A 72,089-nucleotide genomic window follows, 5' to 3' on the forward strand; every position below is an offset into this window, starting at 1 on the left:
AAGAATTTTAAAGACTCTTACACAGCCGAAACCGGTTTGGCTCAGTGGATTGAGCGTCGGCCTGCGGACTGAAGGGTCCCGGGTTCAATTCCGGTCAAGGGCATATACCTTGGTTGCAGGCACATCCCCAGTAGGGGGTGTGCAGGAGGCAGCTGATCGATGTTTCTGTCTCATCGATGTTTCTAGCTCTCTATCCCTCTCCCTTCTTCTCTGTAAAAAAATCAATAAAATATATATTTAAAAAAAAAAAAACTCTTACACAGCCTTTTACTATATTCCCGGCATGCCCAAAGGGAGACTCCCTCCACATTTCCATCTTCACACTGATGCCAGTAGAGAACAAACATCATTCTCAAAGCTAATTGAAGAAACCAGCACATGAGAAATGACAGTCCTAAACAGAACTGAAATTTCTCCAGTGTGTACAACTTAAAAGAACCAATATGACAGGAAATGGCAGTTACCTCTTAAAATAAATCATTACATTCCTAGGCCTATGAAAATGGTGGCACTATGTGGACCACATGAAAAAAGGAAATTTGAAGTCTGAAGACAAAAGAGCAAGGAGAATTTACTTGTAGCTGAGTGTCAGCAAAATGGAAGATTCTATGTGCAATTATAACAGTAATTACAAGCTCATATTAATATGGAATTTCAGGTGGTTTAGTATAAACACAAAAATATAGGCAATTGTGTGTAGTAAGTTCATATATCTATTATATAATAAAGGATTATGCTCTTAATACCTGATCATTTAGGACTAAGGTCATTATTATAACAGAAATTCTAGAGCATCAATCTAAAAGAAGTTCCATACCAATTGAAACTGTTACATAATATGTCAAGGGATGACATGGTAGGCCCCTGTATTTATTGGCGTAAAAATCTAAGTAGCTTAATAAGAAGAATACATTTACTAAAACATTTTATTCTCTCAAATATTTCCAATCAGTCTATAGCTCCAAATACCTCTCCTGATTCTGTAAATTTGACAGATCAGTCACTTACCGCCACAATAAATCTCAATAATGAATTACCTTAAAACATAGTGACATGACAGAACTAAGTATTTCTCACTCACAAGTCTGTAGGTCACCTGGGGTTCGGCTGTTCTAAACTGGGCTTCAAAGGCTTGACAACGCTGTGGGCTGGGACTACAACAGTGTCTGTCATTTTCCTTTGACCCATGATTACCTGAGTCATATTCTTCTCACAATGAAGGACAAGGGGTCAGGAGGGCAAGCCCAACCATGCAAATGCTTTCAAGTCTCCATGTAAGTTGCCTCCTCTAACATACTTTAACCAAAACAAGTTACATGACCATCCCCAAAGTCAATGAGGCAGAGAAGTATATGCCTTCCCTGAAGTATTTCCTGAACAATTACTTAATATACCAGGGTGAGTAAATAATTCATTAGTGAAAATATCTCTGTTGCAAACTTTGTAAGGGAGGACACTTGAAACTGCAGAAAAAGAAGGATCTTTAAGAATGGTAGAGAATAATTTTCTTCAAAATAGTCATCTCTCCCTTTAGATAAGTACATCTGTCAGAGGGGAAGGGGCTGAGGGACTAGGTAAAAAAGATGAAGGGATTAAGTAAAAAAAAACAAAACAAACAAAAAAACCAACGTAATAGACACAGACAGTATGGTGATTACCAGAAGGAAAAGGGGGTGGGGGAGGTAAACGAGGGTATAGTGATGGAATAAGACTTGACTTGGGGTAGTGAGCACACAATATAATATACAGATGATGTATTATAGAACTGTATACCTGAAACATATATAATTTTATTAACCAATGTCAACCCAATAAATTCAATAAACATAATGCTATTTTTTAAAAAGTGGGTGAGAGTAAGTGGTAGAATTAACATTAGTTCTAAAAGGATTATCAAGGCGGGATCAGAAGTCAAAGATGCACACTTTTGCAACATGGGAGGTGTGAGGTCATGGAGGGACATGGAAGATGTATGTGTTACTGCAAGAGGTCCCTACACACCGGTCTTTGAGTCACTGAGAGGGATTTCAGAAGTCTGAAGTTCCAGGGGAGTGTTGTTGTATGAGACCCTAGTTCACTTCCAGTGTGGAAACAATGAAAACAATTGTTATGTTAATTTATATCCAGAAAATATAATATTTGCACTCATTGAATTGAAGGAAAAGTGCTGGGGCAGGTTTCACAGCTGCTTTACTAGAATAAAACTAAAACAGTATAAATTTATTTGTTCATAGATAAATGGACAAGGGGTAACATGAATATGAAGCTATTTTCCTCGACATAGTGTGAGTTTGCTGTGAACACAAAGGCTCCTTTCCTGGATCCCATGGAAATATTATTTGTAATAATATTTTTGTAATTATTTGTAATAATATTTTTGTCATTCCCATCATCATCATTACTGACATTTTTCAGGGTACCAACTACTGTATTAAGCGCCTGACTGGTATTAGCCCATTGAACTCCTAAATAAGCATATGAAATAGGTATTATTAATTCTATTTCCTGAAGGAACTGTGGTCAGAACAACTTGTCTAAGATTACACAATCAATAACCGAGAACCTCGGACTTTAAACTTAGATTCATTAGGTTTTAAAATGTATTATACATTTTCAGACAAATATGATACAATTATTCCTTTGGATTTATCAAAACATACCATGGCCAAGGCAACCACTCAAGCTTTGACTAAATCTGCACCACACTTCAGTGAGGAGAGGGGAGAGTTCATCTACTCTCTAAATTTAACGTCTGATACTAACAGACATTTCTCAAACTATTAAATGGAAAATGAAGCTCATAGAATGACAGTTGTCTTTCATTGATCAAATAATATGTCATGATGATTTATACAGGTGTAATCACATGCTTTAGTGCACAATAAAAGACAAGCTGATATTATACTGAACAGCTCACCCTGATGGCTAGCTCAATAATCTTCATTTCTCAAGCACTTCATTGGTAAGAGATGCCAGAATAAATTGAAAGGGAACAAAAACCTTCATATAATAAAAAGAAAATAGAGAAATTATGCCTAAATCACATGTAATAAGGATTCTGTAAGGCAGCATTTTTGTTATCTGAATAGGAAAGCAATAGAGAAAAAATTTTCAGAAAAAAATGGTGTTTGATCCTTGTTCAAAAGAAGGAGATGAAAGAAATATGTATGTCTCTTTTTGGCATATCCTTCACGTCTTGAAAATTCAATAATTCATGTTTGACATAGAAGGAGCTGGTTCAGTAGTAAAACCTTAACTATTTGACTCCAGCAGTGAATGCTTAGCATATTTACTACAAAAATATAATGAATAGACTGCAAGAAAGTAAAAATAAGTATCAGTTTAACTCAAATGTTTAAGTTATTAAGTGATTTCAGAAATAAAGTGCACTCATAATTCTATTGGTTACCACTTGCTTTCTTTTTCTTTAACATTTCTTCATTAGCCAGCCTTTTGCTACAAAGGCACAACTGCTATTTGAACTTCTGAGCCACCTTGTTCCTTTTTGTGTCCAAATAAACATATTTTCTGAGTTTAACCCTCATGTACACTTCCTGATGCTTCCCTCAAATCTGATTGTTCCCTTTAGGACCTTTCACCAACAACCTGAATCGTCCCATGTCTCTCTCTCTTTTTTTTTTAATTTACCTTTACTTTTTAAAGTATTACAGATGCCCTCTTTTCTTCCCCCAATGACGCCTTCCACCCTTCTTCCGCCCCCTCCCCAAGCCTTCACCACACTATTGTATGTCCATGGATTATACATATATGCATATAAGTTCTTTGGTTAATCTCTTCCTGCTCCCCCTTAACTCTGAGATCCCACAGTCTGTTGCATGTTTCAATGTCTCTAGATCCATTTTGTTCATCAGTTTATTTTGTTCATTAGGTTCCACGTTTAAGTGAGATCATGCGATACTTGTTTTTCTCTTACTGGCTTATTTCACTTAACATAATACTTTCCAGGTCCATCTACACATAGTATTCCATTATGGACATGTACCACAACTATTTTATCTACTCATCTGCTGATGGGCACTTAAGCTATGTCCAGATCTTAGCTATTGTAAATAGTTCTGCTATGAACATGGGCGTGCATATATTCTTTCTGATTTGTGTTTTGGGTCTCTTAAGATATATTTCTTGAAGTGGATCACTGGCTCAAATGACAGTTCTATTTTTAATTTTTGAGGAAACTCCACACTGTTTTCCACAGTGGCTGCATCCTACCAGCAGTGTACTAGGGTTCCCTTTTTTCCACATCCTCACCAGCACTTGTCATTTATTGATTTGTTGATGGTAGCCATTCTGATAGGTGTGAGGTGATACCTCATTGTCATTTTAATTTGCATCTCTCTGATGATTAGTTACTTTGGACATTTTTTCATATGTCTCTTGGCCATCTGTAGGTCCTCTTTGGAGAAGTGTCTTTTTAAGTCCTTTGTCCATTTTATAATTGGATTGTTTGTCTTCCTTTTGTTAAGTTGTATGAGTTCTTTATATGTTTTGGAAATTAACCACTTATCAGATGTACCATTGGCAAATATGTTCTTCCATACAGTGAGATCCCTTTTCATTTTGTTGATAGTCCCATATCTCTTTAACCGATTTTTTCATACATTGATTCTTGCAGTGTCATTTTTTATTGGCAATCCAGATCAGTTCTACTACCACCTCTATCTATTATCAATGAAATCTTTTTCTATATAATTCTCCCAATTTCCTATGGGTCTTCTTGTCCTAAATAACTTAAAAACACTTTAAAGTTAATTTTTTGTTGTCATCACTACACATATTCTCACAAATATATTATCATAAAGAACAAACAATAGCATAGCAACATTAGCAAATGGCTCTGACTATTCTTACAATCACAGCATTTTAGGTTCATCATTTATAACCTTCTGTACTAATCAAAGCATACTTGCTGGCAAATGACAGAAGTTCAACTCAAACTATGCTAATAAAAATTATTTAATTGTTTAGCTGAGACATCCAGAGAAAAAATTGGCCTCAGGCAAGTTTGAAACTAGAGACAAAAGGATGTCACAAGACCTCTCACTCTCTCTCTCCTTCTCTTTATCTTCTTATCTCCATTTCTTAGCTCCTCATTTCTCTGTATGTTGGAATTATAGCTCTGAATAAAGACAGAATTCATTTATATAGCTAATAAGGATAGTCATGGGCATTTAATTTCACTATCCAGCTTCCAACCTCAACAAGAAGATTTAGAGGGTTTTTGGAAATTATTATTGATGCAACATCTATATACCAATACCAATAAAGGTCTTTATTTAGTCAACTTGGGTCAGTCAGTGCTATGTATTAGACTATTCACTATTCAGAGGCATAGGATATTATTATTAGCCAATTGGCCAATTCTAGGATCCATGCCTGGTGGGGAAAGAGGACATAACTACCTTAACTGGAAATCTCATTACACTTATGGAATGCAGTCAATTGAATATCAAGAGAGAAAGAAGAAAGGACTGGTATACAAAAACCAACATTTTCTCACTACATTTCACCTTATAGTTGTCAAATATCTATGTACATTCTGTCCCATAAGTATGATCATAGAATATTCTGATCTATTACAATAAACTATTACCCATTGCAAAAAAGCAAATAGAATCAGAAGGTCAAGCAAGATGGTAACCCTGGAGGTTCCTGAGCTTCCCTCTTTTCACATAAAATGTACAGCTCCACATCTGAAGGAGATCCAGAAACTAGCTGAGCAACTCGTAAGCATCAAGTCAAAAAGAGCATAGACACATTGAAATGGGTAGGAAAAACTGAGACATATTCTTGCCACTAACCCCATCTCCAGTACAGCAACATACAATCAGGAGAGAATCTCCAAATCCATCTTTTCCACGAGGAACAAAAATTTTTAAACCCATGTCTAGTGTCCAAACTTTTAAGATCTCCATCAGATGGATAGGCCTCCAAAATATCTAGCTCTGAAAATCAATAGGGCTTGTGTCCATAGACCCCATGAGAGTAGAACAAATAAAGAAGCAGCTCTCAATGGGCATGTGAACCCTCACCATAGCTACCTCCAGGGCACAGCACACATGCAAGCAGGCAAAAACACCCATCCATTTCAAAATATTCTTTGTCCAATGCAAAGGATCACAAGAGACTACTATGAACAATTATACACCAAAATATTGGATTACATGGAAGAAATGGATAAATTCTTAGAAACATGAGAAAGCTACCAAGAATGAATCATGAAAATAAAAAGTCTGAACAGAAAAATTACTAGTAAGGAGATTTAATCAGTAATCAAAAACCTCCCCAAAAAGAAACATCTAGGATCAAATAGCTTCACTATTGAATTCTACAAAATATTTAAAGAACTAATACCAACTCTTTTCAAACTTTTCCAAAAAATAGAAGAGGATAGAACACTTCCAAACTCATTTTACAAAGCCAGCATTAACCTATTACCAAAGGCAGACAATAACACTACAAGAAAAATAAATTATAGGCCAATATTTCTGATGAACATTGATGTAAGTAGTCTCAAAAAAAATACTAGCAAATCAAATTCAATAGTACATTAAAAGAATAATATACCATGATCAAGTAGAGTTTATTCAAGGGATGCAAGGATGGCTCAATATCCACAAAACAATCAATGTGATACACCACATTAACAAAATGAAGAATAAAACTCATATGATTATCTCAATAAATGAAGACAAAACATTTGACAAATTCAACATTCTTTTATGATTAAAAAAAACTCTCACAAACTAGGTATAGTAAGAACATACCTCAGGAGAAACCAAGATGGCAGCATAGGTAAATACCTAAACTGTTGCCTCACACAACAATTTCAAAATTACAACTAAAACGGACATCATCCGGAACCACAGGAAGGCTGGCTGAGTGGAAATTATACAACTAGAAGCAAAGAGAAAAGCACACTGAGACTCACAGGAGATGTGGAAGGCAGAGGTATGGAGGCACACGCGTAGAGAGGTCTGGCAACTGGGTACTCGGCTGGCTTACTCAATCGGGAGGAAGACAAAAGCTCCCGACTGCTCTGAACTCCAGTTCCGGGTGAGACTCTGGGGACCCAGACTCATTTGGGGAGAAACTGGACTGTCTGGCAGCGGGCAAAACTCGAGGGCAGCTTTCTCTCAGAGGTGCTTGCAGTGATTACCATGGGACACTGAGACCCAGGGGTCTCTTAAGGCAGGGCTGACAGAAAGCCATTGCTGTTTGCTCCGCCCTGTGATCCCACCCCACAAAGCCATTGCTGTCTGCTCCGCCCTGAGACTCTGCCCCATCCAAGCTGAGCACAGAGGCTTTTGCATATGAATGGCCTAGTCCTTTGAATTCTAAACTTACCTAACAAACTGCAGCTGAGTCAGTGAAACCCAGAACATCCAAAAGAAGGCCCAAGGCCTCACAGCAGCTTGCATTGCTTCACAGCTGGGCCTCATCTGGGTACCTCCAAAACCCAAACAAAGAAGAGGAAGCTGCAGATCTCTCCGTAGCTCCTGCTGGGTGACCTCAGGCAAAGGCTAAATTAGCACCTCCTTGGAGATCCAAGAGCCAGTGCACCCAGGGGTCAGAGTGGGACCATCCAGATTACAACCCCTCAGATCCATAAGGGACACACTCAGGGGGCAGACTCAGTGAGCACCAGAGCCCCACTGAAGCAAGTCTTGTCTCATAAGGGTGTCTCCCCTTCTACAGAAGTTCTTCCAGCGTAGACACAGCTGATCCTCACAGCCAATTGGCCTGGAGATCAATTCCTCCCAGTGATACCAACAATAATCAAGGCTTAACTACAACAAGACTATGCACACAGCCCACAAAGGGGTGCACTCAGGTAACTGGGGAGGCTCCACCACTGGGCCGTATAGGACACCTAGCACACAAAGCCACTCTATCAACTCAGGGAAGCAGCCAAAATGTGGTGACAAAGAAACAGGTCACAAATGAAAGAAATGTAAGAAAGCAAACAATTGGATATAGAGTTCAAAACCATGGTTATAAGGTTTTTCAAGAATTTTCTAGAAAAGGCCGAAAAATTTAGTGAGACCCTTGAGGATATGAAAAAGAACCAACTAGAAATTAAGCATACACTGACTGAGATAAAAAATAATATACAAAGATCTAACAGCAGACTAGAGGATCGCAAGAATCAAGTCAAAGATTTGAAATACAAGGAAGCAAAAAACACCCAACTGGAAAAGAAATAAAGAATCCAAAAATATGAAGATAGTGTAAAGAGCCTCTGGGACAACTTCAAGTGTACCAACATCCGAATTATGAGGGTGCCAGAGAAGAGAGAGAGCAAGATACTGAAAACCTATTTCAAGAAATAATGACAGAAAACTTACCCCACCTGGTGAAAGAAATAGACTTATAACTCCAGGAAGCGCACAGAACCCCAAACAAAAGGAATCCAAAGAGGACCACATCAAGACACATCATCATTAAAATGCCAAGAGCAAAAGACAAAGAGAGAATATTAAAAGCAGCAAGAGAAAAACAGTTAGTTACCTACAAGAGAGCACCCATATGACTGTCAGCTTATTTCTCAACAGAAACTATGCAGGCCAGACGGGAGTGGAAAGAAATATTCAAAGTGATGAATAGCAAGAACCTACAACCAAGATTACTCTACCCAGCAAAGCTATCATTCAGAATTGAAGGGCAGATAAAGAGCTTCACAGATAAGAAAAAGCTAAAGGAGTTCATCACCACCAAACCAGTATTATATGAAATGCTGAAAGGTATTCTTTAAGAAGAGGAAGAAGAAGAAAAAAGTGAACATAAAAATTATGAACAATAAATACATAGCTATCAACAAGTGAATCTAAAAATCAAGTGAATAAAAAATCTGATGAACAGAATAAACTGGTGAATATAATAGAATCAGGGGCATAGAAAGGGAGTGGACTGACAATTCTTGGAGGGAAAGGGGTGTGGGGAGTTGCGGAAGAGACTGGATAAAAATCGTACACCTATGGATGAGGACGGGGGGGAGGTAAGGGCAGAGGGTGGGGTGGGAACTAGGTGGAGGGGAGCCATGGGGGGAAAAAGAGGAACAACTGTAGTAATCTGAACAATAAAGATTTATTTTAAAAAATCATACCTCAATATAATACAGGCCATATATGGCAAGCACACAGCTAATATCATACACAACAGTACAAAGCTCAAAGCTTTTCCTCTAAGATCAGGGTACAATCCAAGAATGCCCACTCTTGCCACTTTTATTTAACATACTACTGGCAGTCCTAGTCAGAACAACTAGGCAAGAAAAGGAAATTTGAAAGGAAGAAGCAATATTATCTCATTTTCAGATGACATGACCTTTTATATAGAAAACCCTAAATGCTCTACCAAAAAAATTGTTAGAATAAACAAAGTCAGTAAAGATAGTTTCATTTCTACATACCAACAACAAACTTTCAGAAAGTGAAATTAAGAAAACAATATTGTTTACAATAGCATCAAAATCAATAAAAAACTTGGAAATAAATTTAATCAAAGAGGTGAAATATTTGTACACTTAAAACTATAAGACATTTATGAAAGAAACTGAAGAATACAAAAATTAATAAAAACATATTCTGTACTCATGGATCAGAAAAATTAATATTGTTAAAATGTGCATATTACCCAAAGCAATCCACAGATTCAATGGCTATGAAAATTATAGAGCATTTTCACAGAAATAGACAAACAATCCTAAAATACATATGGAACCACAAAAGACCTCAAATAACTGAAGCAATCTTGAGAAAGAAGAACAAAGCTAGAGGCAGCACACTTCTTTTTTTTTTTTTTAAATATATTTTATTAATTTTTTTATAGAGAGGAAGGGAGAGGGATAGAGAGATAGAAACATCGATGAGAGAGAAACATCGATCAGCTGCCTCCTGCACACTCCCCACTGGGGATGTGCCCGCAACCAAGGTACATGCCCTTGACCGGAATCGAACCCGGGACCCTTCAGTCCGCAGGCCGACGCTCTATCCACTGAGCCAAACTGGTTTTGGCGAGGCACCACACTTCTTGATTTCAAACTGTCTTACAAAGTTACTGTCATCAAAACTGCATGGTATTGGCATAAAAACAAACACATGCATCAATGGAAGCAACTTGAAAGCCCAGGAATAACCTATGCACATATGGTCAATTAATTAATGACAAATTTAGTAATTAAAACCAAGAATACACAATGGGAAAGAATAGTCTCCTCAATAAATGGTGTTGGGAGTATTGGATAGCCACATGCAAATGGATAAAATAGTTCCCATCTTATGTGGCATAGAAAAATCAACTCAAAATTAATTAAAAGTTGAACATAAGACCTAAAGCTCCCAGAAGAAAACATAGGAGGGAAACATCCTAACATTGATCTTGGCAATGATTTTTTAGATTTTTATACTAAAATCAAAGGAAACAAAAGCAAAAGTGAACATGTATTACTACATGAAACAGAGTAGCTTCTACACAGCAAAATAAATCATCAACAAAATGAAAAGATAACCTACAGAATAGAAGAAGATATATTCAAACCACTTATCCGATAAGAGGTTAATATCCAGATTATATATTGAACTCACTAATGAAAAAAATTTAAGAACCCATTTTTAAAATGGGCAAAAGACCTGAATAGGCATTTTTCCAAAGAAGATATACAAATGGACAACATGTACATGACAAGGTTCTCATTACTACTAATCATCAGGGAAATGCAAATCAAAACTAAAATGAGATATCACATAACACCTGTTAGGTTGCCTATTATATAAAAAGAGAGAGAGAGAGAGAGCAAGTGCTGATGAGAATGTGGAGAAAAGGGAACCTTTGTTTGTAGGAATGTAAACTGGTACAGCCACTGTGTAAAGCAGTGAAGGAGGTTTCCAGCCATCCTACTTCTGGTTATATATCCATAGGAAACAAAATTATTACCTCAAATAATGTACTCCTATGTTAATTATTCACAATAGCCAAGATATAGAAACAACCTAAGTGTCTGTCAATGGATGAAAGGGAAAAAAGAAAGTGTGGTGTATATGTGCACAATGAAATATTACTCAGCCTTTAAAAGGAAGGAAATCCTCTCATTTGTGACAACGAGGAGAAGCCCAGAGGGCACTTTGCTAAGTGAAACAAGCCAGGTAGAGAAAGACAGAAACTCCATGTTATCACTTATATGTACAATCAAAAAAATAATAATAGTAAACCAACTCATAGAAACAGAGAATTGAAAAGTGTTTTCCAGGGCGTAAGGAAAATAGGAAGAAGTTGGTAAAAGGGTATGCACTTACAGCTGTAAGATAAATAAAGTCTGAAGATCTAAGATTTTGCATGGTGACTGTAGTTGATAACTACTGTATAATTAAAGTTTGTAAGATAATAAAACTTAAATGATCTCACACAAAAAAAAGTAAATATGTGAAGGGATGGATATATTAATTCAAGAGCAGGAATTCTTTCAAAATGGATATGTATAGCAAATGTTGCATCATTATATATTCTAAATATATTATAACTTTTATTTATCAATTATCCATCAATAATGCTAAAAAAAGAATGAAAAGGAAAAAATAAAAGCAACTAATGTATGACAGTCCAAACTCTCATCAAATACCTCATCCAACGTAAGTTCCAGAATCATTTATGCTTATACTTTCTTTTTCTTTTGAGTTGGAATAAGTTGAGAGATAGACACAGGAGTCAAACAAATGAAAAATTAATATTATTACTGATTCAAAAGTAATTACACAATGTGGTTGTAGCTCTGAGTCAAAGGACTTGCCATTCTTTCTCCCCTGAATTAAGACCTTTTGATCTGCCCACACAGTCCCAAAGAGAGCCAGGCAACAGCAGGCCTTCCTACGCAGGTAAATGACATAATTTCTCAGCTTACCACATGGCTAACAAACTAAAACAGTTGTCCTCCAAGATCTAAAAGATCCCACCAAGAAGAGAAAGGGAAAAGATGGTGGCTGACAGGACAGAGGTGAGGGAAAGGAAGTGAGTGAGTGAGTGAGGGTATGAAAGGAGAGTGTGTGGATGTGTGTGGTGTGTGTGAGTGAGTAACGGACAGTTAAATCTCACAGGAGAAGCAGGGGCTGGCAGACTAGGTTCTCTTGGACAAGGAGAGACTACTACTGCTGTGGGCACTCCCTGGACTGCAGGACTCGGGCACGGAGCCCACGCCATCTTGAAGGGGAGAGTGGCCTCTTCTAGGAACTCATCAGCACCACCACCCAGTCAGGACTTTGACACTGCCTGCAACCCAGCAGCCGCTCCAGCCAAAATCCTGGTAACCCAGCTGCAGACCTGTGGACCCTGGGACCTCCACCTCCAAAGGTGCACCATTCCCACAGCAGTAAGTACATCTTCCCCCTCTCCAGCGGCAGAACTCTGGACACCACTTTCACGCGTTTCCAGCTGCCCAGGCATCCAGAGCACACCACTCCATAGGCAGTGCCTGGGAGCCACGGGGAGCCCCTGCTGGATGTGATTCTGTACAGAAAAGGGCACGCTGCCCCACAGTAGAAATTCTGAATTTCCTCTGCCTGAATAACTGCCCACAGACACCCCAGCTGTGTAACTTCAGCGCCAGGGCCCCTCAAAGTGTGTCAGAGCTCTGCACCGGCAAACTCACCACCACAGATGAGCGCATTTCCAAAGGGCAGGCACCCTGAGCCCATATATCTACAGGGCACTTGTGGGAACTGCTGTGAGTCCTTGCTGGGTGTGATCTTGGACAAACAGGGATGCACTGCCCGCAGCAGTAGAAATTCTGAATTCATTCATCCTGGATACCTGCACACAGACACCCCAGCAGTGTAACTTCAGTGCCAGGGCCCCTCAAAGTGCATCAGAGCTCTGTGCCAGCAAACTCACCACCACAGATGCACACATTTCCAAAGGGCAGGCACCCTGAGCCCATATATCCACAGGGTCCTCTAGGGAGCTGCTTTGAGCCCCTACTGGGTGTGATTCTGTGCAGACAAGGGCGCGCTGCCCCGCAGTAGCAATTCTGAATTCCCTCCTCCTGATTAACTGCCCACAGACACCCCAGCTGCTTAACTTCAGCTCCAGGGCCCCCTCAAAGTGCGTCAGAGCTCTGCGCCAGTTCACACATGCATTTCCAACAGGCAGGCACCATGAGCCCATATATCCACAGGGCGCTTGTGGGAGCTGCTGTGAGTCCTTGCTGGGTGTGATCTTGGACAAACAGGGACACACTCCCCCTGGCAGTAGAAAATCTGAATTCACTCATCCTGGATACCTGCACAGACACCTCAATTACACGGCTTCAGTGCTAGGGCTCTTCAGAGTACTTCAGCACCCCTCCTTGGCAAATGCACCACAGGTGCCCCTGTGAGCCTCCACTGGGAGTGTGCACATATCCACCACAGGTGCAGCAGCAAAAGTTGAATCTGCCCACTCCACAACTATAGAACTCTGGACACCACAGTCTCGCCTTTCCAGAACACAGGCCTCCTGAGACCCATCACCCCAACAGACAGCTCCTGGGTGCCACTGTGAGTCCCTGCTGGACACGCGCGATTTCAATCAAGGGCGCAAAACAGCAAAAATTGGGACACCCCCCTCCATGGCTGCTGTCTTCTACACACCACATTTGTACCATTCCAGCTCACAGGCCTACATCAAGAGAACCCAAATAGCTCAAGTAGGGAGCTACACTAGATTACCACGCCCAGGAGACCTGAGAGATCACACCAGTAGCATCATCCCGAAAAGAACCTGAGTATTAAAACAATTGGACCTACAATTAAATATGTTACAGCAAAACATGGGAAGACAAAAAAGCAATCCCCAAAGGAAAGAAAAAGAATCAGCAAAAAGGGAGTTAAATGAAATTGAGGCTAGCAGCATATCAGAGAAAGAATTCAGAGTAATGGTTATAAGGATGTTTAAACGGCTGGATGACAAATACACACAACTCAATGAGAACTATAAGGACCTGAATGAGAATGTCGCCAACATGAAAAGGAACCAAGAGGAGATGAAGCACTATAGCTGCAATAAAGAACACAATGGAAGGCTTAAACGGTAGACTAGAAGAGGCTGAGGACCGCATCAGCGAATTAGAAGACAAGGTAGGAAAAAACATACAAACACAGCAGCAACTGGAAAGAAGACTTAAAAAGCAAGAAGAGAGCCTAAGGGAGCTTTGGGACAACACACACACACAAAAAAAAAAAACAATACTCACATAATAGGGGTACCAGAAGGAGAGGAAGAGAGGCAAGGAATAGAAAACCTGTTTGAAGAAATAATGACAGAAAACTTCCCTGATATTGGCAAGAAAAAAAAACTATGCAAGTCCGAGAAGTACACAGAGTCTCAAACAAGTTGAACCCAAAAAGATCTACACCAAGATACATCATAATTAAATTGGCAAACAACAACGACAAAGTAAGAATCTTAAAGGATGCCAGAGAGAGACAGAAAGTTACCTACAAAGGATCTCCTATTAGAATATCAACTGATTTCTCAACAGAAACACACCAGCCAGAAGGGAATGAAATGAAATATACAAAATGATTCAAAGCAAGGGACTGAATCCAAGAATACTATACCCAGCAAGGATATCATTCAAAATTGAAGGTGGAATCAGGAGCTTCACAGACAAAAAAGGAATAAGGGAGTTTATTACCACCAAACCAGCAATGCAAGAAATGCTAAAAGGTCTGATGTTAAAAAAAAAAAAAAAAAGAAATAGCAAAGGAAGAAGGAACACAGGGGTAAAGAATAAAAATGGCAACAAACAAGTACCTATCAATAATAACTTTAAATGTAAATGGATTAAATGTACCAATCAGAAGACACAGAGTAATGGATTGGATAACAAAACATGACCCATATATCTGCTGTCTACAAGAAACCCACCTCAGAAAAAAAGACGCACACAGACTGAGGGTAAAAGGATGGAAAAAGGTTTTTCAGGTGAATGGAAATGAAAAAAAAGCTGGGGTAGCAATATTTATATCTGACAAATTAGATCACAAAGTGAAGGACATAAAAAGAAATAAGGAAGGCCACTTCATAATACTAAAGGGAGCAATCCAACAAGAAGAAATAACTCTGGTAAACATATACATACCCAATACAGGAGCACCCAAATACATAAAAAAAACTCCTGGAGGATATCAAACTCCTGGAGAGATTGACAGCAGTACAATCATAGTAGGAGACTTTAATACCCCACTATCACCATTGGACAAATCCTCTAAACAAAAAATCAGCAAAGAAACATCAATCCTAAATGACTCACTAGACCACATGGAATTAATTGACATCTTCAGAACATTTCACCTCAAAGCCACAGAATATACATTCTTCTCAAGTGCACATGGGTCATTTTCAAAGATAGACCATATGTTGGGTCATAGGCAAGGTCTCTTCAAATTCAAGAAGATAGAAATCATATCAAGCATCTTCTCAGATCACAATGGCATAAAACTGAAAATCAACTACAATAAAAACAATCCAAAAAAATCAAACACATGGAGACTAAATAGCATGTTATTAAACAATGACTGGGTTACCAGAGAGATCAAAGAAGAAATAAAAAATAGCATGGCAACAAATGACAATGAAAACACAACAATCCAAAATCTATGGGACACAGCGAAAGCAGTCTTGAGAGGGAGGTTCATAGCTCTACAAGCCTACTGCAAAAAACAAGAAACAATGGTAATAAATTACATAACCCTACAACTCAAAGAGTTAGAAAGAGAGCAACAAGAAAAGCCCAGTGTAAGCAGAAGGAAGGAAATAAAAAAGATCAGAGTGAAGATAAACAACACAGAGACCAAAAAAACAATACAAAAGATCAACAAAATCGAGAGCTGGTTCTCTGAAAGGATAAACAAGGTTGATGAACCTCTAGCCAGGCTCACCAAGATGCAAAGGGAGAAGACCCAAATAAACAAAATCAGAAATGAAAGAGGAGAAATAACAACAGACCCACAGAAATACAAAGGATTGTTAAAAAATACTATGAACAACTCTATTCCAACAAACTGGACAACCTGGAGGAAATGGACATATTCCTAGAAAAATACAACCTTCCACAACTCAATCAGGAAGATTCTAAACATCTCAATAGGCCAATAACTATGGAAGAAATTGAAGCAGTTATCAAAAAGCTTCCAGCAAACAAAAGCCCGGGGCCAGACGGCTTCACAGGCAAGTTTTACCAAACATTCAAGGAAGAACTTAAACCTATCCTCCTCAGACTATTCAAGAAACTTCAAGAGGAAGGAACACTTCCAAGCTCCTTCTATGAAGCCTGCATCACCCTAATACCAAAACCAGATAAAGACAACACAATGAAAGAGAATTACAGGCCAATATCCCTCGTGAACATAGATGCCAAAATACTCAACAAAATTCTCGCAAATCGGATTCAGCAGTACATCAGAAAGATCATACACCATGACCAAGTAGGACTTATCCCAGGGAACCAAGGATGGTACAATATCTCCAAGTCAATAAACATGATACATCACATAAACAAATTGAGAGATAAAAATCACATAATCATATCAATTGATGCAGAAAAAGCATTTGACAAAATCCAACACCCATTTTTGGTAAAAACTCTCAGCAAGGTGGGAATAGAAGGATCATACCTCAACATAATAAAAGCCATATCTGACAAACCCACAGCCAACATCATACTCAATGGGCAAAAACTAAAACCATTTCCCCTAACAATAGGAACAAGACAGGGATGCACACTCTCACCACTCCTATTTGACATAGTACTGGAAGTATCAGCCATTGCAATCGGACAAAAAGAAATAAGAGGCATCCAAATTGGAAAAGAAGAAGTAAAACTCTCCTTATTCACAGATGACATGATATTATACATAAAAAACTCGAAAGACTCCATCAAAAAATTATTAGACTTAATAAATGAATTCGGCAATGTAGCAGGATACAAAATTAACGCCAAGAAATCTATGGCATTTCTATACATCAATAGTGAACTTACAGAAAGAGAGACTAAAAAAGAAATCCCATTTACCATTGCACTAAAAAATTAAGATACTTAGGAATAAACTTAACTAAGGAGGAAAAAGACCTATACATGGAAAACTACAGGACATTGAAAAAAAGAGATAGAGGAAGACGTAAACAGATGGAAGAACATACCATGTGCATGGAGTTGTAGAATCAACATCATTAAAATGTCCATACTACCCAAAGCAATCTATCAATTCAATGCACTCCCCATTAAAATGCCAACAGCATATTTCACAGACCTAGAAAGAACACTCCAAAAATTTATCTGGAATAAAAAAAGACTTCGAATAGCCACAGCAATCTTGAGAAAGAAGAACAAAGTAGGTGGGATCTCAATATCAGATTTCAAGCTGTATTACAAAGCCACTGTTTTCAAAACAGCCTGGTACTGGCACAGAAACAGGCATATAGACCAATGGAATAGAATAAAGAACCCAGATATCGACCCAAACCACTATGCTCAATTAATATTTGACAAAGGAAACATGAACATACAATGGAGCCAAGACAGTCTCTTCAATAAATGATGTTGGGAAAACTGGACAGATACATGCAAAAAAATGAAACTAGACCACCAACTTATACCATACACAAAAATTCACTCAAAATGGATAAAGGACTGAAACGTAAGATGGGAAACCATAAAAATACTAGAGGAATCCACAGGCAGAGAAATCTCAGACATATGTCGAGCAATTTCTTCACTGATACCACTCCTAGGGCAATGGAAACTAAAGAGAAAATAAACAAATGGGACTACATCAAAATAAAAAGCTTTTGCACAGCAAAAGAAACCATCAACAAAACAACAAGAAAGACCACTGTATGGGAGAACTTATTTGCAAATGTTATCACTGATAAAGGTTTAATCTCCAACATTTACAGGGAACTCATACAACTTAATAAAAGGAAGATAAATGATCCAATAAAAATGGGCAATGGACCTAAATAGAAACTTTTCAAAAGAAGACAGAAGGAAGGCCTAGAGACATATGAAAACATGCTCAAAGTCACTAATTATCCGAGAGATGCAAATCAAAACAATGTGGTACCATCTCACACCTGTCAGAATAGCTATCATCAACAAATCAACAAATGAGAAGTGCTGGCCAGGATGTGGAGAAAAGGAACCCTTCTTCACTGCTGGTGGGAATGCAGACTGGTGCAGCCACTGTGGAGAACAGTATGGAGTTTCCTCAAAAAAACTAAAAATGGAACTCCCATTTGACCCAGTGATCCCACTTCTAGGAATATATCCCAAGAAACTAGAAACATGAATCAGAAAGGATATATGCACCCCTATGTTCATAGCAGCATAATTCACCATAGCTAAGATTTGGAAACAGCCTAAATGCCCATCAGCAGATGAGTGTATTAGAAAACTATGGTACATCTACACAATGGAATACTACACTGCTATAAAAAAGAAGGAGTTCTTACCATTTGCAGCAGCATGGATGGAACTGGAGAGCATTATGCTAAGTGAAATAAGCCAGGCAATGAAAGAAAAATACCACATGATCTCACTTATTTATGGAAAATAACGAACATTATAACCTGATGAACAAAAAGGTAGATACAGAGGCAGTAAAGCACCAAACAGACTGTCAAATTACAGCGGGAAGGCTGGGGAGTGTTGGGGAGAGGGGGAAAGAGATCAACCAAAGGACTTGTATGCATGCATATAAGCACGGCCAATGGACACAAGACACTGGGTGGGGGGGGGGGGGGATGAGGGCATGTGACAGGGGCTAGGGGAGGCTGGGGGAAGGTCATTGGAGGGAAAAAGGGAGATATATGTACTACTATATGTAATACTTTAAACAATAAAATAAAATTAAGAAAAGAGAGAGAGAAAGGAAGAGGATGGATGTGTATGCCCAGTGTCCTCAGCCAATCTCATTTAATTACTTGGTTCCTCTGCCCTTGGAGGAGTAATGATTAAGGAGTCAAAGGAAATTCAGGAGTATTTTCCTTCTAATGACAGTCTCTGCATATGAAAACACAGAAGTGGGAAATAATTTTCCCACCCCCAACAGTGAAGAACAAATGTTGTTCCTCTAAAAGCATCAACCTATTATTAAATGACATCTGGAAAGCAATAGTAAGGAGAAATCATAGGAGGATATATCAGTCAACATAGGGTAGGTTATTCTTAGGGAAATGATCCAAAAATCTCCATGGCTTAAAAAGAATTTCGTTTTATTTCTTGATCCCTCTGCACTTCATCAGTGGTCAGCTGGCCGGTTGGCTCTGATCCTTGCTATTGTCATTAAGTAGAGGGTCCTAGCAATTATCTTAGGTGTTGAACATCCATAGGCTCTTGTTTTTCCAATTTAGAATTTCTCCATATTATAATTCTATTCAGAGCATTAAGTCCGCTAGGCAACATCAGCTAATAAGCCATAAAACTTCGATGTTCTTGACCTTAGGAAGAAGCCATGAGCTTCTTCCCATAATCCTAGACTTCAGACACTACTTCAATTTGTCTATGCCTCCTGCAATGCTGCATTGAGGCATAGCCAATTTTCTCCTTTGCTCCAAATTGCATCCCTTGGAAGATACTTTGCCTTGAGAGGGATTTTAAACTCTACCATGCAATGAGTACACAGTGAAAGGTACTAGCAAAAGCCTACACTGTTCTTCCATTTCTTTAGCTCTTTCTCAGTCCCACTCTTGTTTCCTACCATGATTTTCAGCTTCCTCCATTTCATTGCACCAGCTTCAGGGTGAGAAAGAAAATTTGAATTTTGCAAATATTTAGCTTCTGATTATCTGATCCTCAGTAGTGTGAAGTTGCTGGGCACGGACAGAAAGAGCTTTTATTTACAAATTTAAATGCTTCTTTCTGCTTTCAAATGGTTCAGTTTGTCTATTTCTTACTGACATTTATCAAACCCTCAGAGTTTGTCAACACTTACTAGCATTTTCAGGTTTTTCAAACATATAATTCAGAACTCTGGCCTCTATAAGTTTAATTTCCAAAGTATGAGAGGTAGTTCATTAATATAGTACTTAGTTACTATATAAGAAGCTTCCCAACCAGGCTCTCCTCTCTCTCTCTCTCTCTCTCTCTCTCTCTCTCTCTCTCTCTCTCTCTCTCTCTCTCCCTTTCTCTCTCTTTCTCTAAATAGACTTTGGCAGTGGTCAAACAAAATGCACTCTCTCATAAACAGTGCATCACCCCTTTGCTGAGCCTCATCCCTGGTGCACAATTTCCACAACAAGATCTAATGCCGTGGTACCAATATAGCAGAAGCTCAGCAGATGCAGCAGATGAAGATAATGATGCTAATAATGATAAAATATAAAAATGGTCATGTCTGCCACATTGCCATATTGTTCCTTAGCAACAGCTGCATTTCGGATTCTAAATAACATGAAGTCTTGCCTCATTGGAAAAATCTACAGCCATGGATTTCCTACCAGAGAAGTTCAAAAGAATTATCATCACCAGTGCAGAACTTTTTTTATGTTGTCATAAAGCTAAGAGAAGTCAATTAGGTCTAGTACCTCATTAATGATTTCCACAAATCACATTTACAGCCAGCCCCACATCTAGTGTGAAACGAAGAAATGTCATTTACAAAGACAAGTTTTGACACCCTTATATTATGGTATTGCAGAAACTGTGAGGGTAATTAATTTTTACTTGTACTGCAATGAATCCAAGCAAAACTTTAAAAGTCGTTTGGCCAATTACTGACTCTTTAGGGCAATGAAGCTTTTGACACTTGAGTTTATATTACTGTATGATCAAAGCTTTAATGAAATTGCTTCATGGCAGAAACTACTGGACTATTAAGAGAAAACTACAAAAATAAATGAGTACCTAGCTCTGATTCTATACACACACAAAAATGGGAGCCTTCTGGTTTTCTTTGATTGTCTATTAATTTCTAATGATAGAGCCCCATGTGGTACTCCTCTGACAAATTTCACTAAAGCGTGCCTTCTCTTTTGCAAATTAGTAAAGCAAAGTCCTGCATGTGATCTTCCTAATGGGGCTTTTTATCCCACTGTTCTTTATTATTATTTTAAGAGGAGTAGGTGTTTTCTCATTCTCCTGAGTAATGACTGGACTAGTTGGAGTTCTTTTATAGATATCACAGTATATGACTCAATAGGTGTCAGGAAGAATTCATGCTGTGTTGCAGGTCCACCAGTATCTATCTGCCACTAATCCTTGTGTTATGCTGTTGTAAAACTCACAGTGAAATCTAAATGGTACAGTAAACCAAGAATTTAGTGAGACACTTAACTATCTATTCTCCCTGAATAAAACCATTACTGACTTGGGTATCTTACTAGTATAACTCTTTAAAATAGTCATTCTAAACAGCTCATTCACAGGCCCAGTTCAATCATGCACTCCCTTTTCTATACTTTCTCTGAGAAATACAGTGGGAGTACTGATTAAGAATGCAAAACCCAGTGAAAAGAAAGTAAGTTCTAGGTTCCTGTTGGTTCTACTAGTACTTTCAAAACAGATACAGAAATTCACCATTTCTCACTACCTGCGCACATACACCCCAAATGCAAGCTACCATCATCACTTACCTGGATTATGTCAGCAACCTCCTCTCTGATCACATACTTCTGCCCTGCTTTCTACCTCCAACAATCTATTCTCAACAGAGCAACCAGAGTGAGGCCATTAAAACAAATCAAATCATGTATCTCCTTGACCCAAAACTATATAATGGTTCACAATTTCACTGGGATAAAAAGTTAGGGTCCTTACTATGACTTGCAAGACCCCATATAATCCATCCCCCTCACCCCTCTACTGTATGTTTTACCAATATCCCCTCAGTCAATCCACACCAGTCAAATAGGCCTCTTCACTATTTCTCAGACAGACAGGCATGCTTCTGCCTCGTGGCTCAGTCTTTCTCTCCTTACATAGGTGATTTACATGTGGCTAGCTTTCTCACTTATTCCAGATCTTTGCTCACATATCATCCTTCCAATAATGAAAGTATTCCTATACACTCCATTATGAATTTCAGCTGCCTTATGTGCATTTTCCCTCTCCCTTCTTTGCCTTAGTTTTCTCCATAGCACTTATCACCATCTGTCATAGAATATATTTTCCTTATTCATTTCATTTATTATTGCTATCTCCCCACTGCTTCATAGAACGTAAGTTCCACAAAAAGAAGGTATTTTGTCTGTTTTGTTTACTGATATATCCATGGTAAATGAATATAATCAGCAATAAGAAACCTATAACTATAGCTTCTATATTTCACAGCTGTGAATCTGTTTTCATACAAAATAAAAGAAACTCAAATGAAAACTCAACACTCAGTCTGTTTACTATACCTACCACATACCCAGCAACCTGGAGGTACAGTGGTGAGAAGAGTGGCCTGTTACCAGTCTTCATGGAATGTATTCAATGGATTCATGCTGTGGTCTGAAAATGTATTGAATTAATAAGAATTTTTACTTCTTGTCATTGAGAAAAAAGTTTTAAAGTAAGAGATATTTTCCCCTTACTGTATCCTAAAAAGTCAAGGTTTTCTTCTTTAGAAATTATCATTGTCTTTTGTATCACATACCTAGAAACAGAATTGGCCAGTCACCCAGAAAGAAAAGTCTGCTCTATTGTTTGAGAACTTGAGTCCTATTCAGAGGAAGGAGGAAAAGCCTGATTCTGAGAACTAAAAGGAAAAGGAGACTTAAGCCCTGAGAAAAGTGTGAGTTGGGGACATTTGCACATTTCCATGAATAGTGGACATTTATATCCTTCTTGCATTTAGTCACCAGATAGTGAGTATTATGGATAATTTAGTATCAAAGTCCTAAGAACGGCCCTAGCCAGTTTGGCTCAGTGTGTAGAGCATAGACCCATGGACAGAAGGGTTCCAGGTTCAATTCTGGTCAAGGGCATGTACCTCAGTTGCCATCTCGAACCCCATCCCTGGTTGGTGCCCGTGCCGGAGGTAACCAATCAATGTATCTCTCACATCATGTTTCTCTCTCTCTCCCCCTCCCTTCCACTCTTTCTAAACATCAGTGGAAAAATATCCTTGGGTGAGGATTTTTTTAAAAATCCTAAGAACAAATAGGCAATTACCAGGCAATGCAAAGGACTGCTATAAGGAGTGCCTTTAAACACATTCACTGATCAGTGCCCAGATGATGAGAAGGGACCAGCCTCAACAGTGGCATCAAGCAATAACAGATGGAGCAAAGTAACAACAAATACCACCAAGGAAAAAAAAGTTTCTAGTTTGCTTTATAAATGTCCTGCTACCACAGTAATGGAACATAGGCAGTGAAGACCTTTGGAAGAAAACCTTTCCATCTACTCTAAGGAAGGCGAAGAACAGTAGAATTATGTAACATATAAATTATGGTACCCATGTGACCATTGCAGACTAAACCACGGAATTCCCCCACTTTGCAGACAGCCACATTCCAGTAAAGCATCAGGAAAAAAAAAAAGAGAGAGACCCTTAAAACATGAGTAAGATGGAATTTCTCATTATTCTGGAGGGAGGGCTCAAAACAGATTTCATTTGCTTCTGATCAAAGAAAATAAGATGACATTTATTTCCCTAAGTTTTAAAGAACAAATTCCACTCATGACAATAATTATTGATACTGAATTCTTAATTATTAGCTCAATTGATTATATATTATTATTTGACAATTATACAAAAAAAGAATTATTCCACTCACAATTTTAACTATCTGAAGGGGTAACAGTCTTAATTGATATCATTTCTTTTTTCTCAAGAAATACTTTTGAGAAGTTCCTAAGTGCAATACACTATGCTCTGTCCCAGGGATAAAAGTGCAAGCAAAACCTGACATCCACCCTCAGTTTTTGTAAATTTCCTTCCTGGTTCAAATTTCTGAGACCTTTTCCATTTGTATATTTTCTTCACTCTTATTCCCTAAGTTAGGTTGGTTAGGTTTGATGTTTCCTATTGACCATTTCAGTCCCTAAGATTCTATTAATAATTAAAGAAAAAAAAAAGCAAAAGTTTATTGGAGGAACCAAGATGGCAGCATAGGTAACCGCCTGTACTTGCTGCATCCCACAACCATATCAAAATTACAACCAAAATACATAATAACTATCATCCAGAACCGTGGGAAAGCTGGCTGAGTGGAAGTACTACAACCTGAGAGGTAAAGAAGAAAGTGCACTGAGACTGGTAGGAGGTGCGGAGGCGCGAGCCACTTTTTTAATCCGGAGGGAGACTGCCTCTGCGGAGGCCGCCTGGAGGAGCAAGGGGTCCCAGCCCCACACCAGATGCCCAGCCCTGGGTCCCAGAGCTGGGGAAAGAAGTCCCTATGGGCAGTAAGAACTACAGACTGAAAACAAGTGCAGATTGGGGCTGAGTGACACACAGGCTGCTAGAGACCCAGCTGCTCCTCTTAAAAGGCCGGCACCATGAATTGAATTTACAAACTCCCACTTGCTCTGAGCTCCAGTGCCCGATGAGGCTCTGGGGGACCCAGACAGATACAGGAGAAACTGGACTGTCTGGCATTGGGGCAGGAATGTGAGGGCGGTTTTCTTCCAGATGGAGGTGCTCGCAGCAGTCTCTATTCCCGTGCTGGGACCTCCCCAGTGCAGGGCTGACGGGCAGACATTTCTGTTTGCTGCGCCCTGGAGATTCCCTGAGACCCTTCCCCACCCAATTTACAACCCCACCCAAGCGGCTTTTGCATATGAATGGCCTGTACTTTCTCAGCCTAAAACCTGTCAAAAAAGCTGCAGCTGCGTCAGGGGAGCCCCAAAGATATCAATAAAAGGCCCAAGGCTGGCACCAGCACCAGCACCAGCCTGCCTTGCTTCACAGCTGGGCTTCATCTGAGCACTTCCAAACCCGATACAAAGAGGAGAAATTTGCAGATTTCTCTGTAGGTCCTTCTGGGTGGCCGCAGGCAGTAGCTGACTTTGCACCTCCTTGGAGATCCAAGAGCCAGTGTACCCAGTGGTCAGTGGGAGACCATACCAGATTACAACTCTTCACATCCATAAGCAACACACTTAAGGGGCAAACTCAGTGAGCACCAAATCCCCACTAAAGCAAGTCCTTGCCCCATAAGGGTGTCTCCTGAATAGTAGCTCTCCCACTGTAGTCGCAGCTGGTCCCCACAGCCAATTGGCCTGGAGGTCAATTCCTCTCAGTAACAACAACAGCAATCAAGGCTCAACTACAACAAGACTGTGCACACAGCCCACAAGGGGGTACACCAAGAATGTCTACCTCAGGTGATTGGGGAGGCTGAGTCACTGGGCCCTATAGGACACCTACTACACAAGGCCACTCTATCAATTCAAGGAGACTTAGCAGCTACCCAATACATAGAAACAAAAACAGGGAAGCAGCCAAAATGCAGAGACAAAGAAACATGTCACAAATGAAAGAAATGGAAGAAAGCAAACTACTGGATATAGAGTTCAAAACCACAGTTATAAGGTTACTTAGGAATCTTCTAGAGACCTCCAAGGAACTTAGTGAGACCTTCAAGTATCTTAGTGAGAATGCCAAAAAACAAAAATTGAAAAGGACCAGTAAGAAATTAAGCATACAGCCGAAACCGGTTTGGCTCAGTGGATAGAGCGTCGGCCTGCGGACTGAAGGGTCCCGGGTTCGATTCCGGTCAAGGGCACGTACCTTGGTTGCGGGCACATCCCCAGTGGGGGGTGTGCAGGAGGCAGCTGATCGATGTTTCTCTCTCATCGATGTTTCTAGCTCTCTATCCCTCTTCCTTCCTCTCTGTAAAATATAAATAAAATATATTTAAAAAAAAAAAGAAAAGAAATTAAGCATACAGTGACTTAAATAAAGAATAATATACAGCGATTCAACAGTAGACTAGAGGATCCCAAGAATCAAGTCAATGATTTGAAATACAAGGAAGCAAAAAACACCCAACCAGAAGAGCAAAAAGAAAAAAGAATCCAAAAATATGAAGATAGTGTAAGGAGCCTCTGGGACAATTTCAAGCATACCAATATTTGAATTATGAGGGTGCCAGAAGAAGAGAGAGAGCAAGATACTGAAAACCTATTTGAAGAAATAATGACAGAAAACTTCCCCTACCTGGTGAAAGAAATAGACTTATAAGTCCAGGAAGCATAGAGAACCCCAAACAAGAGGAATCCAAAGAGGACTACACCAAGACACATCATAATTAAAATGCCAAGGGTAAAAGACAAAGAGAGGATCTTAAAAGCAGCAAGGAAAAAAACCGTTAGTTATCTACAAGGGAGTACCCATACGACTGTCAGCTGATTTCTCAACAGAAACTATGCAGGACAGAAGGGAGTGGCAAGAAATATTCAAAGTGATGAATAGCAAGAACCTACAACCAAGATTACTCTACCCAGCAAAGCTATCATTTAGAATTCAAGGTCAGATAAAGAGTTTCACAGATAAGAAAAAGCTAAAGGAGTTCATCACCACCAAACCAGTATTATATGAAATGCTGAAGGGTATTCTTTAAGAAGAGGAAGAAGAAAAAAAAGGTAAAGATAAAAAATTGTGAACCAAGTGACAACAAATACATATCTATCAACAAGTGAATCTAAAAATCAAATGAATAAAAAATCTGATGAACAGAATAAACTGGTGAATGGAATAGAGTCAGGGGCATGGAAATGGAACAGACTGATGATTCTCAGAGGGAAGGGGGTGGGGTGGGAACTGGGTGGAGGGGAGTTATGGGCGGGAAAATGAGGGACATCTTTAATAATCTCAACAATAAAGATAAAAAAAACAAAACCAAAAAAAAAGGAAGGAAAAGCAATTCCCTTTGGTTCCTTCAGCATGCAACACACGTTGACAAAGACTTCCTAAGTGCCAAGCATTGGTTAGGGACTGAAATAGTGAACAATGGCAATCTCCTTTTTTTCATGGAGCTGATGTTACAGCAAGATAGTAAGAATAATTTAAAACTAAATAAATATAAAAAGAATATTAAATGGTAACTACTGGGGTAGGGGGAGAACAAAGCAAGGGATTTCAATTTTAAAGAGCAGGGACTGGGGAGAGAAAAGCTTTCTGTAGGTAACATTTGAGCAATTATCTGAAAAAAATGAGGTATATTATTTTTAAAATGTGCTACCCATGATGGTAAATACTACACATACTTTATCTTATTACTTTCTTGTTATCCCATCCCACTATTTTTTAAAATAAAAATATTTATTCATTTATTTAATACTAGAGGCCCAGTGGATAAAATTCGTGCATGGGAGGGGTGTCCCTCAGCCCAACCTGCACACGCTTGCAATCCGGGACTGCTGGCTCCTAACTGCTCACCTGGCTGCCTGCCTGATTGCCCCTAATCACTCTGCCTCGGACCCCGCCATGGTGGCTTCGTCCAGAAGGACGTCTGGAATGACGTCCGGAAGGTCGTTCAGCTGTCTGGTCTAATTAGCATATTACACTTTTATTATTATAAACTAGAGGCCTGGTGCACAAAATTTGTGCACTGGGGGGGGAGGGGGTGTCCCCCAGCATGGCCTGTGCCCTCTCACAGTGTGGGAGCCCTGTGATCGATCACCCCAAAGAGGTAGGCCCTGTCCACCCATGCAGGGCTCCTCAATGGATTGCCCCAAAGAGGTAGGCCGGAGGCATGGGACATGCCTCTGCACTGCACGGAGCAGCGGGACCTGCCTCCGTGCCGCACATGCAGCGTCAAGCCACCCGCGCATGCACATGCAGCCCTGCCCACCCGCACGCACACGCTGCACATGCAGCCTCCTGGTGATCGCTCGTTATGGCGTGAGGGCGTCACGACCACATAGGCTTTTATTAATAGGATTACTTGAGAGTATAACATGGGCCATACACTATTCCAGACACTAGAATATGGCAGCAAGAAAAAAATGTTTTTCTTTTTTGCTGAATGAAGCTGACACTCTAGAAAGTTCCAAAAGTTTAACTATGTTGATCAAAGTTGCACAATAAATAGCAGAGTCCTATTCAAACCCAGGTATTTCTTACTCTGTAACTACTCTTCCCTCAATAGTATGATGCTTCTCTTATTCTGAATGATATAGAGAAATAATATGAGAAGTTGAGATGTGGCAAATACTTGCAAACATTGTAATAATATTTCTTGTGTCCTGAAAAGGAATTAGAGGCTTGTTAAATAGTATATTAAAGTTGGTATTATGAAAAGAGAAAGCACAAAAAGAGTCTTAAGTGATGCCATGATTATGTAGATTTTCCGTTTCAGCAAAAAAGGTGTTTCACTATTTTTCTATATCTTCTGAGACACTAAGAGGAGAACTATAGAATTAGAGTTGGAGGTGTGCTCTACCTTTCATAAAGAATGATTTATCCAACCATAATTTATAGGGATAGGCAAGTTTTACTTAGAGTTCAAAGATGTTTTTGCTTCCTCTACATCACTTTGTATATGATTTTTTTTTTCTATTCAAGGTTTGATTTTAGTCATAGTCTTGACAGATGCTATAATCACTTATATAAATGAATTTTGCTGATTCATGAAAGAGAAAGCACTGGTTCAAATTCATAAAATAAGTATAAAAAAACAAAAATAGATTTGAATCTAACCTTTCAGTTCTGATAATAAGTTTAAATTTTGTACAAATCAATCTTTTATTCATTCATTTACCAACTGTTAACTGAATGCCTACCACGTGGCAGGCAATTCACTAAGCACTGGAGAGTTAGCCATTTACCACACAGACAAAAGTTGCTGCTCTAATGCAGATTTCATTCGAGTGGGAAGAGACAGAAAGGAATAAAGTAAATAATTAAGCTCGATTGTATAATGGAAGTTTTCACAGTTATGAAGAAAATTAAAGCAGAGAAGAGGGACAGGAATTGCAGGGGAAGAGGCTGCAACTTTAAATAATCATTTTTCAGAGAAAATGCAATTTTAGCAAAGACTAAAAGGAGAAAAACTAGTCATATGAATATCTGACATACCCAATATTTTTGCCAGACATAGAGGGGAAAGAAAATGCAAAGGCCCACAGGCAAAAATCATGCCTCAGCGGTTCAGAGGAACTCAAGGGAGACAGCAGGAACAGAAAGAACAAGGGAAGAACAGGAGATATGGGGAGGGTAACGGAGCAAGATCATACAGGTTGTGTATCATAAGGACTTTGGCATGCGAGCTGAGAGGGATAGGAGCAACTGGAGGCTTGAACTAGAGTTGCAACATTTGAGATGTGAGAAAGAATCAGGGTCTAGGTACATTTTGATGGTACAACTAAGAGGTTTTGTTGACAAACCATGCTAGAGGTATAAGAGAAAAAGAATCCCTTAGAATTTCTTCTGTGCATGTAGGGTTATATATATAGATAACTGTGACTCATTCTTCCTAATCCTAATACTATATGTATGAGATTATTTAGTTACTCTGTAAAATTATTCAGCAGGAGTGTTAAATAAACTTCTATCAAGACAGATTAGTAATGAAGCCTTAGTAATGACAAGGAAAAATATAAACATTTTCTCCTTTTACCTGAATCTGCTGGCAAGACCAGATTCAGACCCTCCAACTTCCCATTCTCTGTCTCATGATTGAATAGTTAAGATTAGAACTGTTTATCCTACTGAAACTAACTAATTCCATAGAAAATAATTTCCTGTCCGAAAAATGTACTGTGGCTCCCCCTTCTTGCAAGACAACCCAAATTGTCATTATTGTAGAGAGCGCCTGGGAAGGCACATGAGCGTTTCTTTAATTATTGTCAGCTGAATCCAGTGGCGTTGGCAGAGCCATGTCCTGGAAACACACCTTACCAGAGGCAGGAGTGTTGTCAGCCTGACCTTCAGCTCAGGCGCCAGGGGGTGGGTTTTATTATCTAAATCCAGCCAAGCACCAGGAACAAACACGATTACCCGGGCCCACCCAGAAGTGACAATACAAAGAAGCCACAAAAATGCACAAAATCTCCTTTGTCTTGGGCTTTAGTAAAACTTCCTGGGTTTTGCTGTATAAAATAAACATGCTGTATTGGCTCTGGGTCACTGTCTCTCCATCAGAGGACAGCTGTCCCACCTGGCCCCAGCTTTTTCCTTCTATCTCTGTCTGTATCTTTCTTTCATTTTCTCAATCCCCAACAGCCCCTACTCAGGAACTGGACTGCTCTCTAGCCACTCTGGACGTGGAAAATAGGGAAATATTTACAATTTATCCCATTTGTCACTGATTTATCTCTCCCTCAAAAAGTTTACCGTACTTCTTAGACACACCGATGTGGGTGCTTTCCTTATTATACCAGCCTGGATGAAACCAGTCTCCTCCCTTGTCCAGGTTTTGTCTTTCACAGTTTGGTGCTATGACTCAGATTAAACTGGAAGCCTACTTGAGACTTCCTCTTCTTTACCATCTTGAGCCTGTTGTGTTTTCCTAACCTGACTGGCAATTCAGAGTTCCCACAATGAGTACAGATCCCTATGCTTTAGATACTTACTTGTCCTGGGTAGCACAAATATTTTATTTTTTATTTTTTTCTTAGAGCATTTTTTAACTTTAACTTTTTTAAATCTTTATTTTTGAAAGTATTACAATTTTTCCCCGTTGACTCCTTCAAGCCCGCACCTGCTCCCTGCTCCAGGCATTCAACACACTATTGTCTCTGTCCATGAGTTATGCATATATGCATACAAGTTCTTTGATTAATCTCTTCCCACCCACCCCCACCTTCCCTCTGAGATTCAAAAAGCCTGTTCCATGCTTCTATGTCTCTGGATTTACTTTGTTCATCAATTTATTTTGTTCATTAGACTCCACATATGAGTGAGATCATGTGATACTTATGTTCTCTGACTGGCTTATTTCACTTAGCATAATGCTCTCCAGGTCCCTCTATGCTGTCTCAATGGGTAAGAGATCCTTCTATTTTACAGCTGCATAGTATTACAAAGTGTAAAAAGAACATTTGTTTTGTTTCATTTTGTTGCCAGTTTTTGTTTCACCTTGGTGCTACAGGGAATTTTCAATCCTTTTCTCAACCCTTTTCCAAAACCTCTGTTAATTATATGTTCACCGCTAGTCACAATTCAGTTCTTTACTTCCAAAAATGGCTGGATTTTACTAAGAACAATTTAGAACTTCGGTGGCCTCTGGGAATTTTCTGAACTTGTCCGTCTATGAGGTGTTAAGCTTTGACATCTCTTCTCACCAATGATCAGCTTATTTTGTTTGGTACAAGGAGGCTAAAAAATGAGAAAATGTCTCTAAAATATCACAGCCTATACAATCCCTTAAGGAATGTTTCTCTCACCACCAACCCATTCCTCTGGCTCCTCTTTTACCCCCAACAAAACCTTACAACCTCTTACCTCACCCAGAATCCTCCATGTGCATCACTCCAGCCCTTTCCCCCACCCACTACTTCTCCTTACTCAGTGAATTTCCTTTTCCTTATCCCTCTCCAGTGCCTAAGCCTCCTCTTTATTCCTCCCTGTCTCCATTGAACTGCCTTGCTTCCTGATTCCTCATCCTAACCAGTGACTCTTCCTCACCTACAACTGAAGGTCACTGACTTGCAGTCCTACGTGTACAAGTACGCTAAGCTTTGGTCACAGTCAGATTTCTATTTGTTAAAGACTTTCTGAACCTCCATAAGAATTGAGAAGAATTTATTAATCAATTAAAAGTCTACTTGACAAAGGACTCTTAGTCCCCATACCCAGGCCCTATAATATCCCCATCCTCCAAGTAAAGAAGACTATTAGCAAGGATGCCAGCTAGTCTAGACTTAAAAGCAATAAACAAAAGAGTCATTCCATGGTTTTCTGTTTCTAACCCTAATACCATTCTGGCTTCTATCCAATCCAACATAATTCATTTATAGTCATTATTTTATGTTCTTCTTCTTTTATTTTTTAAGTATACTTCTTCACCCTGTCTCACAATATCTTTTTTGGTTTCTATGGAAAAATCAATAGTATGTGTTAGGATAGGTGTTTACTGAGGGTGTTAATTATTTGTTTTGGACCCTGAATGCAAATCTGAGAAATTTAACCTTATTCTAAAACTAGCGACCTGGTGCATGGATTCATGTGCATTGAAAGAAAATTAATTAGAAGGTGGCTGGAGGAGCAGGACTGGGCAAGACAGGCCGGACACACCCTGGAGCCAACCTCCTGCGGTCCCTCCCCAGTCGGCTGCACCTGAGGTGGTCCTGTGGCTCAAAAGGTGTCTGGGGAGTGAGTGGGGTCCCTCTAGCACAGCCGTGGGCAAGCTACGGCCCGCGGGCTGGATCTGGCCCGTTCGGCTGTTCTATCTGGCCTGCGGAGCCGAAAGAGCAGAGGGTTCTCTTGCTCTCCCCTCCGCTCCTTTACTTTGAATTTATATTAGTTCACACAAACACTCCATCCATGCTTTTGTTCCGGCCCTCCGGTCCAGTTTAAGAACCTATTGTGGCCCTTGAGTCAAAAAGTTTGCCCACCCCTGCTCTAGCAGGTGGGGTCCCTTGACCTGGCCTGAGGAGATCAGGCCAAAACCGGCTCTCTGACATCCCCCAAGGGGTCCCAGAGTGTGAGAGGGCACTCTGCAAAGTTGCTGTAGAACAGGGTATGGAACGCAAATGCAAGTGTGCAGTAAACCAGATTCGGGGCCAACAGTGCCCCAGCAACAACATAACTCACAGCCAAAGGTGGAATCACATGGCCCGCGAGGAATTGGGTTCCCTCCTCTCTGGTTTCAGGGTGTGTCACCCAAGAACCGCTGCTGCCAAGTCACTGCAGCTTGGCAGCTCCTGCATTGAGCATCAGCCCCCTGGTGGTCAGTGCGCGTCATAGCTACTGGTCGAATGGACCCTTAGCATATTAGCCTTTTATATATAGAGATTCTTATCCATTATGTAGAAGACCTTCTCTGCTCACCTGATTTTGACAGCTTGCTTATCTACATCCAATATTTACTCCAAGTTCTTGCCCACAAGGGACATCAGGCCTCTAAAGACAGATGCAGTTATGCAGCCCTCAAGTGCATTATCTAGGACATGGTATCTCTCTTGAAGGGAATATTTATCCCCTAAATGAATTAACACCATGGTCAATTTCCCCATCCCCAAGACCAAAAAACAACTCTAAGGGTTTATAGGATTAGTTGGCTATTGCTGGAATTGAATTGCTGATATTTCCACAATTAAATTCTCTTTATATACCATTACTGAGTCCATCTCTGAGCCTCTTAATTGGGGCTCTCCTTCCATGTCTGAATTTCAAAACCTTACATCTTTTCTAGTCTCTTCCCTGACTCTTGTATTCTCCCAACTACTCATTGTTCTTTTACATTTTTATTCACAGAGAGGAAGGACACTCCGTAGGGATCTTCACCACAAAACACAATGGAAACCAAAGGCCTGTTAAATATTTTAGCCTCACTTTAGACTCTGTGGCTGAGGCATTTCCACTTGCTTATACAAATTCGCCACTGCTTCAAAATTAACTGAGATCACTGGTGACTTAGTTCTGAGTCATTCACTCAGTCTATATGTACTCTTATGTAATTCAGACCCTACTACCCACTGAGAAAATCCAACATTTTCTGCCTTCAACTCATTTCCTATGAAATCCTACTGCTTTCTCCATCTCACATCACTGTCTATCACTGTCAAAACCTCAGTGCATCTAATCTTCTTTTCCTCCTGAGAAACAACCTCATAACTACATTACCTTCACACAGTCTATAATTCCTTCTCATCCAAACCTCAGTGAAATGCCTCTCAAAGTCTCTAATGTCACCTTCTTTGCACATGGTAGTGACCTTAGGGATACAAATGGGAAATTTCAAGGAGGATATACTATCACAAGTTTTCCACAATCCACTGAGTTCAACCCCTACCTGAGGTTAACTCAGCCAAGTTGCCGACCTCATAGATTTTACCAGTCTTGCACAGTAGCACAAGATATTTTTTTGATGTTGTAGATTATTTTAGTGTGGTATGGAAACAAAAAGTGTTTATTAAAGCTCCAAGGACATCCATAAAAAGAATAAAGTAGCTAACTTATTAGAAACTTTATTACTGCCCAAGGAATTAACTATTCTTATAACTAAAGCTCACACTAGTAGCCAGACTGTCAACACTAAAGTAAACCACTTGGCTGAAAAATATGCTAAGATAGATTCTTCACAAGAAAATTCTTCCTTGACCATCTGCATATTTTATTCACATTAATTACCCTAATATAGAGACAGAAATTACCACTTAAAGAAACTATTTGACAACTGCTAGCACCTGAGACTGAAAATCGACGGGAAACAACCTGTATATTTTATTTACCCAGATGAGCTTTGAAGATACCCAAATGGCCACTTGTCTCTCCTTGGCCTTGCCAAGATTTAGCCCACAGCCTCAGCAAAAGCCCACAGCAACAAAAATCTTGAAGATCTCCATAAATAGTGATGTGAATACTCCAGCCCTCGTGTTGTACAGGTGATCTCAACATTTCCCATCTGCTATGAAAACAGTCCTGAAAAAAAAAAAAAAAGTAATGGTAAAGCAAGGATGACAGTCAGTTCTCTCTGGTCCCCTTTTCATTGATAAATGGATTTTCAAAGTCCCTTCGGCATGAATATGTTCTAACCATAGTCTGCATGTTTTCAGGTGGTTAGAAGCTTTTCCCTACAAACAGGCTACTGCACTACTATAGCTCAGATGCTACTATGAAGAGTTGTTTCTCTCTAACAATAGAGAAAATTCCTCTTCACAGGTAAGATTACTCAGGGTTTTCAAAGAGTACTTCCACTTTCACAAAAACTGCACTATTCTTATTACCTTCACACCCCTATAAATAATGGACGAATGGTATTCAAAAACTCCAAGTATCAAACTTTATAATGAACTCAATCTTTTTTGGCTGAATGTCTTACTTTTAGCCCTAATGAGCCATCAATCCTCCCACCCCTAGTCAATTTTAGCCATGTCCTTATGAAATAATTATCAGCAGGCCAATGAGGACCCCTTATTCTTCTCAGACTTTATGAAATTCTAATCTGATCCAGTATGTCACCCTTAAAAACTTCCAAGGTATCATTAAGTGTTCCCAGACTTGTCATCAATAGGTCAACTCTGCTTTTCCAAAAATATTCCACCATAGCCCTGACATCATCTTTGGGTCAGAGAACTAGACTTGTAGAAGACACAACAAAAAGACCAATCTTGAACCCAGGTGGAAGAGGCAGTCTTCTGTCCTCCTAATCACCAGTACTAATGCACAACTACAATGAGTACAATCTTGGCTTCATGTTTCTTCATTTTAGAAATACAAGTTTTATTACAAATGGAAATTCACACCAGTACGAAATCTTAAACTGAAGTTTCCCCAAGAAATTAAAACCAAACAGATGACATCACAAAATGATCAGCTTCCACCCAAAGCAACGGAACAAGATCACCTAGGATTCTCTTATTTAATATCCCCCATATTCCTCTTTTGAGTCCTCATCATCCTCCTTTAATATTTTATTGATATTTAGTTTACCATTAAATTCATCATTTTAAAGTGTACAATTCAGTGGCTTTTAGTATAACTACAAGATTGTGAAACAATCACCAATCACAACTATCTAATCCCAGAACATTTTCATTACCCTAAAAAGAAACTCCATATTTATTTTCAGCCACTCTCCATATTTCATTCTCCTCAGCCTCTGGCAAATACTAATCTACTTTCTGCTGTATGAATTTGCCTATTCTGCACATTTCAGATAATAAAATTATACAGTATGTGGCCATTGGTTTCTCACATCTTTCACTTGGCATCATATTTTCAATGCCCATCTACATTGTAACATAAATTAATATGCCCTTTTGTGGAATGAATAATATTTCATTGCATGTATATATGACATTTTGTTTTTCCATTTATCAGTTATGGGCATTTGGGTTGTTTCCACTTTGGGGCTATGCTATTATGAATAATGCTGTTATAAAAATTTGTTAATAGTTTTCTTTTGTGTGAACATACGTCTCAATTCTCTTGGATATATACACCTAAAAGTAGCATTGCTGGGTCATATGGTACCTCTATGTTTAACTTTTTAAAGGTCTGCCAACCTATTTTCCAAAACAGATGAACCATTTTACATATCCACCAGCAATGCTTTAGAGTTCCAATTTCTCTATATTCTTGCCAGTAGTTGTTTCTGTAGGTCATTCCTACTGTTTCCTTTTTCTCCATTTCTCATTTACTTGTAAACATTCAAAGCCTCCAAAACCTTTGGATGATATGCACTAAACTGATTACTCAGTCCTATAATCTCTTTTTATCATTTTCTATAATTTTGCTTATAGTACATTTTGTTGCCTCTTTTCTCTTGGCCCAACCATCTTTGCCCAAATTTCTCTCCCCATCCTTAAAAACCCCATAGGTATTAACTTAGCTATTTTCCCACACACAATGTAAGGAAACTATTTTTATATTTTATATGCATTAGAAGAAGACCCAAATCCAATCTGGACAGCTTCTAAAAGAGGTATACTCACTTTTCTCACAATTTCACAGATGGCCCTTTTCTCAGTTCCAATTTCTGTTGCTATACCTTTTATGCTGCCAACTCTAATTACTGTTCTTGTAATACTCACCATTTTCTCTCAGAAAATGCAACCCTATATTAAACAACTTTACCATGGGGTGCTAACATTTAGAGGCACTAACATTTTACATGTTGAAAAGTCCCAATCAGCATATTTTTCTTATAGCCAAAGATAATCTATAACAAACCTACTTCTATTGCCCTTGGTTGGCCCCCCAAAATACTTATATTTTATTTGTTAAAATTGAGCCTCTCAGTATCTCCCAAGAAACTGGACAGGCTCATGTTACTGAACCAATCTTGTCAGTTCTTGTCAGATCTTTAAACTCAACCTCTTTATTAAGTTTAAATGCCTCTCTGTCCTCTTCACTCCCCCATCATCAATCTCAGTAGTCCAGTAGTAACTACCACTGTAACACATTGAAATGTATGCCAAAACAAGAACTGTAGTATTCCTTTTACTCTGGATTTGAAGACATCCTCTAAAAGGAAGCTAAGTGCTTGGGAGGACTTGAGTGCTGCATCCAACTACATTTGGACCATCATTGTGCCTGGAGCACCTGAAATATTGCAATATGAGCCATTCAAGCAGTGAAATTAAACTCTTGTGTCTTCCATGCCCCATTATAGGAAATAATCATTACTGTGGACAATGTGACGAAGGACCTTGACCTCCTCTCTCAACAACTTCAAGAGACTCAATGTGCAGGTCTCCACAAGGAGCACTTTATATGATCTTAGCTTCTAGAAGGAATATAGGTGCTGTGGTTAGAAGCACTTGCTGCACATTTGTTCCAAAAACATCTCTGACCTCGACACCATACACAATAACATTTGAGATACTAACCAAGAAATTTGTCACATTGCTTCCACAGTCTTTATCCTATCATTGAAGACTCCTAGCATCCACTAAAATGGTTGCCAGCTTGTTGCTAATCTTGATTTTATTCCTCAATATAGCCTCTAATAATCATTTTTCTGTTTCTATTCTAATAGGTATCCCCCTCACTAAATATCTTGTCTCCAGAATCCTTTTTATTTTTATTTTTTTAAATATATTTCTTTATTGGTTTCAGAGAGGAAGAGAGAAGGAGAGAGAGAGAGAGAGATAGAAACATCAATGAAGAGAGAGAATCATTGATCGGCTGCCTCCTGCACACACACCCCCCCCCCACACTGGGGATTGAGCTGCAATCCAGGCATGTGCCCTTGGCCAGAAACGAACCCGGGACCCTTCAGTCCGCAAGCTGAAGCTCTATCCACTGAGCCAAGCCGGCTAGGGCAGCCAGAATCCTTTTTAAATTGCAGACAACTGTCAGAGCACAATAGATGGTTCAGCTATTTCTCCAAGAACAGGGACAACGAGAAACTGCTGAGTATATGGACTATGTCACCAAACCTTGACTCAAACCCCAGCAGAAATTACTGCAGCTCCTAAGGTTATTCTAATACAGACAGTATTTGCCTTGAACAAAAGGAGGAATTGATTAGGATTAACCTAGTTTTTTCCTCTTTTCCTTGAACCTGCTGACAAGACCTTATTCAGACCTTCCAACTTCCCATACTTTGTCATATGATTGATTAGCTCAGAGTTAGCTAACTATGGAGAAAAACATTTCCTGTTCAGATAACTGACTAAAGTTTGCCTTCTTGTAAAGCTACCCCAAATATAAATCACCCTATCTACTTATTTGCTTTTACTTACCTGCTTATCCCTCCCTATAAAATCTGAGCAAAACCACCTGCTGAGAAAATCTCATCTTTGGATCTGAGTAACCTGAACAATTTAGTCTCCTTGCTCGTTCAGTTTTTATTTTGACAGTTGTCATTATGTAGAAATTTTTACTAATGTAATCAATGTGATAATTGTACCTATTAGCAACCACTTTCTTTCTTTTTTTTTTTTTTTTTAATCCTCAGCCAAGGATATTTTTCCACTGATTTTTAAAAAGAGTGAAAGAGAGAGGGAAAGACAAAGAGAAACATCAGTGTGAGAGAAACACATTGATTGGTTGCCTCCTGCATGTGCCCTAACCAGGGCCTAGGCCAGGTAGGATCCTGCAACCAAGGCATGTGCCATTGACCAGAATCAAACCCAGGATCCTTCAGTCCACAGGCCAATACTCTATCCACTGAGCCAAACCAGCTAGGGTGCAACCACTTTGTTACCTCAATCCAGTTATAACTAAGTAAGAAGTTTGCTTAGAGCAAATGGACATTATTACCAAATAAATCTATATATATAAAAGCCTAAGTGACCATTTGACCATTCGACCAGTAGCTATGATGCACACTGACCACCAGGAGGCAGATGCTCTACACATAGGCATGAAAACATGGAACAGACTGATAAATCTCAGAGGGAAGGGGAAGGACAGGAAGAGATTAACCAAAGATCTTATATGCATACTAGAGGCCCAGTGCCCAGATTCATGCACCAGTGGGGTCCCTCGGCCTGGCCTGTGGAGATCAGACTGAAACCAGCAGTCTGACATTCCCTGAGGGGTCCCAGATTGCTAGAGGGCACAGGCCAGGCCAAAGGACCCCACCAGTAGATGAATTCATGCACCGGGCCTCTAGTTTTATTATAATGGGGTAATATCCATTGTGCCTTTAAGATGGTACTATGTAAAGGACACAGGAATATTGAAACTCTGCCTTTACCATCTCATTTCTCTTTTCTTCATAATCTCCAATGGAGATATACTCACATCACAAACAAAGCAAGGCAGAAAAACATGCTATTATGAGAACAATTTATGGCCCATACTCTGTTGTAACATTCCAGTAGTTTAGCTGACTATATACAAAATTCATTTTCCCTGTGTATAAATAGATGAAACCAAAGCAGACCCTAAATTTGCTACATTTTGGCCTCCCAAGCCTAAACTCTGTTCTCTGAAATCTCCATTACAATGGAACACTCAAGCATATATCTTATTTCATGACAGCATATGTATAACTCCAAGACATTTCTTTTTTAAAATTCTGGCATAACAAGTATCCTGGAAATAAACTAAATCCAGATCAACATTCCTCCTTATAGGTCATGAAGAAAAGGGAAGGAAGGCTAATAGAATCCTTAGATTCCTCATGCCAAAACCAATAGTAGACTGAGAATGACTCCTAAAGATGAAATAGAAACAACTTTTACCACTGACCTCTTATTGTTTCTGTCTGGTAAGTTAAAGTTAAAGTTAGTAGGAGATTCAAAAGACCTGAGAAATTAAAAATTCTTTTAATGCAATAGAGGATTTCAAAATCTAATTATTTCCACTTAGAAATTATTGTACTTTATTCTAATTGACTTTGATTAATGTATATGTTCATCATAATGTAATCATTAATAGGAAAAAAATTTATTTGTATTTATGAAATTTATTTGTTAGGCATCGAAGTAATAGTTATCTTTTTAGTTATGAAAATCTCAATGGAACAGAAATTGGAAGAAAAAGAGGAAGCTGTTCTAACTTTTCCTCCCCAGTCGGAGCAATGTGGAAGTCAGTTCACGGGGAAGTTTACAGAAAATAGTCTCAAGGATTGTTTTCTAATCCAAACAGAAATAAAAGAAGTTTAAAGTCCAATGCACAACTGTAAGTGAGATGTGATAATAGAGAATAAAAAGGATTTAAGTAGAATAAGAAAAAGGCAATGGAACTCCTGTCTTTACAAATGAAAGAGATAAATCTATAACAGTTCAAGTGGTTGTCATAAAGCAAAAGCAAAAGTACCCAAAAGAAAAAAACAAAACAGGAAAATGACCTCTGTGCAGATGGAAACATCTTTTCTAAAAAGTTTTTACTCCATTCAGTGTAAGTGGAGAAACAGTGTGCCATAAAAATCCAGTCAACTCTCCAGGCTCATATCTTCATCCAAATGAACCAGATACTGAGAAAAAGCAGCCTGTAACCTTAAGGTGGAAATCTACTTTTACCATCTCAAAAATAGGATAGTTTTATTCTATTTGCTATTATTCTATGATGAGATGTTTATAGTTTGTAGGTAGTTTTGACTATGCATATACCTTCAATCTCCTCCATGAGGAAATGAGACATCATTTACACAGGCAAGTGACTCCCTTACCCTCCTTCATTTTCTTAGGAACATGTTAAGCCTGCCCTTTGTTAGCTGGTTGCCAAAGAACACAAATAACTCATTTAAAATTTATATAGATGCCGGGCTCTTGCCAGAAAATATAACCCTGAGCTATCTGCTATTTAACCCTTGTCAGAAGCCTGACTGCCAGACATAATATTTATGGAGGATGATCTACTCCTTTGTCTATTCTAAATTAATATTGAACATCAGTACTAATGTTTAAGACCTGAGAATGTGCATCGCATTCTGATGTGGCAGCCCCTTAGAGAACTACTGTAATAAGTTGGGCTTTTTCTTCATATCTTTGGACTATTTAAGTAAACAGCTCACTCAGAGATCATCCTGCATATGTCCAAGACAAGAAAAGAGATGTTCCTCTAATAAACTGATTGACTTTAACTTATGGACACTCTAAATCTTGTAAATGATTTTATTTCCATTGCTGTTTTGCCTGGTAAATCTTAGGGCCAAACTTGCATCTCACTTCTACCAACCACACAGAAACATGTATTGATCTGTGCTAATCTAACACAGGGTTCATTATTTTCCTCTCAATTTCTTTCCCTTTGACCTCTTCCTCTCAGTTACCTTTAGTTATAAAGTACAAGCAGTTCTGTAAAAGTAGAATTGCTATTATTGACCTGCCCTCATTTGAATAACATGGAATAGTAATTAAAGAAGTTCTTCAAAACAATTTTCTGTAAATATTCAAAAGTACAACTGATAAATTATCATTACTCATGTCTATTTTCAGCTTTACCCTTTAACTAGAAGAGCACTGGAGTCACCTGATAATATCAGATCATTTTAATGCCAATTCACATTTCAACACATTGGGAATAAGTGTTTCATCTTGAACAGTGCTAAAAATATTGTTTTCATGGTGACATAACTAATGAGCCACCAAAAATGCAGGTCTATAACCAGGAAGGATATTAAATAACAACTGACAGAGTCATATGATAAATTGCTCTATTTTGACATCTAAAGGATTATTTTCAATTATTTTTCTTGGACAATTAAGCTTATTCAAATTCCATAATGGGTTATGTCAGTCATCATCATACATAAAACACTTTAATGGTGTACAGTAAGCTTTTTCTCCTCATACAAATATCCTAGGACCTGTAATTACAGCTCATTAAACCTTGGCACCATAATTTGGAATCCCATTCATAATATTTAGTTTAAAATTGCACTGAATAAATAAGGTGTATTATCTCTAAAGTGCATTCATGAACTTGCTGTCTACAGGAGAATATTTAAAACTGCATAAATTAGGTAGGGTTTCAAGCATTAGTACAAGAAGTGGATGAAGAGAAATGACCAGAACTTTCTCTTTTTCCTACCATAAAGAACGTGTACTGGATGAATTTCTTAAATACCTTTTTATAAAAATTTATTCTAGTAGTAAACCTAAAATATATTTGTTACCTTACCTAAATGGCTCATCAAAGTTATTGAACTCAATGTTTTACTCAATGCCTTAATGTCATTGAATAGATGAAATCTGGAGAGCATAAAATGCTAAAAAAACAAACACAAAACTTGGAAGTGTCTAAGATATTACTTTACTTGCAAACTAACAAGAGAGCATGCTACTACAAGTTTACTGATGCTGGCCTCCTCAATCAGAGAACAAGAACTTTATTACTGATGTTATAAGCAGTAACCAGAGTATCAGCATTTTTTAAATTCCCAGAACCCCAAGTCCCATAGGTTGACATAAAGAGAGGTAGGAGTGCCTATACACACATTAGGTTGCATTACAGGAGAGGAACCCAAGCTTAGGAAACCTGAATCTTTTATAATGGCTAGTAAACCTACTTGATCTTTGCCCCAGATGGAGACATCTTTATTATATCGAACAGTAAATAACCCTACCCTTTGCTCCAGTGGAAGACACTATCTCTATCTTCAAAGGCTGTTCACCACACAAACATCCTTGAAAAGATAGTCCAGGATAAGGACGGCTAATGCCTCTGCTCATGAGACAATCAGAAATGTGAGAGATCTACAGTGAGTTTTCTCTCAACCTATAGAACATGTAAAGTCCTCGACAGACTGTTTCTAAAATGCATAATAGAATGAGAATAATTTTAAAAGTTAAAAGTTTCTAGTACATTGCTGGTGGGGGTGCAGCCATTGTGGAAAACAGTATTGAGTTTCCTCAAAAACTTAAAAATGAAACTGCCATTTGACCCAGTGATCCCACTTCTAGGAATATATCTTAAAAAATCCCAAAACACCAATCATAAAGAATATATGTACTCTTCACCATAGCTAAGATTTGGAAACAGCCTAAATGCCCATCAGCAGATGAGTGGATTAAAAAACTGTGGTATATCTACACAATGGAATACTACGCTGTGCTAAAAAAGGAGTTACTACCATTTGCAACAACATGGATGGAGATGGAGAGCATTATGCTAAGTGAAATAAGCCAGGCAGAGAAAGATAAATATCACATGATCTCATTCATTTGTGGAATATAATGAACGGCATAGACTGATGAACAAGAACAGATCCAGAGACTGAGAAATGTCGATCAGAACCTCAAACTTCAGGGAAGGAGGGGGTCAGTGGGAGTAAGGGGGAGAGATCAACCAAGAGACTTATGTGCATGCATATGAGCCTAATCAATGGACACAGACAACAGGGGGGTGGGGCATGAGTGGGAGGTGGACGGTAATGGGGGAATAAGGACACATATGTAAAAAAATAATAATAAAAATAATATAAATAAATAAATAAATAAATAAATAAATAAATAAATAATAGAAAAGAAATTGTGAGGTAACCAGAACCCCAAGAACACCTGAGAACATCTTTCTTGCCATGCTAGCAGTCATCAGCCATATGGTAATATTACCTGGGGAAAATGGGGAAGTATTTTGGATTTATGTTCCTGACCCTTCATGGGTAAGAGCCCTTACATGGGCTGATCCCCCGTCTAATGAAGTCACCAATAATACCAAACACCTTGGTCATCCAGAGGACAATGGGTGGGGCAAGGAAATATAATTACACAGGTGTCGCCACCCAGCTTCCCTTTTGTATGACACAAAATCAAACCACTGCTCCTTTGTGTGTAAAATTAAAGAGAGGTTTCTGGCTTGCGTGGACACCAAAGGAAGGGACTATCACTACTTGCTCCTGGGAGAGGTGCAGAAAATGTAACTAAGACCTTGTCTATACAAAAAGAAATTGACATCCAGTTTGAAATGGAATTGCCATGGCCTAGAGCAAAGAATATCCTTACATGATATTATTCTACAATCTCATTATACTTTTTCCCAGATTAGTGTTACCCCCATTACCTATATTAGTACCTCGCACAATTGGGAATCAATAAAAAATCATCTTTTTGGTGCTTGGAGACAAAGGTAACACATCTCTTGATATTTTAGAATTACAACAGCATAATGTACAATTATCCCAAACAAACTTACAAACTAATTCTTTGAATGTCTGGCAGCAATTTAAAAAGGACAGGAAGGGATTTAATCCCTTCCACTGTGTAGAGGGCCCCCTGGGAAGGCACCTGAGCATTCTATATTGGCCCCTCTTGCCCTTTTGGCCAAGAGGGACCCTCTTCTCACAATCCAATTGCCCACAGCTGTTGCCTGAGCTTTCTGTTTATGCTGAGGTTGAAGCCTTGTGGCAGCTGGTACCATGGATCTGTCTCTCCCACAGTGGGGTGAGCTGGGCCCTCCCTGGAGAAGAAACCTGGGTTCCCCAAGATATGTGATCAGTTCTGGGGCCCCACCATCAGGCAAGGGGATCCCAAGGCAGGTGCTGGGTGTGGAGGCCACAGGGGCATAGGCTACCAAAGAGACAAAACTGAACCTCACATCACCCTGCTTGGCCCCGGAGGATGGCTGGTTAGCCAGAGACGGGTAAGATTCCTCAGGGAAGGAACAACCTAAGACAGGCACAGTCGCAGAGGGGCCATCAGGAGAGAACTAGGGGGTCAACAGAGATGGGGCACAGACCCTCACCCCCCCCAACTTTGCAGGGGCCTGAACCCTCACCCCTTCTGAGGGAGGTCTCCTGCCCCCATGGCTGCTTCGCTTCCCATGCCCAGCTCACATCGGGACCCAGGGTAACAGACAGAGACTTGGCCGACAGCAGCTGCCCTCTCACTGCAACAAGGCTTGTTTGAGTTGTCTTGTACCCATGGTGTGGGGAAATGGGTTTTTGATATCTAAATCCAGCCTAGCACCAGGAATGCTCAGGGCCTACTCAAGAAGGCAAATAATCCTTCCCACTAATATTTACAGGGTAAAATAAGATTGTTGATAGAGTATTAAATTTGACAGTAAAATAGTAGTCAAGTTCTCAGACTAATTTAAATTGGCTGATTGAAATAAGTGAATATTCTAGAAAAATTAATGGTACTGGACAAAAAGCTGTTCCTAAAGTGTTAACTAAAATTTTTATTGGTAGTTCATCTCATGGTAAAATTGCGTAACATGTAATGAACCTAAAGCAGTCATATTTTAGTGCAAAAAATTAAAATTTAAAAGCTATCAAGACTACATTATAAAATTTCTAAAAGCCTCCTAATATTTAAATCAAAAAAGGGGGATAGTAGAAGAATATCATTTAAGGAAAAATATCCTATAAGTAAATTATATCTAGAAAATTTTTACTTTAGAAAATTAACTTTCATTTGAAATGCTAACAGCAAGACACCCATGAAAAACACACATGGTGCCAAAACAAGCCAAAGGAAAATCGTTTGGGCAAAAAAATGAAAAAGGATCCCAAGTCAAATTTATAGAAAGGATTCCTTTATTAACTTTTGGTTGAGAATATGTTTGTATATTTTCAGAAAACAACTTCAAGACCATGTGGATTACTGCAACAGAAAGGAATTGACAGGACTGCACCAGCCATGAAGACAGAAAAGAAACAGTCCAGAGATGGAAGATGCTGATGACGCCTTGCCATACTAGCAGTCAGCAGGTGTGCATCGCTGCAGGTTGCCCAGGACCAAACCAGAGAGGGTCGGTCCTGCATTACCACCATTTGTCCACCATCCAGAATTGAAATATCATTGCTGACATGTATACATAAGGAACTGTTTGACAATGAAATTGGGACTCAAAAGAACTGTTGGCCCAGAAAGAAACTCACTACAGACTGATTCATTTGCCTCTCAGCATAACCATTATTGCTTGTCTCATTTTCGGTTCTTACAAGTATATTTCTAGTATCACATGATCTCACTCATCTAGGGGAAATAATGAACAACATAAACTGATGAACAAAAACAGACCCAGAGACAGGGAAGCATCAATCAGACTGTCAAACCTCAGAGGGAAGGTAGGGGAGGGTGGGGGTAAGGGGGAGAGATCAACCAAAGGACTTGTATGCATGCATATAAGCCTAACTAGTGGTCACGGACAACAGGGCGGTGGGGGCATGCGTGGGGAGGGGTTTGGGATGGGAATGGGGGGATGAAGACAAATATGTGATACCTTAATCAATAAAGAAATTAAAAAAAAAGAATATATGTACTCCTAAGTTCACAGCAGCACTATTTACAAAAGCTAAGATCTGGAAGCAGTCCGGGTGCCCATCCATAGCTGAATGGATAAGAAAGCTGTGGTACATCTACACAATGGAATACTATGCAGCAGTAAAAAAAGAATGATCTCTTTCCCTTTGAGGAGGGCCCTGGAGAGTATTATGCTAAACAAAATAAGCCAGACAAGTATCACAGGATCTCATTTATATGTGGAATCTAATGAACAAAATAAACTGTTGAACAAAGTAGATCCAGAGACATAGAAGCATGGAACAGACTGACAAATCTCAGAGGGAAGGAGGGGGTGGGTGAGTGGGAAGAGATCAACCAAAGAACTTATATGCATAACCCATAGACACAGACAATAGGGTTGTGGAGGCCTGGGGCAGGGGACAGTAGGGGACTACAAGTGGTCAATGGGAGAAAGGGAACATCTGTAATACTTTCAACAATAAAGATAAATTTTAAAGTTTAAAAGTTTTAACATAATTTCTGTATTTCTCTGAAACAGGAAAATTTGGAAAACCAAATTTTTCTGTTGGTTTATTTAGCTATCATAAAAGCTGGCTATTCCAATTAAAATTGTATTTATACTCAGTAACTCTAGGAATGATGACAGCTGGTAGAGCTTTTAAAAATATAGATTCCTTCCTGGCCAGTGCAGCTCAATGGTTGAGCATTGACCTATGAACCAGGAGGTCATGGTTCGAATTCCCAGTCAGGGCACATGCTTGGGTTTTGGCTCAATCCCTAGTAAGGAGCATGCAGGAGGCAGCTGATCGATGATTCTCCCTAATCATTGATGTTTCTATCTCTCTCCCCCTCTCCCTTCCTTTCTCTGAAGTCAATAAAAACATATTTTAAAAAAAAATACAGAGTCCTGAGTCCTATCCCCAGAGATTCTGATATAACAGTTCTGTAATGGGATATGAGAACCTATATTTTGAAAAGTTTTCAAGGTCAATAAACACATGAAAAGATGTTCGACTTTTTTTTTTTTTTTATCAGGGAATACTAACTAAACCCAAAATGTAATACCACTATATCGCCATCAGAAAAAGAAAAGACAGAAATCAAAACTCACACACATAGCTGTTACAAGGGCAAGCTGAAACAAGTACTTCAGAAAACTGCAGGATTTTCTGCTGAACACTAAACATGGCAGTTCCTACAACACCGCAATTTTACTCCTAGGTGTATAACCATAGAAATGTGAACCAATGCCTACCAGAAGACATGTACAAGAATATTAACAGCAGGACTATATGTCACTACCAAACACTAGAAACACCCAAAAGTATAGAAGCGGAAGATAAATTTTGGTATAGTCTTTCAATAAAAATGTAAATGACAATGAGGATGACTAAAGTAGCTAAACACAAGAACGTAAATGAATCTCACCAACACAATGCTTGGTGAAATCAGCCAGACATTAAAGGACTACCTACTGTATCATTCTATTTATATCATATGAAATGATTTTTGCCTAATATATGACTGAAAGGAGATTACTATTTGTAATGCATGAAGATTTTTTTTTTTACAAATCAGTAAGCAAAAACCTCAAATACCTTAACATAAATGTGTGATTAAACAATATACCAAAAAAGATACACAAATGGATAATATGCCCAAGAAAAAGATATTCAACTTCCATCAAAGAAATGTGAATAAACATCTGAGAGACCATGTTTTGTTCACCAAACCCGGAAGGATTTAGATACTCAACAAAACCTAGAATTGTTCTTGGTAAACAGATGTTTTTCCCTAAAGTTTATAGATGAGTATATTAGTATATTTCTGGAGGGAAATTTGAGAATGTATATTGCATCATATAATATGCATACCTATTAATCCACTAAAGACAGAAATCTTTATTTAATTGGATTACTGTTATACTGTAGCATCTCAAAGAGTGACTGGGGCTAATATCTGTTAAATTAATAAATGAATAAACTCAACTAAGGACAGGACAAAATTTTAAAATGGAACAAATTTTTTTCTATAGTATTGTTCATATTAGAAAAGAAATGAAAATAACCTATATGTCTATCATTAAACATATAGAAAGTTAATGAGATATCAGATATAAGAAAGTCCCCTATTTTACTGACATAGGAATTGGTAAATAATAATGTACTGAGTAAAAAAGCAGGATAAAACATCATATGCAACATAGTTCATGTAAAATTATATGTATACATTTATATAAATATGTGTACAGAGAGATGTATCTTGAAGGGTAATAACCAAAATGTTCATAATGGGGTTTTCTTTTAGGGACATTTTACTTGCCTTTGTCAAAGGATAATTGCACTGGATAGAGTTTTTGTTTTTTGTGGGCTTTTGTTTTGTTTTTTAATTTTTAAATTTTTATTGTTGAAAGTATTACATGTGTCTCCCTTTTCCCCCATTGACCCCTTCTAGTCCACCCTCATGCCCCACCCCAGGCCTTCACCACACTATTGTCTGTTCATGGGATATATATATATATGTGTGTGTGTGTGTGTGTGTGTGTGTGTGTGTGTGTGTGTGTGTGTTTTGGTTGATTACTTCCCACCCACCCACCCTCCCCTGCTTTCCCTCTGAGGTTCTATAGTCTGTTCTATGCTTCTATGTCTCAGGATCCATTTTGTTCATCACTTTATTTTGTTCATTAGATTCCACATATGAGTGAGATCAGGTGATACTTGTCTTTCGCTGACTGGCTTATTTCACTTATCATAATACTCTCCAGGCCCCGCCATGCTGCCTCAAAGGGTAAGAGATCCTTCTTTTTTACTGCTGCATAGTATTCCATGGTGTAAGTGTACCACAGCTTTTTAATTCACTCATCTACTGATGGGCACTTGGGCTTTTGTTTTTTTTTTGTTTGTTTGTTGTATTTTTTATGTCAGTGAAGGTTTTATTGAAGACTATTGCAATAAGAATCTAGGCTATTGCAATAGAGGAGAAAAGTTGAACTCAACTCCTTTGAAACAGAAGGCTGAAGAGTGTTTAAATGCTGGGATGAACTAATGAAAGTTAGTGTATGTGCTTTTTCCATCTGTGTTTGCAAATTGGTGCTCATCACAGTTAGGCTCCTACCCTCCCACAGAAAACTGGAAGATAGACATCCTATCTTTATTATTGATTACATTTCAAAGGAATAGCTCCTTGGTTCTTGATAAAGTCATGCCTGAGATGTAAAATATTTATATCTCAAAGGTACACCAAAGGACTTGTATGCATGCATATGAGCATAACCAATAGACACAGACGGAAAGTGGGGTGGGGGTAAGGGCATGTGCTGGGAGGTGGAAATGGCCAGGGAGAGGTCAATGGGAAAAATTTTAAAAAAATAAATAAAAATAGGAACATATATGGTCAGTAATTATGGTTATGTTAAACATCTGAGAATAAAGACATGTTTGAAGAAAATAAATAAGTAAATAAATAAAAAGGTACAAAGAAAATTTATAATTTCAAATTTTCTAAAGTGAATGCTCTCAGAGAGGGGAGGTTAGGAGCCTATAGTCAGGAAAAAAATGAAAGTTTAGTCAAGCTGAGGAGAGTTTGGGGGCATCTTACCATCTTAGTCACTTCAGCGCTATATTTTAATTTTCTGTTCTCTGATACAATCCAGAGAACAATCTGTACAATCCATAAGAACGTTGATAGTCATAACATTTCACAGATCATCATGCTGGTCCACTCCATTGCAGTCATGCTGATGGGACCCAAGAAACAGGAAAGAGCAAATACAAAAGATTCATTGACAAAACACAAGCATTGCAAAGAATAGGAGATAAACGTAAGAAAATACATAGATCTATCAACTTGTTCTACCTTCCAGGAAACCAGCAGTCTGCAGAAAATCATGATATTCCCTCAAAAGTGAAAGACAAATGGAAGACTATGTCTAGAACCCAGAGGATTCTTTTTTTAAAATATATTTTTTATTGATTTTTTTACAGAGAGGAAGGGAAAGGCATAATTAGAAACATCGATGAGAGAGAAACATTGACCAGCTGCCTCCTGCACACCTCCTACTGGGGGATGTGCCCACAACCAAGGTACATGCCCTTGACCAGAATCAAACCTGGGACTCTTCAGTTCGCAGGCCAATGCTCTATCCACTGAGCCAAATCGGTTAGGGCTAAAGGATCCTTACTAAAAGTCAAAGAAGTAAAACTTTAAAAAAAAAGTAAAAGAAAACCTAGATCATCCTTCTAAAGTCAGGACTACAAAAGACTCACATTCTTCAGACAGAAAGTTTTAGTTCATCTTATCGAAAAAAATAACTTTGACCTTAGGATTCCTTTACCATGAAAATTGAAGACAAAGGGAACAAGAAATTGAGTAGTACAGGAATATTTCCTTCCCCCTTATTTAGTAAATACTTGATTGTATTAATGATTTTCCTTTCTTCTTCCTTTTTCCTAATTAGTTACATAAATTTATTGATGCTAACAATAATTTAATCTTTAGTTCATAGAATACTTAGGTAAGACTATGACTAAATTAGAAGGCCAATTAACATCTCTCAAAAATAATAGTATCTGTTAGAACTTTTAGTTGGGGGGCATAGATGGCAGAATTTTTGCTTTAAAGATTAATTGCATCTTATGTGGAAATATAAAGTTGCAACCATTGTCAATATGCAAGTTGAAATATGAGTAGAAAATGCACTGCAATGGGTGAATGTGTCTGCTATTTACCTATCATTTCCACTCTCATACCTGACCTTATTAACCTGCTCTTTTGTGCTGGGGCTGAGTCTATGACATTCCCAGACTCCCTTGCCAGATCATTAGGCATGAGGTTCTGCCACTGGGAGGCTCTGGAAGGATTTAGGAACTAATTTCTTACTTCCAATTTCTGTCGGAATCCCTCCAACAGCAGTTAGTAACTGCAGCTTCAACATCTTTCAGCACTTCTAGAACAAGCCCCATGGCATGACCTCAGTTGTCCCAACACTAGCAAAGTGACACTCCCTCTGAGACTCAGCAGCAGCTGCCTGGCACCCATTCGGACATCTGATACCTCCTTCAAGGTCCCAGTCTCTGAAACTGTGGTCTCTCATTCACTGTGGCAGCTCCTGAAGTGAAGACAACTCCTTAGGCAGTTGGAGCTGTTGAGGAAGTAGATTTCTCCTCACTTATAAGTTGTGATAACAACAGCTTCTCCATAATAGAGCTTCCTGCAGTCACTACTATTTTCTCATTCTTTTAACTCTTCCGGGTTTCCAACACCTGCATAATCAGTGTCCTGAAATACTTCTTTAAATACTGTGCATAGTCCCTTTGTTCCTGAGCAGAAACTGACTAAAACAATGGCCAAAGGCACGGGATGTTTTTTATGGGATGAGAATCAGTGATTTACAGAGTAAATGTTTAATTTATTCCACTGTTTGCTGTGTGCTTTCAGGAGTGGGTGTATCTCACTAGAGAATAACATTGTTAAGTCGTTAGTACCATGTCATACAATTAAAAGTACATCCATGGTGCATTGATAGCATATGCAAAGTACCAAAAGGAAGAATTTGAGAAAGAGACAAAGCATCTCTAAGAGCCTAGAAGTGATGGCCTCAAGAGAGGAAATGAACTAGAGTGAGTCCTAGAGAGGGAAATGAAGGGGTCTTAAAAATTTAAATAGAATGAGGGTGAAGTGTTGCAATATTTATTCCATTACAAGCCAGTAGTTTGAAGTCAGCTTGCTCAGGGAACTATTTCCCTCTCCTCTGTTTATCTAGATTATGCTTTCCTAACTCAAACATTATATATCCCCTTTGTATTTTACTGTCTCCTTTTTAATGCCAGGGTATAGTTAGTCAAAGCTCAGATTCTTGAAAAGTTTGTCATTCTAGTATTTCCTGGATGTTGTTTAAAATATCGCTGTAGATAAACACATAGACTAGGACATAGACATAGACATGAATACATTTAATACCCAAATAATTATTGACAGACCCCATCAGGGGCCTAGTGGATGGACTACAAATTTATTCAAAATGTATTATTCAGGTAACAATTACATATATACTTTCATTTTTTACATTAGAAAAAATGGTTTACTTGTAGTCTACTCAATAAGATACTAAAATTGATTTATTTTTAACTAAAACATTGTATAGTAGGATTTACTAAAGAATTAAAATTAGTATTCTACTAAGTTTAGCTGGAGACTTCCTTTTAGAATACCTACACTAAGATCATTCAAAAACTTATGATTTAGGGAAATACTTTAACAACAGTATATTATCAATGTTTTTGTTTTTTGTTTTTTAATATATTTTACTGATTTTTTTCAGAGAGGAAGGGAGAGGGATAGAGAGTTAGAAACATCGATGAGAGAGAAACATTGATCAGCTGCCTCCTGCACACCTCCTACTGGGGATGTGCCTGCAACCAAGGTACATGCCCTTGACCGGAATTGAACCTGGGACCTTTCAGTCCACAGGCTGACGCTCTATCCATTGAGCCAAACCGGTTAGGGCTATCAGTGTTTTTAAGCTGGTCATGGTTTTCTATATTCTTGCCCTTTGTTATTAATTGCTTTATTTGCTTCATTGATGCCTGTTTAGTTTTCAGATTGAGCAAACAGGGCAGCAAGATGATAAAGTAGTCAGCAAATATTGAAGGTAACTGGATCCAAGTGGATAATTTTACAGAAATATTATATAGAGACCCAACAGGTTTAGGATTTGGATTAAAAGACAATCAAAAGCAAATAGAGTGACTATAGGAGTTCCATCTTCAACATAGATGAAGAGGCAACTATTTTGTCTTGGACCAATCCAAAACAGTTCCATGGATGGAGGTGGCATGTTAACTAAGGAGCTGTAACTATGGCAAGAGAGCAGCAACCATGCACAGAATCATCAGAGTCCCAGAGTCTCAGGTTATTCTTTTTCTTTGTTTTTTGGAGCCTTTGTTTCTTTTGCCATTTAGGCTAAACTATATGTGTCTATTTGTAGACTGTCTCTTTGTTAGGTCAATCAGTTAACAAGTAATTATTGAAAGGGACTTGTGCACTCTAAAGTGGGTCTGAGTATGTTGTGAACAGAGTATGAGATGATAGAAAACCAAATCCCTGATCTAGGGGCCATGGGACAGGCCATCATTATATCTCACATAGCACAGGACAACATCTCAAAGAGGTAGGACAAATTAGCCAAAGTATATTTGATCATTTGAAAAATAGCAAATGAATTCATTAATAAGTAAAAATATTCCCTTTAATTCATTAATTATACTAAATATTAATATAAAAGGACTAGAAGAAGGGTATAGATCCCAACTAAAACTCATTCTGTGCAGAATTTATGGTGTAGGTTCATCCTAGACTCTATTTCAACTGTAGGACTCCCCTGGCCCCTGGCACTGCAGACCAGTAAGCCCTGAGCTATCTCTCTTTCTGGCCAGATATTATTGCTGAAAGAAAAGTGGATTTCACTGCCCTAGCAACAATATCATCTCCTGCTTCCTTAGCAGCAAGAGGGGAGGGCAAAAAAAATTAGCCAAAGAGTTAAGAGCCAAAGTATAGAGGCACAACCTAGGCTTCTAGAGCCCTTAGAATGCAAGGGTCCCTGGTGGACTCCAGGGAGTAAGGGGTTACTTGGAGGGGGCTGGGGGGGGGCATAGTATATACACTTTGTCAAGTACATGGAAAGTATTATATGTCCCTTGAATTACAAAGAAGAGATATCTGCAAAGAGCTGGAAATTTGGTCCTGCACTCAGCTGATTTGTTTAATTATAGGAAATCTAAAGTATCCCATTAGTTCAGGCTTTATTGTATTATTAAGGGAAGGTTTTTAGGGATGGAAATGTCTCCGAAATATGAGAAGCCGTTCTTGATGCTGTTGGTGAACTTATCTCCCAGTCATCATCTTCCCAACTCAGCTTTAACGTCTGGAGTAGAGTTACTCCAGACACAACAGTTATTTAATCTCATTTCATTTTTCAATGTCAGGGCACATTAATATTTTATAAATAGAAACAAACTCCATAAGCTACATTTTTGTTTTATAAAAAATGCACAGATGTACTTTTTAAAGTGACATGATTAATTTTATCATTATAATTTAATGTTCTGTTAAAGCATCTAATAGTGGGAAACTGAGGGTCTTTTCTCCATTACCTCACATTTTTTCAGTAACATTTGGCATATGGAAACCAACTATCTTCTCAATTTGTTTAACAACAGAAAATATTTAACTAGAAAGCAACTAAGAAAAATAATATTTCCATAAACAAAGACAAAATTTTAATAGCTATAGATTAAAATTATTGAGTAAATGCATACTGTCACAGGTTTTGCAATTCTCCTAAAATGCTGATATATACATAGATTTTGGGTTGTAAAACATGAGTGATTTTTAAAGGGAGCATGAAATAATAATTGCAAAGGACTTAACTCATACCGTATGTCTTCATTTCAAATTATTCTCATTCCACATGGTAGACAACTTAGTGTATTTCAACTAACAAAGAACTCCAATGAGACAAATACATCTCTTTTATGTTTTTGATGCTGTTGTTGTTTGGTTGGTTGGCATTTTATTGAGGTATAATTGAGATATAATATTATGTTAGTTTCAGGTGTACAACATAATGATTTGATAATTGTACAGATTGCAAAATGATCACCCAGTAAGTCTAGTTACCATCCATCACCTTACACAGTTGAAAAAATTCTTTTTTCTTTGTGATGAAAACTTTAGCATTACACTCTTAGCAACCTACGCATATGCAATTCAGTGTTATAAACTAGAGTCACCATTCTGTACATTACATCCCCATGATATATTTATTTTATAACTGGAAGTTTGTTCCTATTAACTCCCTTCAGCTATTTAATCCAACCCCCAACTCCCACCTCTGGCAACCACCAATCTATTATATGTATCTATGAGCTTCTTTGAAAGGGTTTTTGTTTTGTTTTTTGTTTTTTGTTTTTTTTTTGCTTTTTTATTTTAGATTCCACATACAGGGTGGGACAAAAAAAGGTTTATAGTTGTGAATACTTGTATTATTATTATTCTTATATTATTATTTAGTAATTATTGTATTATTTTCCATATGAACAACTATAAACCTACTTTTGCCCCATTCTGTATAAATGAGATAAGATATTTATCTTTCTCTGACTTATTTGACTTAGCATAGTGCTTTTGAGGTTCATCTATGTTCTCACAAACAGCATATATATATCTTACATCTTTATCCATTCACCTATTGATGATCACTTAGGTTATTTTGATATCTTACCTATTGTCAATAATACTGCAATGAACATGGGGGTGCATATATCATTTTAAGTTAGTATTTTCATTTTCATTGGATAAACACACAGAAGTAGAATTGCTGGATCATATGTTAGTTCTATTTTTAGTTTTTTGAAGAAATCTCATACTGTTTTCCACAGTAGCTGCACCAATTTACAATCCCACCAACAGTGCACAAGGGTTCCCTTTTTTCACAACCTCACCAACACTGATTATTTCTTGTTTTTAGATAAAAGACATTTTAATAGATATGAGGTAATATTTCATTGTGGTTTTGATCTGCATTTCCTTATGATTAGTAATGTTTATTAGTATATAGTTCCCATATCTGAAAACATAAAGCCAGTATGGATCAATGACCCAAAAAAGACCAGATTAGATACAGCATAGGTTTATTTCACTGGACACAAATCATTCAGGGGGTTTTTTCCCACCTTCCATTAGAAATTTTTTATTAATCAGATATCATCCTCTCTGATTAAGAGCACAGGGATAAATTTATCTTTATACACTGTATATGTGTCACCAAAAATGTGAGGTAATGGAGAAAAGACCCTCAGTTTCCCACTATATTTCCCACCACTGCACACCAAAAGCAAAACATTCATCTCCCTAGTTCCTTTTAAACATGTCGTACTGCGTCTTCTCATACGTTAGTGAGAAAAAAATAACGTCTTAGCAATGATCTAAGACAGGGGTCTCCAAGCTGTTTCTCCAAGCCCTGGGTTTCCACAGTGGAGCCCCAGTGTCTGCTGCAAAGAGCAAAAACAGTGCCCCTTGAGGTTGGAAGGCTGGGCCTCAGACCCCCTTCTTCATCTCTGCTTCACCTAGATTCACTATTCTTTCTCCTCCTTTTCTGTGGAGTTCATAGTAGCACAGCATTTAAGAGGATGAGTAAAAGGTCCAACTATTTTTACAAATGTGTATATCTCTTATCCTCAGCCTCATCATATCCTGTTAAGGAGATTTTTCCTTTTCATTTCCTGGCATCCTAACTGAAGAAAAAGTGTGTGTCCCATCTGGCAAATAAGGGAACCAAGGCAGGTGTGATAGGTATGTGTGAACCATTTATTACCTAATAGTTGCTAATGTATTTTCCCAAATAAAAAATAAGTTTCAGGGGGGGCTGGAAACTCATTCTTTGGAGCATTAATACTGTGAAGAGAAGCAGCAAAAACTAGTTGGTTTTTTTATTCTCCATCAATATTGAAAGCACATTAAACTCAAAATGATGTTTAGTTTTGGAAAAGTATGCTCAAATACCGGTGACCATGAGTAGTATCTACTTACTGGGCAATTTAAAGCACCCTTTCAACAGGATTCTGAGAGTGAACTGTGTTTTATGCACAGTGAGTGAAAATCAATGCTCTGTCTATGCCTATCACAGCATGTCACATCTCTGATTGAATCTTTTCAACCTGCTTATCAGACATAGAGCACAGGGATAAATTTATCTTTATACACTTTATATGTGTCACCAAAAATAGCCTCAGGATCACTGCAACCTAATGACCTAAGAAATGTCCGATAAATGATTAGGCTGTGGCTGACAGTAAATGCGCACACTCTGTTCTTTATTATAAAACACACTATTTCTAGGGAGAATCTCATTCCCCAGAAGTTTCTCCTAAGTAATTTTATTATTCTTGCCAAATTAAAAGTATTTCTAGAATCCATAAATACCTGAAGATCGATAGTTTTTAGAAGAAAACAGTTTTATGGTCCTAGTCTGAATTTATAGAAGGTAAATAGCATGCTCTACTGTTATTACTCAGATAAGAATCAAATCATAAATAAGCTTTTTGTATGTCAATATAACTAATTACTGAAGTGGGGACAGTCAAGGAAAATCATTTTATCAAGGCACATAGAAATCACAAATTTTTTTTTGACAATTCAAGAACACTGCATTAATTCTAATCACTGCTCTAAGTCTATGATGATGTTGATGTGCCTTGTCACATTATGTTAACCTTGGACATTTGTCTGTCACTTTATTTTTAAGTAGAATATGATAGCATAGAAAAATGATACCTGAACTTATGTATATAATAAGCTCTCCTGCATATGTGGAGGTGAAGTTATTGGCTCATCACTGCTAGTACATATACCTCATATATGTGACAGCTGTTGTTCTGTGAATGGAAATTGATTTGGGATGATCCACACATGTTTTCTCATCTGGTTCTCTTTATAACCAAAGTTATACATCTTCAGGGCAAGTGGCCAATATGCTGGGACAACCTCTGGTTACAGGTACAAATAAAGCAAACTTGTCCATAAAAAATGAAACTTACTACTTTTGCCTCATCAATGGTATGTTTTAATCAACCTAGCAAACCAGTTTGACTCAAGGATGCAAAAGCATACATAATATGAATGGAACACAAAATCATTTTTTATAGCATTCTCTAAGAACATCTAATCATCTAGGGAAAAAATTTAAATCAATGGCAAGATATTGAAGACCCCACTTGAACAATGACATATTACTTCTTGCTTCATTCTCAATGATTTCCTCAACCATTAACAAGCATAATTAGCAGGTGGAGGTTAAGCTAATGCTGTAATAGATACAGTGGACACAAAAGTGGACAAGTAATAATTTCTGTCCTCCATGAGCTTTAAGTTTAGTGAGAGCAAAGACAAGCAATAAATAATAATAAATAGCAAAAAATAGCAGTGAGAGACAATAAAGTGTTTTTTTGTTCAAATTGCTAAGGGGGGCATCAATAAAAGTCATTTTAATCAGACTGGGGAAATGTTGGGCTCTTGAAACATTGAACCTTGATAGATGCCTAGGAATTAGTCAGGTATGAAAGGTAGAAATTGCCAGGCATTCGGCTGTTTGTTTAGACCATTAGCCTCCCCCTAATCCTTCAAGTTCAAATTGTGCCCCCCACAATGAGATATCACCTCACACCTGTCAGAATGCCTATCATTAAAAAAATCAACGAACAACAAGTGCTGGCGAGGATGTGGAGATAAGGGAATATAGTTCACTGCTGGTGGGACTGCAGATTGGTGCAGCCACTATGGAAAACAGTATTGAATTTCCTCAAAAAATTAAAAATGGAACTTCCATTTGACCCAGCAATCTCACTTCTTGGAATATATCCTTAAAAAAAACAAAACAACAACAACAAAAAAACACCAATCAGAAAGAATATATGCACCCTATGTTCACAGCAGCATTATTTACAATAGCTAAGATCCGGAAACAGCCCAAGTGCCCATCAGTAGATGAATGGATAAGATGTGGGACATTTACACAATGGAGTACTATGCAGCTATAAAAAAGAGGGATCTCTTACCCTTTGGGACAGCATGAATGGACCTGGAGACTATTATGCTAAATGAAATAAGCCAGTCAGAGAAAGACAAGTATCACATGATCTCACTTATTTGTGGAATCTAATGAACAAAATTAATTGACCAACAAAATAAGACCTGAAGCAGGGAGACATGGAACAGACTGACATACCTCAATGTGGGGATTGAGGGAAAGAAAAGAGATAAACCAAAAACTTATATACTTATATTTATAGCCCATGGACATGGGCAATAGGGTATTGAAGACCTGGGGGAGGAGGGGAGGAAAGGGAGATATCTGTAGTATTATCAACAATAATATATATATATTTAAATGTGTCCCCCATGTATGCTTCCTGGACACTTTTCAATTCTAATGATAAAACCATGATTATAATTTCCTCTTCATTTATTTCCACCTATCATTCTACATTGTAGCTTCTCTTTTATTTGCTTTCAAATCCCTGTAGTCTGTAACCTACATAAAGGGGAAGAATGCATATATCATTTTAATAGGTGTAACAATCCCCAGTATCTTGAATTGTCATGGCAAAAAAAAGCAAGAGCTAAGTAAATCATGTTGAATGAAAGCTGAGGGAAGAAACAGTTTGCGCAAAAGCACTAATGTGTGAAACAACATGACGAGAAGTTGATATGTCTAGAGGAATATACAGTGGGATACCGGATAGAGATGATTCTAATTCTAATCCATGACAAAGCTGTGACTGTTTTGTTGCATAGAGTAATGGGCTCAATTACAGCTCTGAAGCTAAACTGCTTAGATTGTATCCTAACTCCACCATTTACTATTTTATATTGGAAAAGATATTTAATCTCTTTGTGCCTCGTGTTCTTTATCTGCAAAGTACCTTATCAGGATTTTGTGAAGTTAAAGTGAATTAATCTATATACACTTAGAATCATACCCTTCACAGGGTAAGCGCTCCATAAATGTTAGCTATCATTTCTAGGCAAAGGACTTTGCCATTTTTCCTGAAATCTATGAAGAGATCAAAGAATCTGAAGCAGCAGTGAGATATGATCACCCTCACTCTGTATCAGTCAGGATGCCCTGCAGGAAATGGAAACCATCACTTACCACCCTCGTTGATAGTGAGCTGTCTGAAATTTTGTTTTCCAATTGTGTTTCTCAAAAACATGGGCACATTTGTTTTTTCTTCTACATCTTCCATATAATCTGGTACATGGTAGTTCCTCAATAACATTAAATTATAGAATAAATGCCTTTGGAATGAGAAGAAACTTTTATCCAAACCTTCTCCTCTACAAATTCTTGCTAAATCCATTCCTCTGAGAGTGAGTTAGGATCTTTGCTGCATCCTCTTGTGCCAAATAGTTGAAACCATGCAAAAAGCAATCTACAGTGGGGAGGGGGGGTGGGGGGAGAAGGGAGACATAATTCAGACACAAATCCATGCAGAGTTGGAAGAGATTTGTAATATAATTTAAAGCAGTACCATTTTTGTGGGCCACAGTCCTCTGCCAATGAATTCAGAACAAGGAAGTAGAAACTATACACAGACTCATCCAGAACCACTGTGGTGATTGGCCTCCACTACTGCACGTGATCATCCACATTTTTGCTCTTCAGTTCCAGGTGTATAATTATCAACTTGTGTACTTATTCAGGACACACACCTGCCAGCGGCTTTCTCTATAATGATCCAAATAGCTTTCTTTCAACGATTCTGGTTGTCCACAATCAATGATATGTTGCTGCATATACTAAGTCTCTCAGGACAACAAACAAATCACAGAGCAGCAATATGTCATTCCCAACCAAACATGGCATGCTAAGCACCACAAGCCTGAATTTGTCACCCTGTGACCAAATCTTGGCAGCTGTCTGTGACTCTGTACCCCATTGGTTCTAGGGATTCTTGCTATAGTATAACTTTCAGGTGACACTATTTTAGAAGAATATCCACTGAGTCCTTCAACCAGTAAACCTTATTATATTGCCAACAGAGAGACCTTAACTGCATTTAGGGCCATTCATGTTAAAGGAAGATGTTTCTTTATATTATAACTAGAGGCCTGGTGCATGAAATTTGTGCATGGGGGAGGGGGTGTCCCTCAGCCCAGCCTGCACCCTCTTCAATCTGGGACCCCTCTCACAATCCAGGACTGCTGGCTCCCAACTGCTCGCCTGCCTGCCTTCCTGATTGCCCCTAACCGCTTCTGCCTGACAGCCTGTTTGCCCCTAACTGCCTTCCCCTGCAGGCCTGGTCACCCCTAACTGCCCTCCCCTGCAGGCCTGGTCACCCCTAACTGCCCTCCCCTGCAGGCCTGGTCACCCTAACTGCCCTTTCCTTCAGGCTTGATCACCCACAACTGCCCTCCCTTACAGGCTGGTCCCTCCCAACTGCCCTCCCCTGCTGGCCTGATCACCCACAACTGCCCTCCCTTGCAGGCCTGGTCCCTCCCAACTGCCCTCCTTTGCTGGCCATCTTGTGGTGGCCATCTTGTGTCCACATGGGGGCAGCCATCTTTGACCACATGGGGGCAGCCATCTTGTGTGTTGGAGTGATGGTCAATCTGCATATTACTCTTTTATTAGATAAGATAGAGGCCTGGTGCATGGGTGAGGGCCAGCTGGTTTGCCCTGAAGGGTGTCCCGGATCAGGGTGGGGGTTCCCTTGGGGTGTGGGGCAGCCTGGGCGAGGGGCCTGTGGTGGTTTGAAGGCCGGCCACGCCCCCTGGCGACCCAAGCGGAGGCCCTGGTATCTGGGGTTTATTTATCTTCTACAATTGAAACTTTGTAGCCTGGAGCAGAGCCAAGCCTTCTGCTTGCTCCATGGCGGCAGCCATTTTTTGGGGATTTATGTATCTTCTATAATTGAAACTTTGAAGCCTTAAGCGGAGGCCTGGGCTGGCCAGGGTGTGCAGAAAGCTTGGCTTCCTCCATCGCTGGGGGCAACCCTAGCCTCCTGCTCTTTCCAGCTCCGTGGCTGCCACCATTTCTGTTTGGGTTTATGTAACTTCTATCATTGAAACTTTGTAGCCTTGAGTGGAGGCCTAGGCCGGCAAGGGCAGGCGGAAAGCTTGGCTTCCTCCATTGCTGGGGAAACCCAAGCTTCCCTCCTGCTCTCTGTGGCTGCAGCCATCTTGGTTGGGTTTATTTGCATATTCGCTCTTGATTGGCTGGTGGGCGTGGCTTGTGGTGTAGCATAGTGATGGTTAATTTGCATATTACTCTTTTATTATATAGGATCTGCTTCAAGAATTTGTCTCTAGTAACTGTGGGTCAAGTCCAGAACAAAAATGCAAAAATGCGCTGTGAGTAGGAAGCAATTAGAACAGATTTAGGGTAGGAGGGAGTTGAAACAATCATGACAGAAATCAATCTCCTCAAATCCTTACAGAAGAAATTTTCATATCCCAGTTCAAAATAGAGAATTTAAAAGGAAATGTTATGCTAAGCTAAGTGCCAGGTACCTCTTTAATCCATGGGCAAAATCTTTGCTCATATTTCCTTCAAAAGAACCTGTTACAAGGAGTGAATTTGACTGACAGCTCCAACTGCTACACCTTTAGATCCATTGGAGCATTTACAGCAGGCATGCTTCCCCGTGGCTGCTCCCAGCTAATGACTAAGCACAACGGGAGCTAGAACATGACATTGGTGACCAATGCAGGATAAAAATCTGGCTCTCGAATGTCTCAGAAGTGAGCTTCCATCTGAGTCCCTTCCTCCCTAACCCTTCCTTCCCTCTATCCTTTTCAGGTGTAAGATCTATATTTGTCTGAAAGTTCTCATTGCCTACTCTTGCTACCTCCTCTTTTATATTTCACAGGCACTTCATCCAATAAATTTTGTGCATGTCTAATCTCATTTCAGGTGTCTGCTTCTTGGCAGACTTGAATTGTCAAAATGCGTGATGATAGTAAAAGCAGAGAATCAAGCCTAGGTACTGCTCCGGTGGCTTGCAATTTAATGCAAGCATTAATCTGTCCATGTTTTAGCATAGCTGCTAATGTTTTGAGTCTCTCTTCTATTGTATTCCTTGAAGATTCATATTGTCAAAGCACTCAGCATGGAGAATGCTCACAATCTCCTCCTCTTCAATCCTCTCAACAAGAGGAATGTGTTCAGCATTTGTTTTCAAGGTTGTCCTCACACAATTTTCGTTAATTAAATACTCCGAAGAGACTTTATGACCCCAAAACATTAACTGGCCAATAAGTATCTGGGTACAATCAGGGATGATAGATATATAAAGGGAATCAGGATGTTAGACGCTACCAAAGATCACACTAGCGAGAGCAAGTTGCTCACCTTCCCCCAGACTGTTGTTTGGGGCCATTGTCAGGGACACACTATACACTGATGGTCAGAAGGTATCATAGATTTGGGAACGTCTTTGGTGCCACTAGCCTTGGAAATATTTTATAGACCTTTAGTACTAAACACTGTGGATCTGACAATAATATGAAAAATCATATTTTGGTAGGAGATATCATTATTTTCTCAGCATGGGCATTCAGACTATTGATTTGGAGCCCGTTAGTTTACAACAAGGTCCCTTTTTTGTTTTTTTACTTTGTCTCTACCATTATTACCCTTTGTTCCCTCCAGATATATTTGATTTCTATACATGCATTATCACATTGATATTAATAGATAAGAGCAAAATATTTCCCTATCACTTGAAACAATGATTATGGTGAATACATTTGTAGAAACTCTCAGCTCTCTTTCTTGTGTGTTTATATTTTATCACAACCTTTTAGTTTCAGATTTTTCTACTTGACATGATTATTTTAATGTAAGTGTAAACTTATTTTAGTGAAATAAAATTAAAATTCAGCTCCTCAGATACACTAGTCCTATTTCAAATGCTTATTAGCCATATGTGACTAGTGGCTACCATAAAAGTGTACAGGTACAGGACATTTCCATTGTTGCAAAAAGTCCTACTGGACAGTGCTGTCCACATCATTTAAGTAATGCATTGATAACACTGAGCATAGCCACACAGTTTGGTATTTATGCTTACATTTACTTGGCATCATGTAGTGCTACTTGTATTTATTGCAACCTAATGAAAAAAAAAATAACTGAAGCAAATTAATATGTAAAAATATATATTACACTGAGAGCTCTGTAAGGATATTATTTTAGTAAATTATTGGACAAAGAGGATACTCACATGTGAAATTCAGAAGAGTGTTCCCCAGAACATCTTAGTTTGCCATTTACATTCAGAAAATCAACTTTATCTAACAAATTAAATTAATAGCATTTGAATGTTTTATTTAATAGTTATTTTAATTAATTTGTTATAGTTTTGGTTTTCAAAGTCAAATATGAGCAATAAGTATAAAAAGTTTATAGCTACTTTATATTCAAGCATATTTAAATAACACCAAAATAAAAATTATTGAAGTCAACAGTGAGGGTACTCAAAAATGTACTCTTTGTTTGAGGGAGTTCTGTCCATTACATAAGGGTAAGAAATACTGACCATGAAAAGGATACTAATTGCTAAGAGCAACTTTTGAATTGTGCATGATTAGTATTCCATACACACTGGTCCCCAGCAGTTGTGTATTCCTTTGACATTTTTCTCCAAGGCTTTATGTGCTTTATTCTAAGTTTATTAATTTGGGTTTGTTGAGTCTATATCTGCTATTTTGTACTCAAGCTTCTATTTCAGCATTGGAAGTGATGAGACCCATTGTCTAGTTAGAAATCAGGTCCTTTTACACCCCAGTACAAGGCTTTAAAACCTATTCTGAACAGCAGAGAGCCTGAAATTTCCTCCTCATGGGGAGCCAGAGAGGGAATAGAGGCGAAGAAGGTGCCAGGGTCTTTTCTGGACATCTCTGCTGTCTAACTCCTTCCCCTTGAACCTGATGTAACTTTGTTATATGTTCTGTGTTCAGCCTCACAGCATTTGGCCATTTTGCTTTATTTTGTGCATTCTCTGGGCAAATAACATGTGTTCCTTTTCTTCAACTTCATTATCAAGCATGTGCAGCTAAAGATAAAATGAGTCATTAAGTAGACTTAATAATTTTCCACAGAAATTCAGAGGTTACTCTTAAGTTTTCTGGACCTCACCCTATCTAATAAAAGAGTAATATGCAAATTGATCATCACTCTGCTACACCCACAAGCCACACCCACCAGCCAATCAGGAGCAAGTATGCAAATTAACCCAACCAAGATGGCTGTGGCCATGGAGAGAGCAGGAGGCTTGGATTTCCCTGGCAATGGAGGAAGCCAAGCTTTCCACCTGCCCTGGCCACCCCAGGCCTCCACTCAAGGATACAAAGTTTCAATTATAGAAGATAAATAAATCCCCCAAAAATGGCTGCAGCCACAGAGCAAGCAGGAGGCTTGGCTCCGCTCAAGGCTACAAAGTTTCAATTATAGACAATAAATAAATTCCTGATACCAGGGCTTCCGCTTGGGTCACTGGGGGGCGTGGCCAGCCTGCACACCACCACAGGTCCCTCGCCCAGGCCACCCCACGCCCCAAGGGAACCCCCACCCTGATCCGGGACACCCTTCAGGGCAAACCAGCCAGCCCCCACCAGTGCACCAGGCCTCTATCCTATCTAATAAAAGAGTAATATGCAAATTGATTGTCACTCCAACACACAAGATGGCTGCCCCCATGTGGTCAAAGATGGCTGCCCCCATGTGGACACAAGATGGCTGCCACAAGATGGCCAGCAAGGGAGAGCAGTTGGGAGGGACCAGGCCTGCAAGGGAGAGCAGTTGTGGGTGATCAGGCCTGCAGGGGAGGGCAGTTGGGAGGGACCGGGCCTGCAAGGGAGAGCAGTTGTGGGTGATCAGGCCTGCAGGGGAGGGCAGTTGGGAGGGACTGGGCCTGCAGGGGAGGGCAGTTAGGGGCAAACAGGCTGGCAGGGGAGCTGTTAGGCATCAATCAGGCTGGCAGGGGAGTGGTTAGGGGGTGATCCAGCTGGCAGGCAGAAGCGGTTAGGCACAATCAGGAAGGCAGGCAGGCGAGCAGTTGGGAACCAGCAGTCCTGGATTGTGAGAGGGATGTCTGACTGCCTGTTTAGGCCTGATCCTACTGGGCAGTCGGACATCCCTCTAGGATCCCAGATTGGAGAGGGTGCAAGCTGGGCTGAGGGACACACACCCCCGTGCACAAATTTCGTGCACCAAGCCTCTAGTTGTTCATAAAATGTCATACTTTACAGGGTTTATTACTGGGAATATTGCAAAATTTCATAAGTCAAGTAATGATGCTTAATGCCTTTATAATATAGTCCCATTTGGGGGCTCTAAAGGATAAAATGGAACTCATAAGAGAGTGAAATGTGAAATTCCATAAGCCTAATTCAAGAAAGTAGGATGAAATTTTCACTGAAAAAAAAAACAAACCTCCATTTTTATAAAAATGTATCTGGCTATGAAAATAACATAACATCGCCCTACCCAGTTTGGCTCAGTGGATAGAGCATAGGCCTGTGGATCGAAGGGTCCCAGGTTCAATTCTGGTCAAGGGCACATGCCTGGGTTGTGGGCTCAGTCCAATGTGCAGGAGGCAGCCCATCAATGATTCCCTCTCATCATTGGTATTTCTATCTCTCTCTTCCTCTTCCTTCCTCTCTAAAATCAATAAAAATATTTTAAAGAAGGAAAATTAACATAACATGTCACAAACACACTCATCCCTACCAGGGGTCCTCAAACTTTTTAAACAGGGGGCCAGTTCACTGTCCCTCAAACCGTTGGAGGGCCGGACTATAGTTTAAAATAAAACTATGAATAAATTCCTATGCGCACTGCGGGCCTGGGACGAGTCGACTGCTATGCAGGACAGGCAGCGGCACCCGGCGGGCCGGATAAATGTCCTCGGCGGGCCGCATGTGGCCCGCAGGCCGTAGATTGAGGACCCCCGCTACACACATATCTTATATGAAAAACAAAATAATGCAGACATGTTTTATTACATAAATTACATGAACATATGTGTGAATGCTTAAACATTCTGGGTTTTCTGAGCAATCATTACACTGCTATATTAATTGGAGTTTGCATAATGAACTTTGCCATTCATTAGTTTTGTTTTTTATCTTGGTTTCAATTAAATAAAGTCCTAAATATTTGTGGGTAACCTCACATGGGTTTTAATTATGATTTTAATATAAAGATTCCAACTACCTCTACCTTTCTGCTTTCATGGTAATTAAATCTTGATAAAGGTTTTATTGCAGAGTAAAATTCTTTGAATATGCAATCGCTGACCTACAGAGTATTAATAGGATATTTGCTTCAAGATATTTCACAAGCTGAACTGCAGAAATAGTTTGTGCCATTGCTATGCCATTATGTAGATAGATTATCTGCACAGAAATGTCAAGATGAAATTATTCTAATTGCTATGAAATACTCCCAAGTCAAAAAGGTTGTTGTTTTTTTTTGCATAGGGGAGTTTAAAGACCCATTGCAGACACCTCCTCCTTGTACATCAACCACTGACCCCTAACCCCACCACTCTATGTGTTTGTGTATTTTGAGCTGCTACTGGCTTAGGAGAAAAAGGCTATGAATATTGTCCGTGGTGGCTTTAGGGTTGGTATCAGGTAAATGTAGGTGTTGTTATGTGCAATGCATCGATAGCTAATATTGTTAAAGATAACCACTAATATAAAGTGATTGAAGCAGTACTTGTCAACTCAGAGAGGTAAGGAGTTTTCCAGTCACCCCTGCTAAACAGCCAACAAATTATCTTGGAAAATGTTATATACAAATTTAATGTGCTCCTGAAAGTACCCTTTATGCTCCTTTAGTCAACCTACACATTTAATTCTTTCAATAATATTTATCTCCTTTTATTGTCTAAGCTAAGAGAATTTAGCTCTTCCCCTCTTAAACTTTAAAAATAGATCTACTAAACCCCACATACACCCTATGTCTGGTGGTTTCATATAGAACCAAGGCCCATCTAAAGGGAGATGAGAAAACACACATTTTTTTTTTTTATAAAATCTTCTTTCTGATTTCTATCGGCAACTTCCTGAACTTTAGACTACTTTCATACTAATTTTTTTAAATATATTTTGTATTGATTTCAGAGAGGAAGTGAGAGGGAAAGAGAAATAGAAACATCAATGATGAGAGAAAATCATTAATCGGCTGCCTTCTGTAAGCCCCACACTGGGGATTGAGCCCGCAACCCAGGCATGTGCCCTGACCAGGAATCGAACCATGACCTACTGGTTCATAGGTCAATGCCCATCCACTAAGCCACACCGGCTGGGCCATACTGATTTTTTTAAATGAGGCAATAAGTATTTGTCTATATTACTGGAGAGTCTGGTTGACAACTAAACACAAATCAAGACTTGAAAAGTGCTGAACTCTAAGATCAATTCTGGGAGAAACTAATCTCAAATTCTCACATTTTTCACATTTAATATTGGAATGGGGTTATTGGGAGGCTGCCAACAAAAACCACAGTAAGTAATTTTCTAAGTATATGTGAATAATGAGAAGGGGAAAAACTCACACTTATTGTATTTCATTTTCTCAAAATGTTGAGATTTTCTTATTAGAGCTTTCTCTTGTCACATTTTTTTTTTCTTTGAGAGGAAATTTAAGGTTAATGTATAAAATACCACATGGAGACTGATGTGAAGAATAGGTGCCCAAGGTGCAAACTCCAGACACAAATCGCCCCCTTTGGCTTTGATAGGTAGTTAAGCAGCAGCATCACCTCTGAGCCACATTACACATTACACACACAAACCCCTCGCCTGGAGGAAGGTTTCTGAAATGAAAGCACACGCATGGACAGAAGGCAGAAGGGCTGGTGGCAGCAGGCTCCTTCAGAACAAGGGAGGAAAGAAGTGACAGCCTGAGTGCCTTTTACATGCCAGCTGTCCTATAATCCTCTCCACAACCGCCTGCATGCATTTCAGTCCTAGCACGTATCACAGGAGGGTGATTATCTGTTTGTCTGTCTCCTCCACTGGGCTGTGTGCTCATTGCGCGTCAGATCAAATATTATTTATTATCTACCTGTGACCAAACATTACCTGCCAGTGACCAGCACAAAGCCGTCAATATTCATTTACTGACCGAACGAACAAGAGAATGTACTAACAATTAATATTTCCATTTGACGAATAAGGAGACTACAGTTCAGAGTGGCGAAATGACTTATCCAGGCCACAGAAATAGTACGGGTTGGTAAGTGACTGAAGGGACATACAAATCCCAGCCTGTTTGACTTCAGAGAATCATACTTTCTACTCCCCCAAGCAAAAAACCAAGCCACAGAGAAAGGCCTTGGATTGTTTGCGGAAGGATGGCCATGGGAGAGAAACGTTCATCCATCCCTGCCTGAAACTAAAAGATCTCAGAGCAGTGAAAACAGAAATGGCAGTTTCATGTGTGGATACAGTACAGAGTAGGATGAAATGGGAGCATTGGGGTGGGGAGAGTCTTTCATTGTTTTTCCTGGCAGCTTCTTCAATGGCTTTTCCTCTTCCACAGTCGGGTTGGTTTGCTTTTCTCTTTTGTACTTTCCTACCTGTCTCACCACAGCTTTTTTTTCTTACGTGGTTCAAAAGCCCAGGGAGACAATGCTATCCAAGGATTGGTAAAGCAGCCAAGAGGACATGGGTGACAGCACAGATGCTGGTTCAGCTGCCAGAGTTCCAGCCCAGCCCCATTCCAAGCAGGCAACACTGGGCAGATTATTCAACCTCTTCTGTCTGAGTTGCCTCACCTGGGAAATAAGCTATTAACCAAAGGACCTACCTACTGCTATAGAACTAAATGAGTTAATACATGTCAATTGCTTAACACAGGTTCTGGCACATGATATGAACTGAATGAAAACTAGCCATTACCATGTCCTTAGCCTTTAAATTTAGGACCAGAAGCAGCATTACCCATACTAGAGCTCATTAATCCCCAAAGGTATCTGTTATACTCCAGATTAGGCTTTGTACATCAGATGCAACATACAACTCTTCTCCCAAAGGTAGCAATGGCGTGTCACTGGAAGTAAATGAAAGCAATCTCAACCATTGTTTCCAACATCTCCTGATTTAAATGGCCAATGGCTTGGGAAATAGGCAGCTATAGTTGAGGTTCTCTCTCCCTACACATAAAAGCTTCTCATGAGTCTGTAAAAAAGAGCAGTATCTCCTTATCATTCTTCTCCAGCAGTTGTCCTTCTAATAGTATCAACCCAAGTTCATTCCAATCAAGAATAAATCTCCCTATCCCTCCATCTGGAGAACCAGAGACTAGAGAGAGCCTGCATAAAGCAAACTAGCCCAATTTATATGGAGTCATTTATTTAGCTGTGGGTCATCATCAACCAAAGCAATGATTATGGCAAGAGAGGAGTAGGGGTTACTAACTGTTTATTTTTCTCATGTAACAACATATCCAGAGACACAGAGTCCAGGGTTGGTGCAATGGTTTAGAGTTCTCAAGAACTTCTAGTCTTCTACCCTGCCTTCTTTAAGATCATCATTCAATCTTTTTGTCCACTGTAATGCCAGTCATTGGGTCAAAGATCCCACAGGAAGAAATGATAGAAAAGGGAAAAGGACAGAAGGCTGAACAAGCAAGCCAGCAAAATATAGCTCTTTTTAAATAGTCTTCACAAACACTAGTGACTTGTATTTAACATCTTCTTGGCCAAAAAATAGTAGGTTCAGTCACATAAAATTGCTGACTATCCACTATTTTTATACACATAAGAAAATATAACATATAATTCAATCTGATATGGCATATGGCAATCACTAGCTATGAAAGAGGCTGGAAGATAGGGTGTTTTACCTGGACCTATTGCTACTGAACAGAACTGGAGTTCTGTTAGTAAGATTAAACGGCTAAATCCTGAGGAAGAAGCTAGTAGTGTCTCCATGTTCGCCGAAGTGGAGGTCTGTATTAATATCAGGAAAAAAAGTTGATTGTAACCAAAAAGCATTCCTAAGGACAAAGAGGACATGGCATAATGATAACAGAAAACCATGCAAATACTGACCAGTCCACCTACAAAGTGGAAGATTTTTATTTTTTCCCCTCTGTAACTGATTCAATAAGCTGACCAAAAAATGAGTGATGCAATTAGTAAGCTGTATCTAGACATATACAGAACTGTTCCCAAATAAGAGATCATTTTCTCTCAAGCACATTAGGAAATTTTAGGAACTGACCATGTTAAGTTATAAAACTCATCTTAACATGTATCAAAGAATTAGTATAAGCAGCCAATACATACTCTGACAAAGATGCAATTAAGTTAGAAATTAATTTTTAAAGCTTAAGGAATAACTTAAAAATTCATATGTAGACATTAATTTGATATACTCTTTAAAAATTCATGAATTTAAGATGAAATTGTAGTATAAATTAGAAAATCCTTGTAGTTAAATGGTACCAAAGATGATACATATTAAATAAAGTGGTGCCCTACCCGGTTTGGCTCAGTGGATAGAGCGTCGGCCTGCAGACTGAAGGGTCCTGGGTTCAATTCTGGTCAAGGGCACATGCCTGGGTTGTGGGCTTGATCCCCAGTGTGAGGTGTGCAGGAGGCAACCGATCAATGATTCTCTCTCAGCATTGATGTTTCTATCTCTCTCTCCCTCTCTCTTCCTCTCTGAAATCAATAAAAATATATTTTAAAAAATAAATAAATGAAGTGGTATACAGTCAGATGAGACTTAGAGTAACATTCATATCCTTAAATATATCTAGTAGAAAATGAAAAATGGAAATTAGAGAACCAAACATTAATCTTAAGTTATAAAATGAACTGAAGAAAATAAAATCAAAGAATAAAAGAGATAAAAATAAGAATTAAATTTAAATGTAATATTCCCCAAATCCATTTATAATCTACTAGAGGCCCGTTGCACGAAGAGATTCGTGCAATAGGCCTTCCTTCCCTTGGCTTCCAGCACCGGTTTTCCTCTTGCACCCAGGACCCAGGCCTTCGCTCTGGCCAGAGTCTGCCTTCTTCGTCTTTGCTGCAGACTCAGGCTAGAGTCTGCCATCTTCGTCTTTGCTGCAGACTCCAGCTGGTTCGTCTTCACTGCTTCACTGTAGACTCGGGCTGGAGCCTGCCATCTTCTCTGCAGACTGCCATCTTCGTCTTTGCTGCAAACTCTGCCTGGAGTCTGCCATCTTCATCTTCGCTGCAGACTCTGGAGTTTGCAGTCTTGTCTTTGCTGTGGCACTCTGCTCCTGTAGATCCCTTCGCCCTCCACCCTCCCTCTCATAGCAGGCATCCTGCCCCACCTGGCCACTCCGCGCCTGGAGCAGCTG

The sequence above is a fragment of the Plecotus auritus genome, assembly GCF_963455305.1.
Source record: "Plecotus auritus genome assembly, chromosome: 9".
Taxonomy (NCBI): Eukaryota; Metazoa; Chordata; class Mammalia; order Chiroptera; family Vespertilionidae; genus Plecotus; species Plecotus auritus.